The 60,948-nt window shown below is 40.4% G+C and overlaps 1 pseudogene; it reads right to left on the reverse strand.

Moving 5' to 3' along the window:
* Nucleotides 1-45,562: 45,562 nt before the first annotated feature.
* Nucleotides 45,563-60,703, reverse strand: LOC101415357 (lysosomal acid lipase/cholesteryl ester hydrolase-like; annotated as a pseudogene).
* Nucleotides 60,704-60,948: the final 245 nt, after the last annotated feature.

The following is a 60,948-nucleotide window of genomic DNA, read 5'->3' on the forward strand; positions in this document are numbered from 1 at the left end:
CGTTCTGGTGTTTCTGCGTGATGAAACTGGACCCAGAGGGGATCTCTTTTCATAAGACTATCATGCTACTTTACTGGAATTGTAGTTGGTATTGGGGTTTAAGATATATTTAGGGGATTGAATCTTTTTACTGACAATATGATAGCCAGGCTCTGAGCCTCAACAGACTCCAGCTCCTACAATCTGAATTATTGGACTCACCTCACTCGGCTAAGATGGAGTTGAAGAAGGACAACCACCACACCATGGAGCCTAGAGTGCCTACAACTGAAAGCAGGAGGATTGCATCCAGTAACCATGTGGAATCTGAGCTTCCTCTTGACATAGAGGTGCAATGGACACAACCAATCCAAGGACCTCAGAGAAAAGGTGGCATTGGAGTGGGAAAAGTGGACATGGTGGCTGATGGGTATAGGGAATGGCAGGAAGAGATGAGATGTGGAGGCACCTTTGGGACTTGGAGTTGCCCTGGATGGTGCTTCAGGGGCAATCACCGGACATTGTAAATTCTCCCAGGGCTCACTGGATGGAATGGGGGAGAGTGTGGGCCATGATGTGGACCAATGACCATGAGGTGCAGAGATACCAAGAGATGTACTTACCAAATGCAATGGATGTGTCATGATGATGGGAGTGAGTGTTGCTGGGGGGGGAGGGGTGCGGTGGGGGTGGTGGGGTCGAATGGGACCTCATATTTTTTTAATGTAATATTTTTACAAAATCAATAAAAGAAAAGCACATGAAAAAAAATTTTAATTAATGTACCACACTAAAGAAAGATGTTAATGTGGGAAAATGTTCACAAGGTTGGGAGCAGGGCATATTGGAATTCCCTGTATTTTTATGTAACATGTATGTAATTAAAGTATGTTATAAACAAAAAATAATAATAAAGGAAAAAGCCCAGCTTTATTGAGGTTAATTTGCATACAGTAAATGGCACATGTATGAAGTGCAGAATTTGGTAAGTTTTGACATGTGTATATATCCAAGGAATCATTACTTGAATCAAGAAAATGAAGATATTATGTTTCCATAGTTTTCTTTGAGCCTTTTTTCATTAAAATTTTTAATTGAAGTATATCATTCATACAGAAATAGTAATGTATAGTAAAAGTTGTGAAATTACAAAACAAACATACATCTCTTCATACAGTTCTCCCATGCATAACCCCCACCACCACCACCTTGCATTGTTGTGAAACATTAATTACAAAATTTGAAAGATCATTGTCAAGATATTACTAATAACTATAGCCCATATCTTACATTTGATATATTTTCCCACAATCTACCTGATTATTAACACCCTGTATTAGTATTAAGTATTTGTTGTAGTTAATGAGAGAATGTTTTCATATTTGTTCTGTTAAGTACAGTCCATCTCCCACCATAAGAGCCCCTATGTTATACAGTCCCATGCTTTCTACAGTCCACTCAAAGTCTACGATTTCAGTCTCATTTTCATTACTGACTTGTGCTGTCATCACCTCAATTTTAGAATGTTTTGTTACATCAAAAGGAAAAATTCCATACTCCTTATACCCCCTATTGTAGTCTTTTAGAAATGGTATATTATCTTATTTGTCATTGCTGCAAAAATATTACATTATTACTATTAACTATTGTCCATAAGTTACATTAGTCGTAATTTTCCCACATATCATGATGTTCTTAAAACTTTGTAAAAGAAAAACATTCCTGTGTTTATACTATGAACCACACTCTTCATTCAGTGCCCAAATCACTGTTATACAGTCCCAAGATTATTCTCAAGCTTCCTTTTGATTGACATTTATGTCTACTGACTACCCTTTCAGCCACAATCACATTTGTAAATCAGCAGTGTTAGTTATACTCACTATAATGTATTAACATCAACTCTATCCATTTCCACACTTTTACAATAAACCTTATTAAAAATTCCACATACATTGAGCATCAGCTCCCATCCACAACCCACATTCTATCTCCTATAACCTATACTGTAGAGTTTACCTCCATGAGTTTATGCATCATATTTAGTTCGTATTAGTGAGATCATACGATACTTGTCCTTTGGTGTCTGGCTTATTTCACTCAACATAATGTCCTCAGGTTTCATGCATGCTCTTACATGTATACTGATTTCATTTCTTCTTAAATTGTCTATGAGGTGCAGAGATGCCCAAAGATGTACTTACCAAATCCAATGGATGTGTCATGATGATGGGAACGAGTGTTGTTGGGGGGGGAGAGGGGGGGTGGGGGGGTGGGGTTGAACGGGACCTCACATATATATTTTTAATGTAATATTATTACAAAGTCAATAAAAAAAAAAAAGAAAAAAAAACTGAATAGTATTCCGCTGTATATATAGACTCCGTTTTGTTTATCCATTCATTGGCTGATGGACAGTCAGGCTGTTTCCATAGTTTAGGATTTGTGAATAATGCTGCTGTGAACATTGGTATTCTTTGTGCTCTTTTTAAATCATTCCCACCTCTTCCTGTATCACCTCCTCAAACCCAGGAAACCTCTGATCTGCTTTCTGTCACTATACATTTGTATAGATTTTCTAGAATTCTATGTAAATGGAATCATATAGTATATATTTGGGTTGTTTTCCAGTTTGAAGTTATTGTAAGTCAAGTTGCTTTGGACACATTTGTACAAGTCTTTGTGTGGAAAGATAGTTCCCATTTCTTTTGGATAGATAACTAGAAGTAGAATGCCTGGAACCTGCGTATATTTAACTTTATAAGCAACTGCCAAACCATTTTCCAAAGTGGTTGTAAGCATTTCAATTTCTCCCAGCAGCATGTAAGAGTTCCAGGGTATTTTTCATCTCCATCAATATTGGTCAGGTTTTTAAAAAAAATATTAACTATTCTAATATATACATAGTTGATTTTCAGTGTACAGACATGCTTCCTTTTATTGTGCTTCACTTCATTGTGCTTTGCACATATTGTATTTTTTACACATTGAAGGTTTGTGGCAACCCTGCATTGAGCAAGTCTATGGGCACCATTTTTTCAATAGAATGTGCTCACCTTGGGTGTCTATGTCACATTTTGGTATTCGCTCAATATTTCAAAATTTTCATTATTATTACATCTCTTATGGTGTCATGTGGTCTGAGATACTCGATGCTACTGTTGTCATTGTTTTGGGGTGCCTTGAACCACACCTGAAATAAGATGTCAAACTTCATTGATCCATGTTGCATGTACTCTGACGGCTCCAGTGACCGGCCTTTCTCTCATCTCTCTCCATCTTCTCAGCCTCCCTATTCCCTGGCACAACAATATTGAAATTAGGCCAATTAGTAACCCTACTCGGGTTTCTAAGTGTTCAAGTGAAAGCAAGAGTCAATCGATGTGACAAACTTCATTTTAAGAAATTGCCACAGCCACTCAAGCCTTCAGCGACCACCACCCTGACTGATCAGCAGCCATCAATACCGAGGCAAGACCCTCCACCAGCAAGAAGATTACAACTTATTGAAGGCTCAGATGATGGTTAGCATTTTTTAGCAATAAAGCATTTCGAAAGTAATGTCTATACATTTGTTTTTAGATGTAATGCTATTGCACACTTAATAGACTACATTATAGTGTGAACATAACTTTTATATGCACTGGGAAACCAAAATAATTGCATAACTCACTTTATTGTGGTGATCTGGAACTAAACCCACAGTATTTCTTCAGAATCCCTATAGATTTAATTTGAAATTCCATAATGCTAATGATATTAAGCTTATTTGACATCTGTATACCTTCCATCCCTCCCCCCAAGATGGGTCCCTCATCTGTTTGCTCTTTATTTTATTTTTTTACTGTTTTTGCTTGTTACCTGCCTGCCTATTTTTTTTTTCCTTTGGGAGGCACCAGGAACTGAACCCACGCCCTCCTTTGTGGGAGGTCAGTGCTCAACTGCTCGGGTCACATCCGCTCTCCATCCATACATATTTTTTTTTTTAAGATTTATTTATTTATTGCTCTCTGTGTCCATTTGCTGTGTGTTCTTCTGTGTCTGCCTGTCTTCTCTTTAGCAAGCACTGGAAACCAATCCTGGGACTTCTGAAGTGAGAGAGAAGTGCTCAATCTCTTGTGCCACATCAGCTACCTGGTCTGCAGCATCTCCTTTTTTTTTCTCATCTGTCATCTTATATTTAGGTGATGACCCATTTTGACCCCTACATTTCTGTTTATATATGATCATAGCTATAGATTGAAGTATTTTTTTACATACAGATATCCACCATTAGTTAAAAAGAGTATCCTTTCTCCACTCAGCTGTTTTGGCACCTTTGTAAAAAATCAGTTGGCATCATCTGTGTGGGTCTATTTCTGGACCCCTCTGAATCATTGCTCTATTTGTATATCTGTATGACATTACCACAGTCTTAAATACTGTGGGTTTATAAAAAGTCTTGAAATCAAATAGTATATGTTGTCCAGCATACATTTTTTGTAGATACCCTTTTTGAGGTTGATGAATTTCCTAAGAAATTCCTATGAAAAACTTTTTGAGAAGTTTTATGAGACAGGAGGTTGTGTATTGCTTTTTCTGCATTTTTTGAGATGATTATATGGTTTCACTATTTACTTTGTTAATATGGTGAATTATATTGTTTGATTTTCAAAAGTTAAACCAGTCTTGCTTTCTTAGGATAAACTCAATTTTGCCATGATGTATTATCATTGTATTGGATTGTTGGATTAGATTTGTTAAAATTTTGTTCAGAATTTTTGCATGTATGTATATAAAGGATATTATTTGGCAGGCTTTTTCTTTTCATGTATTTTTCTTTTTTTGGTATCAGTATAAGGCTAGCTGCATAGAATGAGTTGTGAAGTGTTTCCTCTTCTTAAATATTATAGGAAAATTTGTGTAAAACTGGGATAGAACATCTTCCTTAAATGTTTGATATGGTTGAAATGAGTATAAATAAATTAAGTAGAATTCATAAAAACAAGAGAATAAAGAAAACCAAAAGCAGTTCCCTTTAGAATATCAATAAGCCAGACTGATCAAGAAAAAAAAGAAAAAACAGAAATTACCAATATCAGATGTGAGAGAGGTAACATAAGCTTCAAGGTCATTTTTTCTTTTTTAACTGTTCATATATTTATTTATTTCTCTCCCCTCCCTCCCCACCTCCAGGTGTCTGTTCTCTGTGTCTATTTGCTGCATCTTCTTTGTTTATTTCTCTTGTTCTCAGTGGCACAGGAATCTGTTTCTTTTTGTTGCATCATCTTGTTGTGTCAGCTCTCCATGTGTGCAGCACCATTCCTGGGCAGTCTGCACTTTCTTTCATGCTCGGTGGCTCTCCTTATGGGGCACAGTCCTTGCGTGTGGGTCTCCCCTATGCGGGGGACACCCCTGCGTGGCAGGGTACTCCTTGCGTGCATCAGCACTGCACATGAGCCAGCTCCACATGGGTCAAGGAGGCCTGGGGTTTGAACTGTGGACCTCCCATGTGGTAGACAGACACCCTAACCACTGGGCCGAGTCTACCACCCAAGCTCCTTCTTCAAGAACTAGATAATCTAGACAACCCTTTATATAAAAAACCAATTGATCCTGTATGTGTGTGTGGCAGGGGTGGAGGTGGGGTTATCAGTCCACAAACAAAACTCCAGTTCCAGTTTTATGTCTTGAAATTCAGGAATCTGAAACCCAAAGCTAGAAATGTTAAACAAGATGTGCAAACACACAAAGCAAGTAAGTCTAAATTAGCAATCACTAAATCCATTTGGAGATCATGGAGATTTAAATGCATTCTTTTTTCTAGTTATAAACTCAAAGAATCACTATAATGATGTGGAGAATATTTAAAACCTCTCCAAATTATTGTTATAATTTTAGACTAATTAGATTTGAGTGAGTACTCCATGTCTTTGCAAGCTGTCTCATAGCAGAAGTAGACCTTTCTGTATCCTTGGTCTCAGCTACCAGTGCCAACAAAGACTGTAATCGGGTAGAAAACCAATTGCTATCTATTGAGAATTGCTTCAACAAGAACTACCGGAAGACCAAGCAGGTATTCATTCCCCAGAATAAACATGTGGACCACCTCGGCCTACAGAGGGCAAACAGCTTAGCCTGCTGACTGGCACTCAGACAGACCACAATGCTGTATTGATCCTCAGGGACTTGGACATTATTTTACTGTCTCAGAGAAATCTGTGATCACTCCCCATGAAGGAGTCACCTCTACTACTCTGTATTAAAATGTGCCTGCCGAAGGGAGCACCGGTCTATTGTGTCTAAATGTGTATGCTGATAAATGTGTATGCATTAATGTACATGGTCAATTGATAATAAATTAAGAGGTCCTTTTTGTTCTCGTTCAGTATCTAGGTTCTTTAGGATAGGAATCTAGGCCTTGGGTGGGAGAGGAAAATATGTTTTTAGAAAATGGGAAGGTTTCTTACTTCAATGGAGGCTGGTGCTGATCCACAAGTCAATACTGACTGGTAGACTGACTGGCTGAGATATAACCCTGGGAACAGAAGAGTGTGAACCAGTCAAGGTCAGAAAGAGGCCAGTAGCCACCATTTTGACTCCACCCCCAGCCTGAGGGGAAGCTAGGCTGACTGAAACTCTCAGTGTTGGCAGAAACCAGTTTCTTTCACACAGATCAGCCTACAGCCCTAGCCTAGGCTTCAGCCCTGCCTCTGGCAGGGAGGAGGCTGAGGAGCCCTGCACCAGCCTATACAGGTAACTGCAGGTAACTTTGTCTGGCATACACTGAAAATCAGAAACCTACCAGGGCAACTGCAATTCATCTTGGACCTGCACTATATGGATTTTTGCCCACACCTGCAGCTCCATCCATGCCTCAGGTAGGGGAGAAAGGGATGCAAAGCTTCATCAGTCTTTCTGGGGTAACTACAGTCTAGGCCTGTACTTGGATTATTCCACACTGCTATGACTCTGTCCCTACCCCTGGCAAAGGAAAAAGTTGGAAGAAGCTTCATTGGTCCCTGGTGCAATGAGGTCAGCTTGAGCCTCCACAGCTTACAGCACAACCTATATGCTTGGCTCCTACTGCACAATTAACAAGGGAGAAAGGATAGAAAGCCCTTAACTAAAGATAAAACCTGCACCCAGAAAAAAATACTCTAGTAAGCTAGATGCAAAGACACCAACAGAAAATTACAATCCACACCAAGAAACAGGAAGCTATGGCCCAGTTAAAGGAACAAGGTAAGCCTCCAGGCGACATAAAGGAGTTGAGAAAACTAATCATAGATGTTCAAAGAAATCTTTTAATAAATTCAATGAGATGGCTAAAGAGATAAAGGATATTAAGAAGACATTGGATGAGCACAAAGAAGAATTTGAAATCATACATAGAAAAATAGCAGATCTTATGGGAATGAAAGTTACAATAAATGAAATTTAAAAAACATTGGAATCATATAATAGCAGATTTGAGGAGGCAGAAGAAAGGATTTCTACAAGTGAACTTGAAGACATGGCCTCTGAAAGTGAACACACAAAGGAACAGATGAACAAAAGAATGGAAAAAATTGAACAAGGTCTCAGGGAACTAAATGACAGCAAAAGACATGCAAACATATGTGTCATGGGTGTCCCAGAAGGAGACTAGAAGGCAAAAGGAGAAGAAGCAATATTTGAAGAAATAATGGTAGAAAATGTCCCAGCTGTATTGAAGGACACAGATGTCCCTGTCTAAGAAGCACAACATACTCCCATCTGAAAAAATCCAAATAGACCAACTCCAAGACACATACTCATCAGAATATCAAATGCCAAAGAGAAAGAGAATTCTGAGAGCAGCAAGAGAAAAGCAATGCATAACATATAACAGATATCCAATAAGATTAAGTGCTGATTTATCACCAGAAACCATGGAGGCAAGAAGACAGTGGACTGATATATTTAAGACTCTACAAGAGAAAAACTTCTATCCAAGAATCTTAGAGCGTGACTTCCACCAGCCTAATGCCTCCTCATCACTTGCTTTGGGTGTCAGGCATCTACTGAGCTTGAAATGGACCCCAACTGCTCTTGCAACACTGGCAACTCCTGCCTCTGTGCTGGCTTCTGCAAATGCAAAGAGTGCAAATGCACCTCCTGCAAAAAGAACTGCTGCTCCTGCTGCCCTGTAGGCTGTGCCAAGTGTGCCCAGGGCTGCATCTGCAAAGGGGACTCAGACAAGTGCAGCTGCTGCACCTGAAGTTGGAGATTCCTGTTCCCAGTTGAAAATAAAGCAGTGTGTACAAATCTGGATTTTAATTTTTCATGCAACCGTGATGCATTTACTACATTCCTTTTTCAATGAGATATGTGAATTATGCTAAAATTGTTAAATTTAAGAAAAAAGAATCTTATACCTAACAAGACTGTCTTTCAAAAATGGGGGAAAAATTAGAATATTCACAAATAAACAGAAACTGAGAGAATGTCTAAGCAAGAGACCAGATTTTCAGGAAATACTAAAGGGTATGCTAGAGACTGAAAAGAAAAGATAGGAGAGAGAGGTCTGGGAGAGAGTCTAGAAATGAAGATTATATCACTATAAGTAAATAATAGTGTCAAAAGAGTGGTGAAAATAAAATATGACAGATACAACTCAGTAGTCAGGAATAAACTTAACCAATGTTGTAATGCACTGGTATTCAAAAAACTGCAACTCAGTGTTAGAACATATCAAAAAAGCCCTAAAGAACTGGAAGAACATTCCATGCTCATGGATTAAAGACTAAATATCATTAAGATGTTAACTGTACACAAATTGATATACAGATTTAATGCAATCCTGCATTAAAGAAAAATTAAAAACACTATCATTAAATTTATTTGGAAGGGTAAGGAGTCCTGAATAGCCATGCACATCATCAAGAGGAAAAGTGAAACTGCATCTCCAGACTTTAATCATAATACCTACCTATAGTGTTAAAAACAGCATGGTACTGGCTTAAAGACTGAAACAATAGACTAATGGAACCAAATCTATGTTTCAGAAACAGACCCTCACAAGTATGGTCAAGTGATTTTTAACTAGTCTGTCAAACTCACACAGCCCGGGCAGAACAATCCATTCAACAAACAGTGGTGAAAGAATTGGATATCCATAGCTGGAAGAAGGAAAGAGAACCCCTATCTCATACCTTATCCAAAAATTAACTCAAAATGGAAATAAGAAAACTAAAAATAAAAGCAAGAACCACAAAACTTATAGAAGAAATTATTGGAAAATATCTTCAAGACCTTGTAGTATGTGGTGGATTCTTAAAGGAGGAGGACTGAGTGGACTACTGATGTTTAATATATGTAGAAGTTTTAAGTAGATTTACTGTAAAAGTGTGGAAATGTATAGAGTGGATGGTAACACACAGTGAGTGACAGCTAGTTTATAAATGGGGATATGACTGAAAATGGTAGTCTAGGTATGTAAATGCCAATTGACAGAATGCTAGAGAATAATCTAGGAACTGGATAGCACAGTGAACCAAGAGGTGGATGAGAATCGTGGTTGATGGTGCAGATGCAAGAGTGTCCTTTGGTAGCTAGAGCAAATGTATATCACTATGGCAGGGTGTTGGGAGTATGGAGGGGCATGGGAAAAGTACAACTGGAGTGGCCTATGGACTGGTTAGTACTAATAATATAATATTCTTGAATCTATGCTAAAGATGTGCTGTGTTGTTAGTGAGGCAGTATGGAAAATGTGAGCCAAATGTACACTATGGACATGGTAACAATCAGATGCTATTATTTTATCTGTAGCCAATGACATACCACATTGTGGTGTATAGATGGAGGGGTGTTGTTTGGGAATTCTGCACATGTCCATGATTAATTTATAGGTTTCCAACTTCTGTTATAAAAAAATATATTTAAAAAAAAATAATAGGGTGGATAGGGGGAAAAACACACCAAATGTAAGATAAGGACTATGATTAGTAGTAAAATTTTGATAATATTCTTTCATAATTTGTAACAACATCTCATGATGTTTGGAGGGTTGGTGGAGGGTTGGTGGAGGGTTGATGTATGGGACCCCGGTATGATGTTATGCATGCTTGCTTTGTAAGTTCACAACTTTCACTATATACACTTAATTGTTTATGTATGTTCATATATAAATGATATAAAGATAATAATACTAGGATTGGTTAGGGAAAATACTTTGCTTAGTAGTAATATTTTGACAAGGTCTTTAATCATTAGTTTAAAAGGATTAACAACAATGCAAGTTATTGGTGGTAGGGTGAGCTATGAGAGTCCTGTATGATGTTATATATGTTTGTTTTGTAAGTCCACAACTATTAGTATACACTTACTGTTTATGTATGCTTATGTATGAGAGATATACATCAATAAATTTAAAAAACCTTTTTGTTGACTATAAATGCATGAAAACATATCAATTCTAGGGTGCTTGCTTTGTTCTTTGTTTTATTTTTTAAGGAATTACCAGGGATTGAACATAAGACCTCTCACATAGCTAGCAATTGCTCCAACAAATGAGCTACATCAGCTCCCCAGTACTGTTTTATAAACTTTCTCTCTAGTCTTAACTGAAACCTTATGTGGAGCCATAATCATAAAAAATAAGTAGAGACAACTTTAACTGCTATGATTCAGGGGAAGTATTTGTACAGAGTCTACTTGATCTGCCACCCACACATTCCCTGGGAAATCTCTAAAGCCCCTCACAGCTCTAAGGAACCCAGTGCAAAACCACTGGACTGGGAAAATAGTAGTATTTCACTGTTTGGAATGAAGTACTTTTTTCTGTGGTACTTGCTAGAGGAAGTTAGGAAGAAAGGGTTAAATGTAAGCCCTTTAATGGGAAGGATGCTATCCTAGTCATTTCTGTAATTCTGGTGACAAGCACAAGACCTGGTGATCATTAATGTTGGTTGAGTCAAAGAATACATTTTTTAAAAGTCTGTATTTGACTGCCCAGGAATACCTAGATCCAATGACATTGGAAAGTAAGCATATTAAAGACAATGAATCTGGCCACATATTGACTTGACACTCAGAATTTTTTACCTGTAGTGATGTGGGCTGTGGGTAGAAGGGTCTTTGTCTCTTTGGAGATAACCTTGACCTAAGCTGTCTGTCCTGACTTGTGGGTGTGGGATGGTGAGAGGCTACAGTCCTGCCCTTGGTGACCATGGCAATGACTCCAGTCCCAGGAAACAGTTTATCAATGCAAACTCTATAAACTTTAAATATTCAGGGAAAATGCAATCCAAATGTGCTAAAAGCTTATTGAGAATGTATGAAGTCCATGCTAAAAGCTTACCTAGGATCAAGTTAATATGCTAATTCAAATATTTTGAGCACTGAAACAAAGAACGATTTACCCTTCCTCCATATAAGTTGAACTCAAAATTCTTGTTTGGGGCTCAGGTTTGAAACAGAAATCTCCCGAGTTCGGCCGGCCCTTAATAAACCATTTTTCCTTCTTAAAATCATTCCTGAGTCCTGGCCTTTCTATACACAAATAATTGAACCTCTTTCAAATTCTACAACAGTAGCATAATCTCTCACTATTGACCCTAATGGGGTATCTTCCAGTTCAATATAGCTTTACTATGTTGTACTGTGAGGTCCAGTTCATATTACATCCTAGAAGTCAGATCTCAAGCCCTTGTGAGACTATGGTCCTCAAGTTTTAGAATGTGTGAAAAATGACAAGGGGAAATTTTAAAATGTATAGATTCCTGAGCTGTATTCCAGAGGTCTGGGGAAGTGACCAAAAATCCTTAGGCAAATGGTTCACTGGCCACAACTTGAGAAACCTTGACTGCCCTGGATGAAAAATGCAGGAGTTGAAAAGCAATCTTTTCTCTTTGAGGTGACAACTATACAGAAAACACAGAGTGGTTGTGAATTCTAAGAAATTAAGTATTTCTGCCCCAAAGCTGAGAGCAGCCCTAGAAACACTTCCACTCCCTGGGACATTCCCAGAAGAGGGGCATCCACCTTATAAGTCTCCCAGCTCACAGCGTGGTGGCCCTTGCAGGGTTGGAGACCTAGGAAGATGACCCCAACTGCAGCTGCATCCAGGAGTTCCTCTTTTGACACATTTCTATTCAAAGCCTGGAACAGCCCCTAAAGTGTTATGTAGTAGTGAGAATTTGAACAAAATATTCTGGAAAGAATGACATAACACAACAGAAATCACTGTGATCACATTCTTACAGAAAATGCCTATTTATTAGGGGAGTCTGTTCCAATCTATCACCAGGACAGATTGGAAAAACCAAATTCTTTGTAACTGTGTTATTATTATAGTTACCAAATATTATTATGACTGTAAGGGAATGGTCCTTTTTATGGTAATGACAGGTCTCATTTGTATACAATAAATGTTTGTAAAGGGCTTTCCGATCCAATTAATCCACAATGCAGCCTTGAGATGTAGGTAAAGCAGGCTTGACTTTAGCATATTAAGTAATTTTTAAAGAAAGAAACCTCATCTCCAGTAAGGTTGGTTCTGTAATAGTTTAAATATAAAAAAATATATATATATATTAATACCTTGGAGGATGGTTGAAATAATATATAGCAGACAATGGCTCTGAAGGCAGTTTAGAAGGGGAGACCCCACCCCAATGTTCTATGCAATGATGGCATCATTACAAGAGGTGTAAGTTAGTCCCATCTGGTCTCATTGGAATGAGTCATTCAGGGCATTCTTATTTCAACACAATATTTATTTCACCAAAATACTTAGTAAGTAGTTGTTTATGCTCAAAATGTTTTCAGATTATTACTGATGTCTGTCATTTTAGCTGCTCCTCAGCTCTGTAACCGCCACCTCAATTGAGTGGGAAACTCCACAAGGAAACTCATAAAATCTATAAACACAGAATGTACACAATTCTAGGGGAATATGTTTGACCTGAGAGTACCTGCCACTAAACATTTTGATACTTAATTTGTGCTCTGTTAATAGGAAAATGTTTTTCAAACTTTTGGAAACCTATGCCCCCTTTTAAATTAACATTAAGAATCTCAAATTCCACCTTTCCTCCAGTTCCAGTTGAATTAATAATTCCTTTGGGAACAATTTTCTACATAGAGGGAATCTTCTATTAACAGGAAGCCTTAAAAATACTCATATGCAAGTAGGGAATATTATAAAGTTGTGTGATAAAAACTCTGGAGTAGAATTTTTTAAAAAAGACGAGGTGGATTTCAATCACCCTCAGGTTCACACCCCCACCATATATGGCATTGTACCAAAAAAGGGTCTTTCTCTTTTTTTTCAGTTATGAAATGAAGGGGTCAAACTCAATTTCTAATTTCCCTTCACATTCTGATATGCTATGATGTACATCAGAAATAGAACAAAGTCTTAAATTGTGATGAGGATTGATGGGAAATGTAAAATAGCTGGCTTGCTTCCTAGCCAGGTATTTTTTTCAGATGGGACTTCAGGGAGCAAGAACACCACATGGGAAGGAGGGGAGGAAAGTATCAATAGTCAACCTCAGTCCTTACATATTATCTAAATAGGATCTGGGACAGGAAAAAATGGATGCAGTCAGTCATACTTGGATGAGTCAAAGGTCAAATAGTCTAAGAGGAAGAAGACTATTCTCCTGCCAAAACGGTTTTTAGCTCTGTTTATATAACTGGCTAGTAAATCCACCCATGAGAAGGACTTGAAAGTGTCTTCTCCCCTTGGCACATAGGTTGTGGTAATTTGTAGCAGTACTCTTGGCAGGAAGTATGCATGTGTGTGTTCTGACCCAGACTGGTTCTTGGCCTTTTGAGAATGCCAGGTAAAATGTCATCCTGCAGCACTTGAATACGTGTTGCCTGATACGACAAAAATTGGATTAAGCATTTAGACAGTAAATTGATGCTGTTGTAGAATTCAGGAGAGGTTCAATTATTTGCATATAGAAAGGTGAGGACTCAGGAATAATTTTGGGAAGGAAAAAGGACTTATTTTGACCTGCTGGGCTCAGAGCTTCCATTAAAAACTTGAGCCGCGAAAAAGCTTTCTGGGTTCTTTTTATACAGAGGAAGGGCCAAATGGTTCTTTGATTCAGTGGTTAAAAAGCTTGAATTAACATATATTTTTCACATCCTAGGTAAGCTTTTAGCATGGATTTCATACATTTTGGATAAGCTTTTAGCACATTTGGTTTGCATTTTCCCAGAACATTTAAAGTTTATAGAGTTTGCATTGCTAAACTCTTTCTCTGGGACTGGAGTTGTTGGCATGGCTACCAAGGGCAGGGCTGCAGTTCTCACTGTCCCAAACACACAGCTCAGTCAGGTTATCTATGAAGAGATGAACAGCACCTGCCCACCAACAGCCTACACCAATGCTACTGTGAGGACATGGAAATCTCAGGGAAGAGTCATAGCGAAAGTTCTCTTTAGATAATTATTGTCATGGCATGATATTTATCCTAAACTGACTTCTACCATCCAATTATTATAAAAAATACTCCATAGATTAAAAAAAAACCTATGTGAAAATCTTTATATTAGGCAGTCACTAGGAAACCAACTGTTTTCCTTGTCCAAGAATTGGCCATATAGACTTTTTGCTATTAAAATGACATAAAAACATCTAAAATATTTATAGATACTTTAAAAAGCATATGGTTTTTGATGTATTTTCTAACAAATACTGAATTTTTAAAAGAAATAATATGAGTAGTAAGATTATATTTGTTTTTGTACTATTCTTGTATTTTCAATTTTCAAAATATAAACATATGCTATTGAGATAATAAGAGAAATAATGTCATATTTTAAAACAATGTAATGACAGTCACTGCTAGCAATTATGGAGAGCTTACTCTGTACCAGGCCTGTACTCTGCATCCCACCTGCATGCACTATACATTTTAATCCTCTGAAGTACCATATTTAGACAATTAAGGAGCAGGCTTATCAAGGTTCAGTTGACTATCCAAGGTCCTATACTGAAAAGGTGGGAATGAACCTAGGTCTCTTGTGAGTCTGGGTCTTTGGCATGGACTCCACAAAGAGAAATAGGGCACTTCTTCAACTCCCCATTGTGGTCAAATGCTAATACTGTCATTAAGATCACACCACTAAAACAATCCCTCTAATATGGCAAATCCTTGGTTCTTATTCCAATACCAGATTTTTTTTTTTTTTTATCATCTCCTGCCCTGCTCCTCATCCCCTTTATTAACCTGAAAGTCTAGGAAATTATTTTTTTTAAACAAACCACAAGAAACATGATTCTGAAATGTTGTTCCAAGGTACCTTTTTAAGGTACCTTAGAATTTTTATTGCCCTTTGTCTGCCCCATATCCTAACATTCATCACATACTGTCTTGTATTGTGATTTGTGTATATTTAACATCTCTTCAGCCTATTAGCACTTCAAACACAGAAATTGTGCTTCATTGGCCTTCTTTTTCCAACTCTACCTCCCAATGCCTAGCATGAAAGTAGGTATGTTTTGTGTCTGACTGTATGTGCATATATGCACTCACCAAATAAACATTTATCATGTGCCAGAAGGTGTTTTAAGCACAGGTGATACAGCTGTGAATAAGCAGACTGACATCCTTGCCCTCATAGTCTCTACATGATAATAGAGGAGACAAACAATAACCAAGACAAGATACACAGTATGTCAGAGACTGTCAAGTGTTAGGGAGAGTAATAAAGCAAGGAAGGAATAGAAGACATGTTGGGTGGGGTGATGGTGGGAGAATTGATACGAGTTTATATCCGGTAGCCAGGGACAGCTCACTAAGAAAGTGACATTTGAATAGAGACCTAAAGGAGTGAGGGGGCCATGCTGTTCACTGTAGGGAATCCCAGGTGGAGGGAATCCCAAGCGTAATGGCTTCTGTGGCAGACACATGTCTAGTGCTTGTGGGGAACAGAGAGGGGGTACTGTGGCTGGAGTGGAGTTAATGGCCAGGAATATTTAGGAGAACAGGTCAGAAAGGCCAGATTGTGCAGATCCTTGAAGGCACTATGAGGACTCTGAGCTTTATCTTTTACAGGAAGTCACACGAAAGGTTTGATAGAGAACTGACATATTCTGGCTCTTTAACATGTTTACTCTGGCTGCCATGTCAGAAATAGACTATGGAAGGAGGATCGGAACTGTTGGAGAATTGGGAGGCATTAGTGGTTGGATTCTGAATAAATTTTGAAGATAGAACAGATAAGATATACTGAAAGATTGAATGTAAGATGGGAGACATAGAGAAATAACTTGATTCTAAGGTGTTTGTCTTGAGAAATTGGAAGAAGGGTGTTTTAGTTGACTAAGATGGGAATGTCTATGGAAGAAGCAGGATTTAGAGGGGAGGGCAGGAGAGACAAAGGTCAGTTTTTGATATATTAAAATGTTTATGGAAAACCAGATGGATCTGTCATGTAGGAAAAAGAATATATAAATCTAGGTTTCAAAGGAGAGGGGAGGGACAGAAATGTAAATTTGAGAGTGATCAGCACAAAGAAAGTATTTAAAACTGTGAGACACAATGAGATTCACAAAGGAAAGAGCATGGATAGAAAAGCGAGTTCCTTCCAATATTTAGAGACTGAAAGGAGTGGATATAGTGGTAGGAAGAAATCTAGACATGTGTGATCTCTTATGAGTAAAGTGTATCAGTCTGCCAAAGGGCTTCCAATATAAAGTACCAGAAATCTGTTGGCTTTTATATGGGGTATTTATATGAGGGTAAAACTCACAGTCCCAAAGCCATGGAAAGTCCAACTCAAGGTATCATAAAAAGTACTTTCTCACCAAAGTCAGCTACCACGTGTTGAAGCAAGATGGCCAGTGATCTCTGCTGGGATTCTGCTTTTGCCTCTGGGCTTCTTCTTCCTCTGAGACTCCATGGGCCCAGCTTCTTTCCCATCTCAGCTGTAGGCTGGCAAAGAGCTTGTCTTTCAGGGCTTCCTCTCTCTCCTGGCATTGGGCTCATTTCTCCCTGGTCCTTCTACATCCATCTCAGCTGTTCTGTTCTTTTCCCAAGGCCAGTTGCAAACTCTCAGGTGAATGGCTCATCACTTCCCAGGGACCCCAGGGTAAAAAATGACAGAGTTTCTATCATTCCTTTGTATTTTCTTGAGTGAGTGTCCTATTTATATCAGATCCAGGAAGGGGTCAGTTACTCAATCTGAGTCATGCCCTCTAGGGTAGTCAAATCTAAAAGCCTAATCTTAACAGGTAATCTCATCAAAAACATCCCAGCTGAATTAAAATGCAATGAAAAGGTATCATACCAGAGGAATAGAGTATTTTACAAACATAGTTTTTCTCTTTTTGGGATTCATAAGATAATGTAAAACTGCCACATCAAGTGAAGAGAGTTTTGCAAGAAGGAGGAAGGGAACTACTGTGTCAAATGCTGTTGATGGTTCAAGTCAGAAGACATTAAGCATTGACCTTATATTTAGTAACATGGAGACATTTGTTGGGGGGAGCCCTGCAAAGCAGGGTCTTGGAAGGTTGCAAAGCAGCCTCCAAGTTCACAGTGAGACTGTAGATAAAGTGCACCTGGAGAGTCTGGAGATAAAATAGGAAGTGCCCACTGGGCAAGGTCACGTTCTGAACTAAATATGCTGAGTGTGGGTAAGAAGTAGAAGGAAACCATGTTATCTGTAGGCTTATGAATAGAAGAACAACTTTTGTGTTTGTAGTGATCTAGGAACGCAAACCTTCTGAATGTGCTGTTTCCCCTTATGGTATAACATAAGGTGTGTGTTCAAGCCAAGTGCCTGAGGTAGTTGCGAGCTCCGCACAGTCCACCTGGCCCCCTGGTATTTTGTGTCTTTCATTTCTCTGCCTCACACTCCTCCCACCTCAGAAACCTGTTCAGCTGAATGGGTCACAGCAATTGGTGACCTCCACAAGAGCAGTTTGGGTGAGTGATCTGAATGACAGTCTGATTCGAGTGGGTCCAAGAGATAATGGAAAGGCAGAAATTTGAGAGTATGAGTATTGACAATTCTTTCCTGCACTTTTCTATAAAAGAAAGGAGAGAAATGATGAAAGTGGTGTCAAGAAAATTCTTTAATTTTTTAAGTTAAGTGAAATGCATATGTTATGATTACAGGAATTTTTGCTGCATGAGGGAAAATGGAGAATCATTGAATAAGAGAGTGGAGCTGAGATCCAGTATAGTTGTGGAGGGGCATGAAGAAACACAGGGAGCTCATTCCACAGTAACAGGAGAGAAGGCAGCTATGTGGGTGTGGATACAGATTGGTGAGTGGACATGGTGGTAGAAGCTCATGGAAGTTCCTTTGTGATTGCTTCTTATATTTTCAGTGACATAGAGATCAAAATAATTAAATGAGAGAGAGAAGGTCTAGACATTTGAGGAAGAAGAGAGGAATAAAATAGCCGTCTAGGAATGTGAAATAGTAATTGGAACTGGGGGTAAATAGTGTGATTGCCAAGCAACATTAATGGTCTTACTTAAAGTTAGTGGTTCTGAATTTAAGGCATAGGCAGGGAAAATCATTGGCCGTGGTGTTTAATCTGAGAAAGGAGAAAAGTGAGAATACAATGTGGGGAGGCTACTGAAAACTGGGAAGAATCTCTGGATTGTAGATCCTGATGAGGTCAAAGATTGCTGAAACTGAAGTAATAGGGAAATGGAGGTGTAAAGATAGACAGTGGGGAGGGTGAAAAAATGGAATGGTTGAAATTAGATTCTGGTGGGAATGCAGTTTCTGGTAATGACAATATTTAATGAAAGTGAGTAGCAGAGGTAGAGCTGTGGAGATCATTGGGCAGCAGGAGGTCAAGAAATTCAGAGATCTATGACTGGGAAAAATCCTTTCCTGTGAGTATTAAAATCACCATGAATTTTGGAGAAATGACAGTCAGCCATGAACTAAATTCTTCAAGTAATGAGGAGGATTGTCCCCAGGGTCTTTAGATGACAGTAACAAGGATAGATAGAAACTGGTATAATCAGATGATCTTAGAATGAAAGCTGGATGATTTTAGGGAGCTATAAGGAAAAAAAATGGTTAGAAGTTGCAATGAAGTGCAAGAAAGGCATGTAACTACCTTTTTTCAGACCCAGTGTGCATGAGTTGGGAGAGGGTAATTTTAAGAGGGCTGTGGGTGTAGCAGTATCCTCAGGAGAAGCCAGGTTTCAGGGCATGAAGATGAATGGAATGCTCATAATCCAAGTTGCAGATGAAGGGACATTTTGCTGAGGATATATGATGAGTCTGAGGGTTTATTTTCATTTGTGTTTACAGGAGGTGAGGAGGAGCAGGAGATGAGGTCAGAATAGGTAGTAGGGATTAGAGCAGAGGATCATGAAGACTGAGCAATTGCCTCCTTTTGGATTATTCCTAAAGTTCTCCATCTTGCAACAAACCATTTGTCTTATTTTGTTCAAAGGCTCCTGCACCATATTCAGTTCACAAAATTAGACCCTCATTCTCTACATGAATAATGTATCAATTGAAAAGAGCTTGAGGAATTAAAGATCCAGGTGCTCTACAGTGAGTGAGGGAAAGAAGGAATTTATAGGGGTTGCATACATGCGCCAAATGCAAATTTCATTTATCGCAATTTTCCCTGGAAAAATTTGCTTAAAAGAATGCCAAGAATTGAAACTTCTTGAGGTTGTTGGGCCAAAAATGTTTCATGTATTGCAAGCCAAGGTAAAGCAAAATAGACTTCCAATAAACTCTGTGTTAGAGCTATGTAAAAGCTGAATAAGACTGGTCTATTTCCAAATCTACTTCTGTTGTTGTGAAAAGTGACAAATGCTTTCAAAACATTTTCTGTTCTTAAGCTATAGTCCAGATTTGAAAATGGATTGCAGATAGCACCCAAGGGCTACTGAAGAACACAATCTGGAATGGGTAAGTCAGTTTGCCAGTGGCCATCACTGATTCCCAGCCCCTTGCCTGTCCCTGCTTTGTCCTTGTTTGCTCTGGGTCACAGACCAGATGTGGTTGGTGTTTGGATCTCTGCTTCTCCCTATGTGTGTCCTTTCTTTCATCTTCCCACATAAATCCACTATTTGTGGGTGTCTCCTTAATGCCCTTAGGTGGGCACTTGGTTTCCAGAACAACTTAGTTGGACTGAGGTTGAGCCAGGTTCTGCTTGCTTCATCAGGAGCGCCCTCTAGTGTGCAATTTAGATATGTCCTCAGTAGGGGCAAGTTGGGGAAGGTGTTAATATCATGTAGCCCTGCTTGGGATCACAATGCTTACTGCCCTCAGCAATCTTTTCTTTGCTCTGATCTGAGGTTCGCCCTTTGTGATCAGAGGTTCCCTCTTCTGATACTTTGTTCAGAGTGACTCCACTGGGCCACCTTCTCCCCACCTGATCTTGGACTACGTGTGTGTGCTCCAACTGATGCAAATGTTTATCCAAATGATAAAGTGTTGTAGCCTTCCCCTTCATGGCCTCTTTATGGTCTTCCTTTCTGGGAAAATGAATGGGAAAAATATTTAAATGATGTCCACATCAGGATACTGTATCTCAGTCTGAAAGGCAGCATTTAATCTGAGGTTTGCTGGCAGCATTTTCTATTTGACATTGGAATAGAAAAGTTTAGGGCTGGAGACTAGATTTCCAAACTTCCTCCAAGAGTGTGTGAGAGAAAGACAGAAAAGTGTAAAATACTTTCTTGTGTATGTGGGTGTGGGTGTGGAGTGTGTGTGGTATGTTTGTGTGTGATGTGGTGTGATGTGTATGCATGAATAGTGTATGTGATATGCCATTTGCATGTGGTTTTGTGTCATGGTGAGTCGTGTACTTGTATGGATGTGTATGTGATGTGATGTGTGTGTGGTATAATGTCCTTGTTTGTCTGTGTGAGTTTTAGTGATGTGTGACTGCATGTGTGGTATGTGTGTACATGTGTGAGCAGTCCATGTACATGTTGGATACATGTGTATGGTATGTGCATGTATGTTCCTCTGTATGTTTGTGCCTTAGTGCTTCTGTTTGTGTTTCTGAGTAGTGTAAGGAAGTGTGTGTTTGTGCTCATGGGAGTGGGGGTGCATGACTGTTATGCCCATTGGAGGGTAGTGCTGAAGGTGGAGTGCAATTATCTCACCAAAAGATCTTGGACATCAGGTTCATGGCCAATCTTCAGACTGGGCTTAAATTTTCAATATGATGTGCACCCTCAGTTACATAGAAATCAGGAGATACCTTCAAGGAAATGATCAGTTTATAAAAGAACTTAAGGCAACACAAGTTCCTAAAACTCACCACATTTTCAGAGAAAGCAATGGTATAGCCATACTTTACAATGACAACTTAGCAATCATGGAATGTTCTGAGGCCAAAAGTGTCTTTGGCTTGTATGTATCTGAGCAAGGAATCTGCATCATTTTACTTCAAATGAAGCACAAATGAAGTGACCTGTGTTGTTCCACTCAATTCATTTGACAGTAAGCTAGATTATGCCTAGGGTGAGGATACTACTACATAGGAAATGGGCTCCCTCACCCTCCTGTCAAATCTAACACAGAAATCATTAATTCATCACAAAAACCCATGCCTACTCTGGCTAGAATCTGTCAGTCTCTGAATGGATGGCTCTGTGGCCTTAGCTTGAGTTTCAACCTCCCACCCAGTCTTATTTGTGGATACCCCCTATTTCCCCTGGTGGATGGTGGACATTCATAGCAGACTGTGCCTTTTTTAAGAAAAAATTTTGTCTTTGTTTTTTCAATGTTACATTAAAAAATATGAAGTCCCCATATACCCCCTCCCCCCTCCCCACACTCCTTCCCCCCATAACAACAACCTCCTCCATCGTCATGAGACATTCATTGCCTTTGGTGAATACATCTCTGAGCACAACTGCACCTCATGGTCAATGGCAATACCATAGCCCACAGAGTCCACCCAGTGGGCCATGGGAGGACATACAATGTCCAGTAAGTGTCCCTGCAGTACCACCCAGGACAACTCCAAGTCCCAAAAATGCCCCCACATCACATCTCTTCCTCCCACTCCCTACCCCCAGCAGCCACCATGGCCACTTTCCTCACACCAATGCCACATTTTCTTCTATTACTAATCACAATAGTTCATGAATAGAATATCAGTAAGTCCACTCGAATTCTTACTCTTCTCCTCCATCCTGTGGACCTTGGAATGGTTGTGTCCACTCCACATCTATATAAAGAGGGGGCTTAGATTCCACATGGATGCTAGATGCATTCTTCTGCTTTCAGTTGTAGGCACTCTTGTCTCCCTGGTGTGGTGGTTGACCTTCTTCATCTCCATGTTAGCTGAGTTGGGTCAGTCCAATAAAAGCAGACTCTGTCTTGATATACCCGTTTGCCTCAGCATCTCCTAATTTTCTCATCTGAGAAGTTTGTGTTCAGTCCTTAGATTCTAGTCCAAGAATATTTCAGAACATTGCAAATGATCTGGTTGGTATTAAAGGATTTGGAGAACTGGCTATGTTATGTCTTAAGTGCCCTTTGGTATTGATATGTCTTTACAGGCAGGGGCAAAACTTTGTATTGCTTTGTTTTCCCAAATGTTTCATCAACCTGGATTCTGTCTTACCTGAATCTGTGCTCCTCAAAGTGATTCCAGGGGTTTGGCCCATCTACTGTTCTGCAAATACCAGTGTGCAGATAACTCAGGAGCTGCTCAAAAAGGTTGTTTGCTTTCTAGGTCCCTAGGTTTTACCTCCACTAACTGGACTGGCTTTCCTTGTTCTGGAGCTCAGGGATCGGTGTTTCTTGGGATGCTCAGGATTTACTGCTGCAATCCTCTCCCTCTACCCTGAATCTAATTGCTGTGTATTTCCCGTCTGTAGCAGCTGACTCTCCATGCTTTCTGAGGTTCTGAGACACTCATTCAGCTCAAGAAGGCATTGAGTCATAGGCACTAAGTTAAGCAGCATGAGGGACACAGACATGCCAAAGACACTGTGTTGACCACACAGAACCTTACAATCTAGTGGGTAACTCAAACCTCTATGGTGGACTTAACAGGACACTGGGAGCTAAGACAACTTTCTGCAAAAGTCAATAGCACCACTGTTGAGAATCCCTTTGTTAGTCTGTGTCAGAGTTCGAGGAGCCAGAACTTCATAAAATCACAGTTAATCAGTCTCCTTAGGAATCACCCACCTAGTAACCCTGCAGGAACTGTTCCTTCATCAACAGGGCTTCAATTTCAAACCCGAAAGAGAACAGGCCTGGAGAGAGAGATGTCACCATGGACTGAAAACATGAGCACAGGTGCTTGCAGGAGTTTATGGTGGGAGAGAGGTTTCTTGAAGCTATTCAGTCTCATCTGCTTTCTTTACTTCCTCTCCCCAGCTGGGCTTCTGCCCTGTTTTGATCTGCCTGCACCTGTGTTCTGGCCCCCACTGTGGCTTTCTGAAGATTTCTGCAGAGAAAGGAAGCAGGCAGTCATTACCACATGAGAATGGAGCTGGAGAAGCAACAAGAAAAAGAAAGAACTCGCTCTACTTCTCTACAACTTATCCTGTTATAGTATCAGTCACCCTCCATCCCAGGCTGCAGTCACAAGCCACAGCACCTGCCAATGGACACACACATCCCAGTTCAAAAGAGCCATCCATGAACTTAGTGCTTCCTTCCCTTCCTTTATCCTCCTAACCCTCCTTTCTCTTCCTTCTCCTCTTCCCTCATTTCTACACCTACAGCTCCTTCTCCAACCTCCACCTCTCTCTCCCCCCCTCCCTTTCCCCTCCTTCTTTTCCTTCACCTTCTCTTACTTCATTTTTATCATCTCCTCTTTCTCCTCCTCCTTTTCTCCTTAATTCCTAAAGTTTTTATTGCACTGTAGTTTCTTTGCATCTTATTTTGCTGGAGGGATCCAGCTTCCTATGACAATTCTCATCTTTGCAGGCATCCTGGCCATTATGGAGACAGCAATAATTAGTTTGGCTATTTGCAGTGTTGTTGATTTTAGGAAATGTTGCCCAACCAATCCTTTGATGATCAGTGGCCTTCTTTTTGGCAGTGTATCTGCAAATTGTATAAAATAATTTTGTTCTGTTTTCCTGGCTAACATCTTTCATTTTTCTGAATAAGTATCTGGAGTATAATTGGCTCTGTTTGGAACCATCACTAAGAAATATAAAAGAATAACTTAATCAGATGCTGACATGAAGTCATTCTAAAAGCTTTGAATAATTGAGACGTCATATCACACTTTAATAAATGTAAAAAGGGCTTTAACCAATTTTTTCAGAGAAGATTCTCCAATGTCATTTTACAGGGGATGAGAAGAAGGAGGTGCTAGTCAATGCTTCATTGAACAGCTAGAATGCACACAATAGAATAACTTCCTTTGAAGATGAGCTCAGAACCAAATGAAAAAGGGAGAAACACAACATAAGTTGACACTTAGAGGAGAATAGTGAGGTAAGCAAGTGCTTTTCCCCAGGAATATGTGTGTGTGTATGTATATATATACACATATATATACACATATATATATAAATTTTTTTTCCTGCCAAAGCTTAATGTATACCTCAGTAGTCCTTGAAGCTCTGTGCATCTTTGGCTTCATTGATTTATTCCTACATTCATTTGTTCATTCATTAAACATTCATTGAGTAGGGTAGGTATTCTCTTTGTCCTGTTGGCCACTGTATCACTTGTATATAATACAATGCTTGGAACATAGTAAACGCACAAGGAGTATTTGCTGAATAAATTGCATATCGTGTGTCAATTACTTAAAGAAGTAAACCAGAATACCTGCAGAATTTCTTCAGTTTCCTAGAGTTCCCCACATCAAATTCTGGCCTAGGTATTTACCATCACTGGCTTTATTTCTTACTCCCACAGGGTTCTAAACTTGTCAAGTGGAAGGTCCTTAGTGCATATTTGCCTGGTAATCCTGACTCTCGGTCAGTGAGCAGCACCCACATGGACACTCGGCTCATTGCATGTGTACTCGCCTTGCTACGCAGCCACTGGTTTGCAATGCAGTCACATGTTCTCTTCTTTTACACCAGGTTCAAACCCAGGTCCTCCCATATGGTAGGTGGGGGCTTTATCACTTGAGCCAAACCTGGTTCCCTGCTTTCTCTTTTAAATGCTCACTCAACATCACTACCAACTAGTCTTATGATTGCCTCAATTTCAAACTCTATTGTAGTGTTCAGAATTTATCTTGTACATTTGCCAGTCTCTTAACAGTCATTCTGTTCTGTGTAATTTCTCTATAATTTACAGACTTTAATTCAATAATTACATGTGCACACTCTCTTAGCATCTTGGGATATATTCATCTCTACTAGAAGACCTGACAGGTGCTTTCTGATCGCCTTTCGCTTCTCTTTAGTCAATTTTTTTCTATTTGTCTTGACTAAAAAACCTTTCTGCTTGAGAGAGAGAAGCAAAATCAATGTTAACAATTTCCCTATCCCTTTATAATCTTTTCCCATTATGCCAAGTATATCCACCAGAGACAGTATCCCTTCCCTGGGTATCTTCTTGTTCTAAATATAATGTAAAAGAATCCTTTGATGATACAGAACTTTTGGAATGTATTTTGGCATTTCATGAGTTGTCTACTCTTTGACCAAGTATGTCCCTTGAAAAACTTCTTCTAATAAGACAATCACAGCTGTACAAACTTTCATTTCACTAATGGCCTTTCCAGCATTAGTCATAATATTAAAAACTTAACTCAAATGTTCAATAGTAGGAATCTGTTAAATTATGGGAAAGCCACAATACATAATAATAATCAGAAATTTAAATCCATATTGATAGTTGATGACATAATAATATACATTATGTTGCTGGGTGAAAACACACTTGCAAAGCTATTTAGAGTATGATGACATTATTTGTACAACCTGCATATAAAGAAGACTAGTAGGAACCATATCAAAATCTTCACAGGCATTGTTACTGGGTGTGTGGGGGTTATGAGTAGTTTTGTTTTCTATTTTACTTCTATACATATTCAAAGTAAATCTATACTAACTTACAATTAATAAAATTACCTCCAAGTCCTTTTTCTGTCCTTAGATTTTGCTTGAGTTTAGCTTTCTTGAGACTCTTAACAGTCATATTAAATAACTTGGCCATGCTTCCTCCTTTCCCATTTTCTACCCTCCATTTCTCAATAAGAGTGTTGTAAAGAGCTACCTGTCCAGCTCCAGGGGTTTCTTTGGTGACTTCTCCTTGCACAATGTTACCTGAGTTCCTTTAAGAATATTCCATCCTGTTTGACTATTTTCCATTTCATATTCTTAGGTTATAGGAATTTCTGATGTTGCCTCAACACTTTTTGACATTTATTTTCCTAAAGTATAGGGCGTGTGTGATGACTAAGCCCAAAGTTCTTGCCCTTCCTCCTCACTGACTCCGTGATGTCGCATTTGCTTACATCCTGACATTTTCATTTGCTTTCATACCCTCTTTGTGGACTAGAATTGAAGCTGAGAATACTTTTCATTTTCTTTACTTCTACTTTTTTTGAAACTAAATTCTCCACACTAAAACCACCCAGTTTTCCAATCCTTTCATTTAATATAAGCAGATGTCCATAGGTTTTCTTTTGCTATATTGTCACTCTGTCCTGGTGTGGTGATCTTTGCAGAAACATGCCTTTTCGTCCATTTGGTGGGACATTCTCTAAGACTTATTCACTTATCATTAATTTTGTACTTTTCTCTTTTTTATAATCCCCCTCTTTAGATTTATGTATTTCCTCTATGTACACAAACATTTTTCTTACTTTGTCTTGTCAGAATGAACTGTCTTTCAGCGTCTGAGCCCCAAACCATTACACTTTTTTGAGGTTGGTGGATAATTTAACCTGACCATGACACCCACCTGCACCTCTGTTCTGCTTTTGCAGCAATTGCTTGTACATTTCTCCTTTGTCCAAAGGTTCTACTCTGCTAGTGTCCACACTCTGTCCTCTGCCTCATCTTTCTGAAATGCCTCCATGAGGCATACTTCATTCCCAGCATGTATTTCTCTCTCATGTAGGCAAAATTAATTTTCTCCTTAACTCTCTATAAATGCTGCTGCTTTAAGGTACCTCAACCCTCGAGGTGGGAGGCCCGTCACTCCCCAGTCCTTGGAGATAACAGGACTGGGGCGGCCCCTGAACTGGAAGAGTAGATGTCCATGCCTGAGGGTTGAGAATTCCACCAGGCAGCAATCTAGTTCACACCTGGGTAACCAGGAGGGAAATGAGGGTTTTTCACACTGTTGGAAATACAGGAGACAGGGGTGTCTCAAATTTGCCTTCCTCTGAGCCAAAGGTGGTTAAAGTTCATTACTATAGCAAGCATAAGCCAGGGTGCAGCTAGACCTGAATTAAGCATAAAGGGAAATTTAGTTTATAGTTACCATTACAGTAATAGGTCTAAACTAAATCCACTACTTACAGCAATTTCAGATATTATCCTGCTTTTTTATAATATAAAGATATATATAGTATGATCTTAGCTCTTAGTTACAGTTTCTAGTAAGTTTTCACTTTAGATTTCCTTTATGTATCAAATTCAATTGTAAGTTGGTATTGAAATGTAAAGACTCATTTTTATGTCAACTTTTACCATTTGCCTATTTTGTAACAGGCTGCTGTGTTAAGTCAGCAGTTGGTTGCCTTGAAGGGAAGGTGACTTTATGACATAAAGGACAGAGAGAGAGAGAAGAGAGGAGATATATGGGACTAGGGGACTCATAGCTTCTGGAACTGAGAGCCTCAATCATAGTTTCCACATTGTATTTATTTAGAAACTAACAAGCAGCTCTTTGCTATCAGAACAGCAACGTCATCTACAATAACAGAAAACAAGTGCAATATCTACAATAAAGCAACATGTACAATGGAACAGGTGCAACATTTTAGTATAATCAGGCATAGGTAATATAAAGTTCAAAGGCTTCCTCACATAAACATATTTTTGTGCTGACCAGATGGCGTTCTATCTACTCAAGGCCCAGTGTTCCTAGACCTGCATTTCTCTCTGTGTTATAGAAAGGTTTTAACTTAAAACCATGTTTCTACAAGAATCTCCCTTTTTGTTTTTACAAAACAGTGATGATAGATTTGGTGATTTCTTCCTGCTTGAAGGGTGATGAAAGATTCTGAGTATTTGAACATTATAAATTTCATTAACATAAGAAAACATTGTACTTTATCAATTACAGTAGATAATATAGTTTTGTTTTTCCCAACTAAACATCATTTAAGAATTGTCTCTGATGTTTCTTTTAATTTTGAAATAATAAATTTACTCATTGATATACTGTCATCAGTAGGGTCACTGTCACAGGTTTCTTCTATGCAGCCAAATTCATTGCCATCAGGCCAGGGCAGAAAGCCTTGAAGAAATGCAAAAGTCCATTGTTGACCTTTTCACATAGTTTTTGCACTTTTTGTGTTCATTCAGTCTTGTTTTCCCTTTTAAAAAACACATCTCACTGAATGCTACCACAATACTTTTACAACTTGCTATATGGATACTAGTTCTGTCCTGCATATCTCCATTTTTTATTTTATAAAACTAACCATTTTATTTTAAGACAAAATACACCTTAAATTTCAGTTACCATTCCCACAAACCTTTTACCTATTCCAATATTTGTTTAACTTTTAAGTCTCCCATTTTATCCTATTAAGAAAATAAATTATTCTCTTCAAATGAAGTAAGAGCTATTCTTTATAAAGAGACTTACGGTAATTTTATTAATCAAGACTTACAATTACAGAGATCTCATTAACCTTTTAAATTTGGGTAATAGTTTAATTGCTTATTTTTCATTTATTTTTTGCCATTTGAATAGAGCTCTTTCAAAACCTTTTATCTATCTTTTATCATCATCTGGAGGTATCAAATATACACTGACAATGAACAATCACAAAAACCATTACAACACTCTTTGAAACAATACCAACACACATGCTGACATTGAACAAACACAGAAGCAGTTCCAAATCTACTGTCCTAGAATTAATTTCTTCAGTGAATTTAATTTGACTTTCCCAAGCCATATTTGTTTCATGATGCCGTGCTTGAACAAATTCTGTAGTTAGGTACTTTGATGTAAAGCCACTCTAGAAACCGCAGATACTGTAATAAGGGCAATAATGCCTATAATAGCTGCTATTAATACTCCTAGCAACCTTTTTGCACACTTAAACACCTTTTGTAAGAATAACAGTAAAGCACGCATATCAGGTGAAAACTCCATCCTGATATAAGGTGTGAAGCAGTAACTGGCAATTCCTCGTTTGCCAGCTGTTGTTCAGCTTCTTGACTCAGATGTTTAATTCACCCCCAGGTGGGAGGTGAAGCTGCTCTAGTCTTCGGAGTGGGACCCAGCCATGTCGTTTCCAGCATCAATTTCTTCATCTGCATGATCAGAGGTTCTGGGTTCCACAGGAACTTTCATTGTCTTTTGGCATTCATGATATTTTATTTGATGAGCTGGCATCAACAGAGGACTCTGCATCTTCTGGGGAAATATAAGCAAACCCTCTTCCCCAAGTTAACAGCTTCCCAGTTGGCCATTCATTGGTTAGTGGATCATTCCACCAAATCAAAAGTTTTACAGACAGAGTTTGGGTTTGCGTTTTAGAATTAGTTTGGAAAAGCCTTTCAGCTGCTGTCCCTTCCAGGGTTTTTCCAAGTAAAGAAAATTAAGAATGAATAATGCTTTGTGTAGCTGCACCTGCGGTGTCTCCCTGTCTTCCCCCCCCTGCTTTTTTTTTTTAAGATTTATTTATTTCTCTGCCCTCCCCCTCCCCCTCCCCCGGTTGTCTGTTCTCTGTGTCTATTTGCTGGGTCTTGTTTCTTTGTCACTTCTGCTGGCACGGGAATCTGTGTCTCTTTTTTTGTTGAGTCATCTTGTTGTGTTAGCTCTCTGTGTGGGTGGTGCCATTCTTAAGCAGGCTGCACTTTCTTTAATGCTGGGCGGCTCTCCTTACGGGGTGCACTCCTTGTGCGTGGGGTCACTCCTTGCACGTGGGGCTCCTCTACGCAGGGGACAACCCTATGCGGGGACAACCCTGTGTGGCACAGCACTCCTTGCATGCATCAGCACTGCACATGGGACAGCTCCACACGGGTCAAGGAGGCCCAGGGTTTGAACCGCGGACCTCCCATGTGGTAGACAGATGCCCTAACCACTAGGCCAAGTCCGTTTCCCCCTTTTTGTTTTTGTAGCATAAGTTTAGTGATTTGACTTGTTCCCTTGACAATAGCTTGCCCTTGGGGGTTATAAGGAAGTCCTAAAGTGTGTGAAATACTCCAAGTATCTAGAAGCCTTTTAAGGGAGACACTAGTATAAGCAGGAGCATTGTCTGTTTTGAGCCCCTGGAAGCAAGATAACAGGTTCAGTCTTAGGGATATCTACATCCGGGCTTCCTGCTGTGGTGAAGGTTAAATTCAAGACACTGAAGAGTGTTGGGGAAAACCAGGGTTGCTCCATTAACCAGGAAAATGCCCTTCTGGAGCAGAGCTGGGAGCAGGCCCTGTTGGAAGTTTCCTACCAAGGGGGTGGCATTCTTATGGTATTTAGACGAACGTAGGTTAGACCAATGATATCCTTTACCACAGTGGGGACACAGGTCGTTTCAGAGCTGAAATATTCTGTCTTAATGGCATTGTTTTTCCCTCAGAACTTTTCCAACAATCTTTTCTCATATGACCAGTTTTTCCACAATTATTGTAGATGTCAAGAGGTTCAATTATTTGCATTTAGAAAGGCCAGGACTCAGGAATAATTTTTTGGAAGGAGAAAAGGATTTATGAATGACTGGCCGGGCTCAGAGCTTCTCATTCAGAATCCAAGCCCTGAATAGAGTTTTGGGTCCTTTTTATACAGACGATATAAGGGTGAGCAGTCAAATGGTGCTTTTATGAAAGAAAATGACTTTTCCTTGTTAGTTGTTTTTCTGAGTACCAGATAGGTTTTGAATTAAAATATACCCCACATTCCAGGTGAGTTTGAATTAGCATATCCCCCACATTCCAGGTAAGTTTGAGTTAACATCTTGCCCACATTCCATCTGGATGCAACTTTGAACACACAATTTAGTCTACAACCTTTGTGAACATTCAAAGCCTATAGGGCCTACATTACTTAATTGGATTTGTAGGCACACTTGGATACAGAATTAGATAAATTTGAATTTATGCACAGACTATATTATATCCCCCCATTTGAGGCCAAGCTTCAGTTTATTTAAGTTTCAGCATCACTATTGTCAGAGTCTGTCTGGACTGACTGGTATGTATATAGAATTTGCATTGTTAAATTCTTTTCCCGGGACTGGAGTCATTGCCATGGTTATGAAGGGCAGGGCTGCAGCTTCTCACTGTCCCACATGCACAGCTCAGGACACATACAGCTCAGGTTATCTATGAAGAGATGAACAGCCTCCCACCCATAGGCCACATCATTTCCAGAACACCTCTTATTGATTTTCAGCCCTGACATAGCCTGAGCCATTATTGTTGCACATTGAATCTCTGTCCCTACATTGTGACACAGTTTAATATATCGAGTCAAATCCACTTTACCCTTCATAATCCCTATAGCTTTCTGATGATCCTGATTAGCATTTGCATAAGCCATTAGCTACAAAATAGTATCTGCAGCTTCTAAGTTATTGACCTGTCTTTTGATAGCCTCTTGTAACTGAGCAATAAAGTCAGGGTAGGGTTCTTTAGGTCCTGGTAATATTTTTGGAATGACCCCAGAGGCTGGCCCTTAGCCTCAAACTTTTCCCAGGCTCTTAAGCAACAACACTGTACCTGTGCGATGGCTTGATCATTCATCACTAATTGCTGATCTAGTCCCACCCAGTTCCCCACTCCCACTAACTGATCCAAGGAAATGGGGATATTATGGCCTCTATTATGAGCAGCCTGAGTCTCTGCATGATTTACCCACCAGGTTTTGAATTGTAAAAATTCTCCAGGCCGCAAGGTGGTATGTGCTATTGCAGAGCAGTCAGCTGGAATCAGCCTAGAGCCTTTGGAAAGCCCCTGCACTGCAACATAGGTAAAAGGAGAATTTGTTGCACTGCTGCTTTTAACTCTTTCAATATTTTAAATGGGAAAGATTCATGGGGGAACTCAAACTCCATTTGGGTTTTTAGGATCTACTATGGGAGTTATTCTTTCTTGTATGTTAACTGGAAAAGCCACTTGAAATGCCTCCAAATCACCCTCACTTCTAGCTTGTAAGATGCCCTGCTGTAAAGCGGACAACTTTGACTGAGTGTCTCCAGATGTGGGAGGGGGAGAGGAGTCGGTGCAGTGGAAACTGATTCTCTAAAGTCAGTTAATGAAGGGGCTGAATGCAAGACGATGGGAGGACTTTCCTCACATTCTCTGTCTTCATCCTCTTCTGTTGACAAGGGTTCTAAAACAGATTAATTATAATCAAAGTGGGCCAAATAGTAATAGGGAGAGGAACACCTTGTACAAGTAATTTTTCTAACTCTTTTCCCACTTTTCCCAGTCTCCTAATTCAAACTTCCTTTGCTAGGAACCATGAGTAATAATCTTCTATAACCTGTAAGAGTTCCAAAAAGAAGGCTCAGAGACCTTAGCTCCTTTACCTTTGAGAAGTTGTTTCAAGAGCCATACATACAGGTAATATTTTGTTGAACTGTCTCTGTTTCCCACCATAACTCTGCTAGAATACCCGAGAGTGTCCTTACTCACTGAGGACTTGGAAGGCCTTCTAAACCACGTGGGGCTCCATGCCATGACAACACCTTTAATTTCACCTGAAGTGATTCTTCTTCCCTTTGGGTCCCACCTTGGGCTCCAGTTGCTGCGCTAAGTCAGCAATTGGTTGCCTTGAAGGGAAGGCAATGCAACTTTATGAAATAAAGGACAGAGAGAGACAAGAGCGGAGATAAAGATGGGTCCCAGGGACACATAGCTTTTGGAACTGAGAGCCTGAACCCTAGTTTCCACATCGTATTTACTTAGAAACTAACAAGCAGATGTTTGCTGTCAGAACTGCAACATTTACAATAAGGCAACATCTGCAATCGAACAGGTGCAAACATTTTACTATAATAAGGTACAGGTTATACAAAGTTCAAACTCTTCCTCACACAAGTACTTTTTTGTGCTGACTAGATGGTGCTCCATCAGCTCAAGGCCCAGTGTTCCTAAGCCTGCACTTTTGTCTGCATTATAGAAATGTTTTAATTTAAAACCGTATTCCTACAACAACAGGCGAACCCCAAATCTGTATTGTGAGTTCCTAGGCAGGAGCAGACTGGCAACATTGAAGCAAACACAGATTAGAATAGAAGAGAGAATTTTACACACATAGCATAGGAAATACTTCACTTTAGAATCACCTAGATGGAAAATTCCCAGTTTCTGCCCATGCCAGAAAACTCATGCAGCAACCTCCAGCTTTGTTCCTGTAGGAAAATCCCTGGGCAGCTGCTAGGTATGGAGCTAAGGGGTCCAGAGAAGCCCGTCCCCTGACAAGACACAAATTGGGGCTGCTCTATGGGCTGCAGCACTTTCCCTACCTTCTGGCAAGGCATAAGGCCTGAGGGCCTTTGTTTTCACTTGAAGGACTGGAGTGTTGGCAGGCAGCTAGGAATAGAAAGGGACTTTTAATCTTAATTGATGGCATGTAAAGAGGTTCCTTATTCTATAGGGCAGGGGCTTAGTAAATGGCCTGGGATCTTGATGCCCTATTCACTGCCCTTATTGGGCACAACTGTGGTTACGAGAGGTCTGGAGTGCAGGCTAGGGCCAAGAATTGGTTAACTATGAAATTAACAATATTACCTGCCAAGTCAAGGGTCTGTGGGGGCCTCCTGGTTCATTGTTCCTGGGTGGCTTCAGGCGCCTTCCATCCTCACCTGGGGCAAGGCCTAATGGTCTGTGCTGACACAGCTTGTGCCAGGTTCCTGCAGACATGGAGGCTGGATTCAGGTATCCCTGACATGACTGTGCTTTTAATAGTGACAGTTAAAAGGTGAACCTGCCTCTGGGTCCCATGGCTGCCCCTCCTCACCGGCTTCTCCTCAGCGACTCAGTCATGATTGTTGAAAACTGCAAAGGCTGTTTTAAAAGGGAGTAAATTTGGGGGCCCAGAGAATTTTCTGCAGGTTTCTATGGGTATCCAGGAAGACTGAGGCTCCTAGGAGGATCTGTCCTTCTCTAGAGTTAGGATCTACAAGACAGTATTTGTATTGCCTCTGACAGCTTGTCTTGAAATAAGGCTGTGTTTTCATCCTCCCTCTGTGTAAATTCCCTGAGCTTATAATTGACTTCCTTATCCTTTAAGGGGACATGGCCACATGATCTCTGGCCCTCAGATCTGTCTGGCCTCTCCTTCTCTCTTACACAGGTTTAACTGGAAGTCAGGGTCTCATACAGAGACCACTCTCAGCCACACTGCAGCCATGTGCTGTGGCAGGAAAGATTAGCCTCTTCCCTTTTAGACCATCAGTAGCAGGTTGTCCCAATTAGAAGCCACCCATTATCCTAGGAGAGGACAAATGCATTCATCAGTCTTGGTAGCGTCCCACTGCTAGACCTGGTGGCATGGATTGCTCACTGAGCCAGCATCCTGGAGTTCAGGAGACCTGCTTCCTGACACTACATTTGAGGGATCAGGAGCCTTATGTCTCTGGGCATCCCCAGAGCCTTAGATGTCTTAGGGAAGTCTGGCTCTGGTTCCCAGACTGAAGGACCTAGCCAGACTCTAGGAAATGGACTGGCTAGGGACCTTTCTTTAGCCTACTTTGCAGAGGTCTTAGGAGATAGCCATAATGAGCAAGCTCATCTCATGCCCACTCCCAAGGACAGAGTTTTGTAGTCAAGCATTTTTTTTTACAATATTTATTTTTTATTTATTTCTCTCCTCTCCCTTGCACACTCCTCCCCCCAGTTGTCTGTTCTCTGTGTCCATTCACTGTGTGTTCTTCTGTGACCACTTTTATCCTTATCAGCAGCACTGGGAATCTGTGTTTCTTTTTGTTGCATCATCTTGCTGTATCAGCTCTGTGTGTGTGTGGCACCATCTCTGGGCAGGTTGCACTTTTTTTGCATTAGGCAGCTCTCCTTACAGGGCACACTCCTTGTACATGGGGGTCCCCTACATGGGCACTCCTTGCATGCATCAGCACTGCACATGGGCCAGCTCCACACGGGTCAAGGAGGCCCAGGGTTTGAACCGCAGACCTCCCATATGGTAGGTGAATGCCCTATCCATTGAGCCAAGTCCACTTCCCTGCAGGTAAACCTGACATTAAAAGGCAAGCAGTAGGGTGCCCGTCAACCACATGGGAGTTCTCAGGTTCCCTTCCCTGAGCCTCCTAAAGAAGACACGCAAGACAGCAAGGTGGTATGACAGGCTGTTGTGGTGAACTGATGCAAAAAGATGACAAGGAACTGATACAGAGAACAAAAAGTGAGTGCAAAACTGTGTGGGGGGAGAAATTTGTAAAATAAATCTTTTTTAAAAAAAAGTCAAGCAGAGAATGATCTGTGGCTTACAAGCAAACAACCTCAGAGGCCCTGGGGGTAATGGATTAGAAGGAACTTCAGGGCCTCACCAATAAATCAAAAGAGGCCACAGGCAGGCCTTAATAAAAAGTTTAGACTCACCCGTCCTAGTCCAGTGTTAGGGAGCATTACTTGCCTCTGTCTCCTGCCTTGGCTAACCAAATAATGTTAGTGGAAAGCTCTGGGTTCTGGGCTTCTGGTTCTTGGCTTATGTTGCATTACAAAAGTTAAGGACATGCCATAGGGTAGGCAAGGCTGTGAAGAGTTTATTAGGAAACAAGAAAATGAGAAAACCACACGGTCTGAGGCACGGACTGCACGCATGCTGAAGAGTGAGACATGCTCATGGGGCCCCAGTCAGGCCTTATAAAGCCTTTCCTCCTCCCCCTTCAAGATGTTGGGGGAGGGGCCCCAGCTGTTTGCCATTCTGATTGGGCACCTCACCTGTCAGTTTCCAGGGGACCAATGGTGTGGCCTTTTTAGAGAATCAGGGGCTTTCTTTGACTGCAAACGGGATTCTCATTCCAAATGGCATTCTCATGGCCAGAGTCTTGTGGGATCTCTCAGGAGGTTTCCAAGCCAGGACACACAGCTTTGTGGTCTGCCGGCCATGTTGTCTGCCAGTTCTTCACTTGTCACCCAAGTGTTCCCAGGTCTCATATTAACCTGCCTCATTCCAGTTTCTCCACATCTTCTCCAGAACTTATTTTTTTGTTTTATTCTGTTTTTGAATAATGGCCATCCTATGCATTGTGAGATGATGATAGCTCATTGTTGTTTTGATTTGCATTTCCCTAATATCTAGTGATACTGAACATTTTTTCATGTGCTTTTGGCCATTTATATTTCCAATTTGGAAAAATGTCTAAGTCTTTTGCCCATTTTCAAATTGAATTGTTTACTCTTTTATTGTTGAGCCGTATGATCTCTTTATATAGAATGGGCATGGATATGTGGTTTCCAAATATTTTCTCTCCTTGAGTGGGCTGCCTTTTCAGCTTCTTGACAAAGTCCTTTGCATCACAACAGTGTCTGAGTTTGAGGAGGTCCCATTTATCCATGCTTTCTATTGCTGCTCATGCTTTCAGTGTAAGGATTAATAATGCATTACATACCAACAAGTCTTAAGATGTTTCCTACATTTTCTTCTAGAACCTCTATGGCTATTCCTTTAATATTTAGGTCTTTGATCCATCTTGAGTTACTTTTTTTATAGGGTGTGAGATAGGGGTCCTTTTTCTTTCTTTTGGCTATGGATATCAGTTCTCCCAGCCCCTTTTGTTGAATAGACTGTTATTGACCAGCTAGGTGGGTTTGACGGGCTTGTCAAAAATCACTTGACCATAGATGTAATTAATGTTTCTGAACCATTAATTTGGCTTCCATTGATCTATGTGTCTATCTTTATGTCAGTACTTTGCTCTTTTTACCACTGTAGCTAGGTAATATTATTTAAAACCTGGAAGTGAAAGCCCTCTAACTTTGCTTTTCTCTTTTAAGATGTTTCTGGCTATTTGGGGTCCTATATCTTCCATCTGATAAATTGTGTTTTCCATTTGTTTAAAACATGCTGGTGAAGTTGTTTCAGGATTATGTTGAATTCATATATCCTTTGGGTAGAATTGTCATCTTAATGATATTTAGTATTCTAATCCATGAGCAAGGAATTTTCTTCCAATTATTTAGAACTTTTAAAAAATTTCTTTTAGCAATGAGTTGTAGTTTTCTGAATACAAGTGCTTTACCTCTTTGGTTAAGTTTATTCCTAAATATTTCAAATATTTGATTCTTATATCAGTAGTATAAATGATTTCCCCCCCCGACTTCTTCCTCAGTATGTGCATTACTAGTGTATAGAAATACCACTGATTTTTGCATATTGATCTTGTATCTAGACACACTACTGATATTGTTTAATAGTTCTAGCAGCTTTGTTTTACATTTTTCAGGACTTTTACCTGTGTATAGTGAAAGTTTTATTTCTTCCTTTCTGATTTGGATGAATTTTATTTCTTTTTCTTGCCTGATTGCTTTAGCTAGAACTTCTAACATTCTCTTGACCAATAGTAGTGACATTGGTATCCTTGTTTTGTCCCTAATCCAGTGGGAAATCTTTCAGTATTCACCACTGAGTACAATGTTAGCTATGAGTTTTTCATATATGGCCTTTACCGTGTTTAAAAATTTCCTTCAATTCAAATTTTTGCTCATTTTTTATTGGGTTTTATATTAGTTTCCTTGGGTCATTGTAACAAAGTACCATAAACTTTATGGCTTAAAATATTAGAAATTTGTTTCCTCATAGTCCTGGGGACTAGAAGTCTGAAATCAAGGTGTTGGTAGGTCCATGCTTTCTGTGTAGACTCTAGAGAAGGATAACTCCCTGCATCATTCTAGCTTCTGGTGGCTGCCTGGTGATCCTTGGTTTATAGCTGTATCACTTGAGTCTCTGCCTCTGTCATCACATCTTCCTTGTGTGTTTCTCCTCAGTATCTCCCTATTTCCAAATCTTCCTCTCCTCTTCAGGATATGTGATGGTTAGGCTATTGTGTCATCTAAGCCAGGTAATTGTGCCTAGTTGTTTGGTCAAGGAAGCACTGGGCTAATTTTAATACAAGGGAATTTATGGACTTTGGTCACCATTGTCTTCCTGCATTGGTAAATCGTAGATAGCTGGTTCTAATTACATCAGTCAGGGAGATTGCCATCAGCAATGAGTGTCGCTTAACCCAGTCAGTTGAATGCCTTAAAAGGGCAAGTGATTCCAGCATTGAGAGAGAATTTCCCAGTTCATCTTTGGACAGCCAATATCTTCCAGAGCTCATCAAGAACCTTCATTAGACTTTCACTGCAGCCCCTGTTTGCAGCCTGCTTACAGAACCTGGACTTGTACATCTCCACAGCTGCACGAGAAACTCTTAAAGAATTGCATACTATTGACAGGTATCTCTTGCTGATTCTGTTTCTCCCAAGATCCTTGACTAATACAGTTTGGTTCCAGGAGTGGTTCTTGAGGAACAGAGTCTTAAACATAGGGTGTCTGAGGTGGTTCTGGGAGTTTTGCAATTGTTTCTCTACTTTAACTGGACTCAAGGGTACTGACGACTCCCTTTCCAATAACAAAGAGGCCTCTAATAGTCCATGGTGCCAATTGGCAATTGAGATACCCAAAATAGCATCACTGGATTCCCCTATTTCCATGCTTATTAGAAGCAAGTATCTGGGCGAGAGCATTTTCCCCACCTTAACAGAGCTTTGTGGAGTCAAACAGTGTAATGATGTTGGCAGGCTCCTCCTAGATACTCTGGATACTGTTACAAAAGAAAAAGATGAGTTAAAGGCTTTAAATTTGAAACTTAAACACAGAACGGATGATGTGAAAGTTTCCATGTGTGCTCTGAAAGAAAATCTTGTCTCCTGTAACCACAGGCTCGAAATATCTGAGAACCAAACTCAGACTCTCATAGTACAAGTAGCAGAGTTACATAGGAAACTAAAATCTCAGCCCTGCAGGGTTTCTGAAGTTAAAGTGAAGGCATTGATTGGAAAAGAGTGGAATCCAGAGAATTTGGATGGAGATTTATGGGATGATGATAATATTGGTGGTGACATTAGAACCCTGAATTCTGCTGAAATGTTACCAGGTAAGCCTGCCATGGCCTGCCCTGCCTAGACCATACCTTGTCAACCTTGTATCATCCAGCCTCCAGCCTGCCCCAGGGAGTCTGAAACAACTTCCAGCCCTGAGGTGGGTACCAACCAAACTGAAGCCTGCTCTGCCCAGCCTCTGGGCTGCCCAAGGGACTCTGGACCTCTTTCCAAACTCTGGCATGCACTGCCCAACCTGAGGAAACTGCTTTCTACCACCTGCCTGAAGAGACTAATCCATTCTCACTAGAAGAAAATGCAAGGGAATTCCTTGAGTTGAGTAGCTTGTAAGTCATTTCTAATCCTTCTCCTTACCAACCCCCACCACCTCTCTTGTCTTTGAGACCTATTACTAGACTAAAATCACAAGCCCCCAAAGGTAAAATACAAATTGTGACCCACGAGGAAGTAAGGTATACTCAGAAAGAACTGCATGAGTTTTCCAACATATACAGACAGAAATCAGGGGAATATGTGTGGGAATGGATACTAAGGATATGGGATAATGGTGGAAGGAATGTAAAGCTCTGTTACACTGAATTTATTGATATGGGCACACTAAGCAGAAGTTCTGGATTCAGTGCTGTAGCTCAAGGGGTTAGAAAGGGCTCTAACTGTTTGTTTGGGTGACTCATTGAAACAAGTGCCAAAAGATTGTTATAGACTAGTGATATCGACCAGACTCAGACTCTGAAAAAAGTTCCAATTGAGAGCTTTATTAGCCATGCAGTAACTGCCTCATCCTATGCAGAGGAGAGAGCAGACCCAGGTTGCATGGGAAGTTTGCTTATATAGTCCTTTAGGTTCAGGGTGGGGGGTGGAGAATAGCTCAGTAAGCAAGTACGTACAGAAGCAGATGTTTGTGGTTAATTAAGTGATGGGAATTCTATCAGGGGAGACAAGGAGTTGGAGAGTTTTTGTTATTTACAAGGGTCTGTGTCAAGTTGGTCTTTTGGCAGGGTCTGACAAGATTTTCTACAGGAGGAAGCTCTGAGATAAGGCTTTACAGTCAAGCAAGCTTGTTACAGAAGTGAGATATATGTGGTTAGGGAGCTGTGGAATTTTCCTCTTGGGTGGGGGTGGTCACAGGTTCCCATTTCTCCCAAGATGGCCTAGCATATCTGAGGGTGGGACTCCCGATTTGCCCTGACACACAGTAGAAGAGGGAATTCAAAGGCTTAGGGACATTGGAATGCTAGAATGCATTTACCATTTGAGAGCTGCCCACCCACCCCAGGAATGTCCAGAGGACACACCTTTAACCAGGAATGTGAGGAATAAATTTGTAAGACTAACTCCATCTTCTCTGAAGAGCTCTGTGTTTGTTCTTCTGTGTAGTCATGATATTACTATATGGAGGTCTGTGATGGAAGTAGAATCCTTAAACATTATTGGGATGGTTGGATGTCGGTCTGGTAATGGTCAAGTATAGACAGTTAATCTCCAAGTCAAGGTGGGTGGGCATGGCTACTGTAATGAAAGGCAGATTCCAAAAGTCACTCAAAATAGTCTGAGTTGAGTGGAGTTATGGTGTTGGCTAATACATCATTGGGGACCTAGCATCAAATTAGGTGGGCAGTCTATTAAATTTCTTCTGGATCTGTATAAACAGAAGAATTTTAGGTCAAGTGAATGAAACCCTAACACAAATTACAGTTGCAGAGAATCATGGCCCCTTAATCAATTCCCAGGTTTGAGACAGTTTGCAGACCCAGAGCCCCTTGAATGAGGAGGAGGCCAGGTCTTTTTGGGGAAGGATCATGTTAAACTGCCCAAAATTTATACTGTTAATCTTCTTCCCACCTTTCCCAAGGAGATCTATGGCCTTTACCAGAGTAACTGTGCACTGGGGAAAAGGAAATGATCAGACATTTTGAGGATTATTAGACTCTGGCTCAGAAATGACATTTATTCCAGGTGACCCAAAACATCACCTTGGTCCACCAGTCAGAGTAGGGACTAATGGAGGTCAGGTGATTAATGGAGCTTTAGCTCACGTCCATCTCACAGTTGGACCGGTGCATCCTCGGACCCATTCTGTGGTTATTTCCCCAGTTCCAGAAGGCATAATTGGAATAGACATACTCAGTAACTGGCAGAATCCTGACATTGGATCCCTGACTCATGGAGTGAAGTCTATTATGGTTGGAAAGGCCAAGTGGAAGCCACTAGAACTACCCCTACCTAGCAAAATAGTAAATGAAAAGCAATACCGGATTCTGGGAGGAATTGCAGAAATTCGTGCCACCATCAAGGATTTGAAGGATGCAGGGGTGGTGATTCCCCCCACATCCCCATTAAACTCTCCTATTTGGCCTGTACAGAAAACAGAAAAGGCTTGGAAAACTCTGAAAGCACACTGTAAAAGTACAAAGCATTATTTTATTACTACTAAAACCATCTTGGAGAAAAAGAGTTTTACTTGCTTAATTTGGAATTCGACTTGGAATCTGCCACTTAGCACATTACAGTAGATACTCTGAATGAATGCCACTGATAAGGATAGAAGCGGTCACAGAAGAAGACACAACAAATGGACACAGAGAGCAGACAACAGGGAGGGGGGTTAGGGAGAAAGGGAGAGAAATAAATAAACAAACAAACAAAAAGAACAGCCTAAATTTTAGACCTTCTTTACTTTGAGGTCTGGGTTAATGTCTTCTTCATTCCACACTCACCTACCCATGACTGTGGTGCTGACCATTTGTTCAACTTCTAGGCAAAATTTTATTTTCATATGTCACATTTGGGAGAGAGCTTTTCTTTTGGAAATTGTTTCAGGTTTTATTCATTAGAGAAGAATAAGTCTCGTTCCTAGATGGACATGACCGCTGATGCATCTGATCTTATCAGTCTCAAACTACCAACTGTCTCCTAAATTAGCCAATTTCCTTCTCTGAGGAAAGCCTCCCTAAGAAATGAAGTCACAGGTGCTGGGGCAGGTTTGCAAGCTGAGCTAAGCCTGCCCTCTTGTGGCAACAGGAAAAATTACTTTTCCTTCTCAATTGTGACATTTGGTGGCTCTTCTTTTCCCTGTGTCTTAGAGAAGAATTCCAAGTTGACAGAATAACTTTCCTTGCTCTGAGGATCTGGGAGGGAACATCAAGCTTTGCTCCACAGAATACACAGCAAAGCCAGTTGAAAACAGAGTCAGAGCTCCTACCAACTTGTCCCAGGTCTTTTAGGCAAAAGTTCCAACCTCGCAAAAGTTCCACCTCTCAGAGCCTGAGTTAACTAGGTCAAGGAAGTCAGTTCATAAGGATACAAAGGGTCTAGGCAGTTGTATCAGGGGTAAGAAGCTTCTAGAAAAGGCAAATGTGCAATGTGGCCCAACTAGTAAGAACCAATGTGCAACATCCCCACCTTTAGACTAGTCCATACACTGAAGGAATCCCCAGAGAAAAGTGTGGAAAAGAGACAAAGAGCATAACAGGCAAGTGGATGGCAGCCCCTACTCTTTCTTCAGCTTATTGTCTGGTGTGTGGGAGCTTTACTGACCCCAAAGATACCCACTCACTGTCTCTGCCTCCCCAGCCCTAAGAACCTGTGTGTGCCTGGCCAAACCACTTTGTCTTAGTTCAAGCTAAAAGAAGAGCTCCCTGGGGACATATGGCCAGTGGGGGAGGGGGGCACCCTCCTGCACATGTACACCCTTTGCCTCTAGTGCATTTTTACTCCTTCCTCTGGGTCTAAGAAAAATCACACTGATTCCATTTCACTCCCTAGAGTTTCCCAGATGTTATTTGTGCATCTAATTTTCCTTAGCTACATGAAGAAGTCCTCTCATTCTTCATACATTTGGTCTATTTTCATATACCTAGTGAGATTCACTATGTTCCAGGCCCTGGATTAGATTCTGGGTAGACAGAGACAGTTAAGGTAGCCCCTTCCCTCAAACTCACACCCTAGTGGGAGAGATTTTACTGGGGCTCCAAGTCTATGATCCAGGGGCCCTATCAGGAGACCTACCTCTCCTGACCTTGCTTGCTGTGACAGTTTGGTATTGCTTATGAATACCAAAATTAGATATTGGGTTATGTTTGTGAACTGTTCCTCTGGGCATATTAGATTGTATTAAATTCAGAGGTTTCACTTTCTGTTATTAAATCAAGATTAGGGCTTTTATTTGACCACATCATTAAGGCATGTGGGGTTGAGTCCTCAGCCCCTTGGTGGGAACAAAACACTCCCACATGTAAGGAAATACATGGAGAAGGAGAATACAGAAGCAGATATGCAGGAAGAGAGAGTGCTCTGTAGACATGGCCGTGGGAAGAGAGATGAGCCTGATAGCCTACAGCTGACCTTGTGGAGAAAACATAGCAGCTGAGCCTGGAAAGAAAGGAGTCCCAGGAAGAGTGATGAGCCTTAGGACAGCCTACAGCTGAGATTGGAAGAAACTGGGACCATGGAGCTTTAGGAGACAAGAGGAAGGCTCAACACTAGGAGACATTGTCCACCACATTTCATTAACAGATGGCAACAGACTTTGGGTGAGAAAGTACCTCTTAATGGTACCTTGAGTTGGACTCTTTAAGACCTCATAACTCTGTCTAACCCAAATAAATACCCTTTTTAAAAGCTGACAGATTTCTGGTATTTTGCATCAGTTCCCTTTATGTGACTACTACAGTTGCCTCATCTCTACAATGGAGGAGTTGGACCAACAGTCCTCAAATCCATGGTCCTGCCTGCAGCCCATGGGCTACGTGCACAGGGTTTGAGAGCTTGTGAAGTCTCCACCCACAGCCTCACTAACATGGTGCCCACAGGATAACTTATGAAGCTAGTGTTTCCAAACATCCCTAACCCTCCTTACTCTTGAGACTGTGGTCTCCTCCCCAAAAGAGAGGAACAGATGTTCATGAGCAGTAGCAGCAAGATTTACAATGAGTAAGGACTGGGGAAAGATGAGAAAGATTTAAGTCCAGCCAAAATGAAAAGGGAAGAATAAAAAGTCAATTAAATCATGGACAAACTGCACACACACAATTCTTCAGGCCTGAGGCTCACTGAGTTTTATAGAAAACTTTAAATAAGACACTTAAATGTAACAAAGTAGTAGTATTGCACTTGCATATAACAACCAATACTAAATACTAATATTGCAGCTCAGGTAACTATCACAAAATCATCTGTCCACCTGAGAGTACTGTAAGGAAACTTTGCACGAAAAGTATGTGAATATGGGCTTCCTGGCATAGGGATGCAGATCACATTAGCAATATGAACACACAACTACAAAAGGAAAACAAGTCCCTGAATCTTGGTGTGAAAACAATCCTGGTCACATTTCTTTTGTGTAAAAGTAATCTTGGATGCTCTTCTCATGGGCAGCCACAGGGTTTTTCTACCCCATGACATCATTACTGAGATAGAGCAGCTGATTAAAAGAAAACCAACTGATAACCAGTGATAAAGTCTCTCTATGGGATTCAGTGCAATTAGTTTTCAAAGATTTCAGCAAATTATTTTGCTTGGCCTGAGCCATTTAACCATTTACTAACTCACAACTATCACAGGTAAGTTTGATAAATAAAATTCATCATGGAATCCTTGTAACTGGCACAGCTGGGACTTCACTGGATTTAGCTCTGTACCTACTGAATAAGCATGAAAAAAGTATCACTTAGGTGCATAAATACAAATCCTTAGATGGGAAAGCAAGGAGATAAAAATGAGATACTTTTACACTGAAATTTTCTCAAGGTATTTATTAATGACCAGTTTAAAAAGCCAAACGTGTTATTTGCCTTGGGCGGAAGTAAAAAGCTAATACAGTACATTTTACATTGGAAGGATTAACAGAATGATTATCTTTTCACAAAGACTTAAAGAAACAACACTATAGTTGAGACATTAATTCCTTAATCAGCTGGTGATTTTAATTAAACAAAAAGAAAAATAGCTAGTGAGTTTCTAATCCTCTTTGGAGAGAACTGGGAATCTTCAAAGTCTCACAATTACCTTGGATATAAAAAGAAAAAAAAAACCTGGGAAAGATCTCTACTTTAAAAAAAAGAAAAGATTTATTTATTTATTTATTTCTCTCCCCTCCCCCCCCAACCCTGTAGTGTGTTCTCTGTGTCTGTTTGCTGGGTCTTCTTTGTCCACTTCTGTTGTCATCAGCAGCATGGGAATCTGTGTTTCTTTTTGTTGCATCATCTTGTTGTGTCACCTCTACATGTGTCACCACCCTGGACTGGCTGCACTTTCTTTCATGCTGCATGGCTCTCCTTATGGGGCACACTCCTTGCTTGTGGGGATCCCCCATGTGGGGGACACCCCTGCATGGCATGGCACCCCTTGCATGCATCAGCACTGCACATGGGCCAGCTCTACATGGGTCAAGGAGGCCTGGGGTTTGAATCGCAGATCTCCCATGTGGTAGACAGATGCCCTAACCACTGGGCCAAGTCTGCTGCCCTCTATATCTTTTATGTCTGGCTTTCATATTTCCTCATTAGATAAATAATTTCATTATAAAACCTCCAAGGGGCATCCAAGCCCCTTGGATAAAGTCAAGATGCTCCCATTCAGGAATAGTCTTGTGGTACACCAAGCAGGTGATCTGGGTCAGTAAGACATTGACATCTTTGATGTCTGCAAGCACATCATGTCCCCCATTCCAGACTGCACTCGGCACCAGCATGTCTTTCACATTGTAAGTGGGAGAGTAACTCTACAATTTAAAAAAAGAAACAGGGGAAGTTGTTTTTTTTTTAATTTTCAAAATCACAAAGCACAGTCTCCATTAAACACGTAGTCACTTTGATGTAAGTAGAAGAGATTATCTTTTGAAAATCACTATCAGATTATTTTATCAATTACCATTACCAGAACAACCAAAAAACCCAAACCCACAGTGAAGGATAAAGACTGCTGGTTATAGAGATGCTACCATATGCCACATGGGGCACCATGACAGGGGCCGGGTCCCCTGAGAGAGGCGCAGCTCTCCCCACCTACCAGATGGCAGGTAGAGGAACCCAGGGCTTGGGAAGGTGCTTTGGCATTAAAGCCTCCCATGTTCTCCCTCGGGGATGGAAGGCAGGCTGTAAAAATTCCCTAAACATCAGTTTCCTCATCTGCACATCAGAGATAATCACACGTATGTTGATGTGGGCTGTGGGTTGGAGGCTCTTTGTCTCTTTGGAGATAACCTTAACCTAAGCTGTCTGTCCTGACGTGGGTGTGGGATGGTGAGAGGCTGCAGCCCTGCCCTTGGTAACCATGGCAACGACTCCAGTCCCAGGAAACAATTTATCAATGCAAACTTTATGAACTTTAAATATTCAGGGGAAATGTAAACCAAATGTGCTAAAAGCTTATCCAGAATGTATGAAGTCCATGCTAAAGCTTACCTGGGATGTGGAAGATATATGCTAATTCAAGCCTATTGAGAACTGAAACAAAAGGACCATGTGGCCTTTCCTCTCTGTATAAAAGGAAATTGAAAATCTTGTTTGGGGCTCAGGTTCAAAATAAAAAGCTCCCGAGTCTGGCCGGCCATCAATAAACCATTTTTCCTTCTCAAAATCATTCCTGATTCCTGGCCTTTCTGTACGCAAATAATTGAACCTCTCTCAAATTCTACAACAATGTCACAGGAGGCAGGGGAAAGGCACCATACACTCAGCACTCAAAAATGGTGATTTTACCTGTATGTGGAAAAGGAGGCCTAGGCAATGTAATGAGGCCAAGGCCCCAGAGCCAGCAGGTCACTACCCTAGGATGGTCTGACTGCTAAGTCCGTGTCTGGAGTATGATGAAATGACACATCACAGTGGAGACTCTTATTTACTGCCCAGGAAAGGGCAAGGAGGAGAGGCCCATCCCACAACACCTACCAGAGGGCTTTTAGAATCAAATGAGGAAACACAAACGCATTCCTGTCTAACTCTCCCAAATACTTCCCATAGTAATGACCCCTATTAGAACCCAGTAACCCAGGCTGGCTTCCTTGATGAGGTTTCAGGGCCCATTTTATTCTGAAGACTTAAGACTTTACCTGGTTGTAGTGGAAATAATTCTTGGCTCTGCTTCCCCAGTCAAAGGCTTGAAACTTTCGGGATTTAATAGCCAGAAAAGAAGCCAGTTTGGGAAAAAGTTATCTGATCCAGAAGTTTGAGATAGCCTCATAGGTTGCTAGACTTGGTCACAGCCTCAGAAATCAATTTTATATAGATAACCACATTTATTCTTTATTTCCAAACTGTAATTTAAAATTAAGTAACTTTTTTTTGCTTTCCTTTACTAAATGACTCAATTTCTCGTAGTATAATTGGAGAGTAGCTATAATAGTGCACAGAAAGCAGCTACAAACATAGGCTTTGAATTATACTCAATCAATTGTTGCTTCCATTGGATGAACTTTTGATGTTTTCTGCTTAAATTCTAATCAGACTTTTACAGACTATAATTGTTATACTTGGGAAAGAAAATAAATAGATACAAAACCATCAAGTGTTCTATATACCCATCCTATGTGTCTAGTAATACTATTCCTTTATTTGTCAATAATGTAACACTTTCTCTTTTTTGCATACCAGAGCCGGTGCAATCACCAAATCATACTGCAGGTCAGTACAACTTCCACAATTGGGGAGACTAAAGCCATTGGTGGATATCTTATTTACAATTTTAACGTATGCATATTTACAAGAGTCCGATATAAAACTATGAACAAAAAGTCACTTATTTTTAAAATTTGGAATAATGCAAAGCCATAGTTCCCTCAGACCCTCAAGTTAAAAATATGTCAAGAATTAAATCCATAACTGGCATTCCTAATGAATTGGAAACTCTGTGTAACCTTTGGCCACATGGTGGCGCCATATTAACTTTACAAAGAGAGCCAATCTTGCTTTTCATGTATGTGGTTTCAGTCCTCATCAATTGTATAAAATTCTACTGTTTGATATAATAAAAGGTAGTGTGAGATCAGATACCACAGAGGATTGCTGAAAGAGAAGTTTTAGCATCTGCTTTTGTCATTTCAAATGACAGATATTAAATATATGGCACATTTAACAAGCAGAACAAAATAGGGATTTACAGCACCTCTTAGTGCACCTGTTCCCTCTCCAATTGTGAGTGAAAATATCTCCATGTGAGCTGTTCTTCTGCTGTACTCAGATGTGAATTTACCACTTGGTCAAATCCTGTCTTTCAGCATTTATATAAAGCCGAGTATGAATATAAAGGAAAAACTTGCCTATAACTCAACTAAACTCTTAAACTTGAATTTGGTACTGAGGGTCATTTTAGGACTTTAAAAACTATCCATTGAAAAGGCACCTCAGAAGGAGGGAAAATTGGATAAGGAAAAGATCATTTCTAGCAACAGAAACACAGAAATAAGTTAAAGTTCTTTACTAGATAGTGGGTTAATTGCATTATATTACAATATGCACAAATGGTATGTCATGCCAAAAATAATAAATATGAAAAGACAGAAACACAAAACTGTTTCTAAAGAATGTTTATAAATAATAAGTGGAAAAATATCAGAAATTAAAACAGAATAGTTACATGGTTACACTTATGTAATAACCTTATGTGGCTGAAGAGCAGGAGGAAATAATTGTAATATTAGGATACACAGTTTTAACGTGGCATTTAGAAAGTTGTTTTTAAGTCTCAAATGCTAATAAAATGGGAATAGGCTCAACTTTTTTATACTACAATATGTATCGAAGTCTTAAAAATAGGCAAACACTGGGAAGCAGCTGTGTTTCAATTAGTTGAGCTCCCTTCTAACATATGTGAGGTCCTGGGTTCATGTCTTAGGGCCTCCTTGTGAAGGTAGGCTTGCCTGCATGCCACGGAGTGCTGCCCGGCCAACAAAGGCTGCAGAGAGCCAAATCAGCAAGGTGATGCATTGAAAAGGGAGACAAGAAAAAACACAGAAGAGCACCCGATGAATGAACCCAGAGAGCAGGCAACAAGCAAGCTGCAAGGGTGGGGGGAATAAATAAATAAATACAGACACATAAGAATGCAAAGAATGGACACAGCAGACAGCAAGCATAAAGCCACAAAGGGGGGGGGGGGGATAAAAACAAATAGGCCAGCTCTCTGATCACTATGTGTTCTTCTTCAAGTGTATCCTAAGAAAAATAATCTGCCTAATGTATAAATACATATCTATAATGCAATATAACACAATATATTCCTAGGATGGTTTGATATTACAAAACATTATGAGGAAGAGATTTTGGGGAGTGGTGAGGAGCAGGAGGGAATGAGAGAGGAGGAAGAGGAGGATGAGGAGAAAAATATTCATACAATGGAAAACTTGCTCTGCATTAAAATATTTTTTTAAATTTAGATTTGACCTGGACATTCTCCCCCCCAGTGTCCATTATTGCCTTCCTGCTTTCAGTACTAGTGTTGTAGAAGTTGAGAGAGGTTTGATTATTTGTGTATAGAGAAGCTAGGACTCAGGAATGATTTTGAGAAGGAAAAATGGTTTATTGACGGCCGGCTGGACTCACGAGCTTTCTGTTTCAATCCCAAGGCCCAGACAAGATTTTTGAGTCCCTTTTATACAGAGAGGAAAGGCCAAATGGTCCTTTTGTTTCAGTTCTCAATAGGCTTGAATTAGCATATATCTTCTACATCCTAGATAAGCTTTTAGCATGGACTTCATACATTTTAGATAAGCTTTTTAGCACATTTGGTTTGTGTTTCCCCTGAATATTTAAAATTTATAGACTTTGCATTGTTAAACTGTTTCCTGGGACTGGAGTTGTTGCCATGGTCACCAAGGACAGGACTGCAGCCTCTTACCATTCTACACCCACAAGTCATGACAGACAGCTTAGGTTAAGGTTATCTCCGAAGAGACAAAGAGCCTCCCACCCGTAACCCACATCACTAGAACAGCTCAGGCGTTCACTGAACACCTGGCCACCCATGTAGAAAGCACACCTCCCAGCCCCCCTCACAACTAGGCATGGCCATCTGGCTCATTTCTGAGCTACCTCCTCAACATTAAGCCCCTTGCCCTTCCTTGCTCCCCACTTCCTGTGGGCTGGAACAGACATGGAGATGACACAGCTTCACCCAGGCAGAGGAGGACAGCACCCAGGGGTGGCAGAGCTACAGGGTGGAGTACACTTGTTCCTGCATGACTTTGAAGTGCACACCCACACCCCTCCACCACCACCCCAGACCACTGATCTCCATATTACAAGAAAGAAAGAAATTGCTTCACTGGCTGTATTTTTGGGTCTCTGATGTAGCAACTCAGCCTGTATCTAACAAATACAAGGCCATTTCACTCAATAGAAAGGAATGTTACAGAAAGTGTGTGTCCTAGGACCCTACTTTTGTAATGGGAATTATTACACCAAACAATTGTAAGATTATACCAAAATACTACCAGTGCCTACCCCTGGGTGGTACACACACAGGTGGTTTTACTTTGTTGCACTCATGTATTTTCTAAAATATCATAGTGTGCATACATTATGTTAAATGTCCTTTTTTAATGTTTTAAGAAATATTTCTCTCTTTTTTTAGCATTAGGTTGCAAACAATGGAGTACATCAGAGTCACCTGGGGTTTTGTATTTAAAAATGCACATCCTAGAGACACACCCCCTCAGAATTCTGAGTTTCAACAGATCTTGAGGAGGGCCCCAGAGTTCGCATTTTCACCTGCACCTGAAGTATTTCTGACCAACAGTAAAGATGTACTAGAACCAACCTTCACACAGGAATGAGCACCTGGGCTTCAGGCAGGGCTCCAAGAGGGCCAGAGAGAGAAATGAGAGTCTCAGCTCTGGGGCTCTTTGGAATTTGTCAGGCTCTAACGAGAATAACATTTGTAAGCTAAATTTAACAGCCAAGTAAAGTTCTAGGTTTTGGAAATGAATAACTGAATGTTAATTAAGCAAAAAGCAAACTTCTGACTGTTCTGTGAATAAAATGGCCTTTGAGGGCACCTCCCAAATCATACCACAGGAACCTCCAAAATCCACACCTGATTTGGGGTTCTCAGCTGCCAACACCCAGGCCCCGCCCACCTTCAGCAGCCGCTCCCAGCAGGCACCGGGGCTGCCGCCTAGAGCAGACTGACCAAGGGTTCCCCTGACAGGCTGGGTGGCAGCCTCTGGCAAACAGCCCAGAGGAGGTGGGATCAAGGAAAGTGTCCTGTGAAGTCACTCTGTCAAGCAGCTATTTTACTGACAAAGAGATGACAAAGAAGGCACAAGGGTCAAGGGCAAGGCTGCCTTCTGCAGGGAGTCTGGGCTTTGGAAATGGTTATGAAAGAAATTCCAAAGTAAGTAGAGCCTAAAGTCACAAGGTCACAAGTGAGCAAGAGAGCTGTGCTGGGGAACTCAGCCTGCAACCCTGACTCTAGTCAGCTGCCACATAAAAGGGGCTGGAACAAGAGCAGTTCCCCTGAAAGCTAGGGGGTGGTCATGGGTACTTTGCCAAGGACCTGAGAATCAAGCTCTTGCAAAGGCCACTGAGCTAGAGCATAGCCCAGCCTGTGCCTTCAGTCAGCTGAGTCACCCTCCACACATCCTTAGGAGTGCACTAACTGCTGAGGTGACAGAATTTCACCCTTTCTGGCAAAATGTCCTCTAGGGGAGAGAGGGGAAAAGGCTCAGAAAAGGTGGAGGGAAAAAGATAATTAAAAAAATAAAGAAATAAAATATCACAACCACACACACACACAAAAAGGTAGGAGAATTTTGGTGGCAGGTCTAGAAAGAAAACAAGTGAGTATAAATAGATGTGACTAGGAGAAAAGCAGGAGCCTGAATGAATGTGTGAATGTGAGGATTTTCAAAGGGTTCAGGACACCTTAAAAGGTGGAAGTGTGCTGTGCAGCATGTACTGCACTACTCGCCATTGCAGGTGCCCCTGGACTAAACCTCAGCAATCTGTCACTGAGTCACTGACATCTGAAACGAAACGTGGTCACCCCTCATGACAAGAAGCTAAAGCCTCACAGGGTTCTTTCTGGCTCCTGAGGGGTAAGTCCAGAGATACTCTAAGAACAGGACTCCCAGGGGAGGATATTTCTGAGGCCACTGAGTTCACTAAAGTGCTATCACATGGCAAAGGTTCCCCAATCTGATGAAGCAGAAGAAGCTATTGGGCAGCTGTTAATTTATTTCTGAAAATACAGATTCTCACTGCTCAGCAACCAAAGGGAGGGACAAGAGATAAGTTGATAATAATAGGCTTAAGTTGTCTGTCTACTGATCTTCCAGGCATATTATGTGTATAGGTTAATACTGAAATAGACGCTTCTATCTCCAAGGCTGCTCTAAAATCATGCTTTCTGAAGCAACATGGAAATAAAATAAATCTGAGACTCAGTGAATAGCAGAATATCGAGGAGAAGGGAAGAGAAAAGAAATGAGTCAACACAATTACTGTTTTTTGAACCCACGGCATGGTGTGGTATGCTCCAGAGAGGACAGCAAAAGCCAGACTAACTCAATGAGGAATCCAGGACTCTGGGGAAGGAAATCAGCTCATACTTGTAAGCAGAGTGTCTTCTACTTGAAAAACATTTACAGAGAGGTCCTGCATGGAATGCGCAACCTTTCTAGCAATGATGCTACACAAACCCCCAACTTTGCTCCTGGAATACCTACCTGACCCCAGTGTAACATGTTTTGCACAGAAGTTCCAGCAGGACAGTGTGTAATATATACATCCACTCTAGACTGCAAAATAAATATGTTGAAATATGAAGGAAAACAGTATGAAGGTGACATCAATAATATACATATATTATCCTTTGAAACTTAAAAACTACAGAGCCGTAACCTCAAATATATGAGGTGGGAAAAATTTTCTCAACTATAAATAAGTCCTATAAAATATGTACAACACACACAGGGTATATAGGAAGGAAATGAAAGGCAACAACATGGTAATTGTGTAGCCTAATGGGTTGTGATTATAGGTAGTTTTTTTCCTTCTTCATGCTTCTCTGAATTTCAAAATTTTGAATACCATTGTTACCCAATTTTATCAGCATAAAAAAAGAAAAAATATTATTTTTAAAAATCCCTGCTGTCTTCACTCCAGAATTTAAAAACCTGTTTTTGAAAATACAACATTACAAAATACAAATATATTTAGGAACACAAGTATATTGCTGGCCAAAGGTTTACATGTTTTAAAAAAATACACATGCACATATACACATATGTGCATATATATGGAAAGTCATTCAAATTTAAGCACACAGTAATTTTTTAAAAGAAACAAATCACTAGAATATCAGAAATTAACTTGTTACAAATCTTCTCATTCAATATTTCCATATAGATACAACGTAGGAAGGTGATAACTGCCTGCCTGATGACCACAGCAAAGAGCATTCTAGGCACCTACTGAAATTACTCTCCCGTCTCTGAAATGAAAAGCCCTTGGAGCTCTAATGAGGTCATTCCCACCTCACCTATATCATCTAATCCAAACACATTCACAGACAAAATAAAGATACTGAAAGCTTAAAGAAGTCTTACTATAAACATACATACCATATTTAAATTTTTCTCACTAAATCCACTCAGAACAAAAAGGAGATTTCCACAAAGCTCCTTCAGAATGACATGGTTGTAAATACGGGTACTAAGCCACTTCAGAAATGCACTCTGGGAAAGAAATTCTTTGACTCCAAATAAATCCTATAAAAACAAACCCAAGAATATATTCAGTATCTCTTTCTGGTACAAAGGTTTCCATGACCCACCTTAGAAGCAGAGACCAGAGGCAAGGATATCCGTGGATGAACTCAGGAGTAAAATGACAACCAGTGGAGATTCAAATAGGATACTGATGCCCTAAGTTTACTAAGGCAAAATCTGATAATCTACCCCAATGTTATAGATACCTACCCAATTCTCAAAATGAAGGAGGCAGAAAATCTACTCATTTTACAGCTGCCTTGTATAGTGGGAAAGGGCCTTAATGCTCACTCATCCCAGAGCCAGCCCCAGATAGTTTTCACCTGACTGTGATGGACTGATCCTGACTTTTGAGAAAGACTTGAGGCTGTGATTGATTAGCAATTTCTGCTGAGGGTACATCCACCTAGTCCAATCAGAGATCATTAGCCAAATCCGATCCCCTACCTGTTTTTGGAAATAAAGTTTAATTGGAACACAGACACACTTATGTATCTATGTATTGGCCCTCGCTGCTTTCACATTACAACAGCAGAATTGAGTCAGGGCAACATACATATGGTCCATGAAGCTGAAAGTATGTACTATATTTACTCTCTGGTTGGTTACCAAAAAATTTGTCACCACCTGGTCGACATCATTGCTGACGACTGGACTCTGGACCTGTGCTCAAGTAGGTCCAGTGTAAATATTATGCCCCCAAGGTAGACCTCCCCACACAAGTAGAGTAGGAAACAAATCTACCTTATATTGAACCCAAACCCACTTATAATTTACACTCTTGCTCATTCCTACCCTCTGGATAGTCAAGCAGGAGTGAGAAATTCAAATGCCTAAAAGACAGCATGTAAATACAAATTAGTAAAAGTATGAAGGGAAAATGCCACCTGCCTCAGTGTTTATGACTAGGGACTATTGACAACTGCAGAGAACTGGAAAGCTTGTGCTCTGTCTCAAGGGTACAACTGCAGCAGGTTCTGTCCTGTCTGGGGATAGGACTATGGGCCCAGTGGTTCACAGCTTCTTCCTCTCCTCCCAAAATAATCAACTATTGAGATTTTAAATATTCCACTTTTTAAATGGTGGTATTTAAATTTAAAACATTTTACAGATCATAGTCAACCCTTCTTCAAGCAAACTTGCCCCGTGAATATACAAGCTTGTGATTTCTATGAAATCTGTCTTCTACAAGACATCAAGATCTAAAGACCAACACTGGGTTGCCTTTCATTTTCCTGTTTTCCAGGCTTATGACTCTAGAATTAGCTGGGGATTTTGAGGAAGCAAATTTGGCATGCAGAGGTCAAGTGACATGAAAAGACATTTTTATAAATGCTTGCTTTGAGACTACATAATGGTCACATGTGACAAAAACATGTTTTTGAGGCTCTCTGTTAAAACAAATGGAAAGAAAGAAAAAGAACACCAAGCATGGGAAGTGGATTTGGCCTAATGGATAGCACATCCACCTATCACATGGGAGGTCCAAGGTTCAAACCCAGGGCCTCCTGACCTGTGTGATGAGCTGGCCCACATGCAGTGCTGATGTGTGCAAGGAGTGCCATGCCATGCAAGGGTGTCTCCCATGTAGGGAACCCCACATGTAAGGACTGCACCCATAAGGAGAGCCACCCAGTGTGAAAAAAGTACAGCCTGCCCAGCAATGGTGCCACACACAGAGCTGACAAAGCAAGATGACACAACAAAATGAGATACAGATTCTGGGTGCCACTGACAAGAATACAAGCAGATACAGAAGAAAACACTGCGAGTGGACACAGAGAGCAGACAACATGGGGGAACTGTTAGGGGAGAGGAAAAAAAGAAAAGGAACATCAAGCAAACAAGTTAATAGGTTTACCCATCAATGACCTGAATCACAATAACTCATTTTCCTTTTGACTGACATGGTATGTGAGGTTGACCTTGTACTTCAGAACTGCTACCCAGCACTAATGTGACAAACTCCACAAAATTACCCATAAGGACAGAATATACACACATATATTATAAGGTGAATTTTGCTTTTGTATACAGGTGATATGTATACAAATCTACACATATCAACTTTGATTTCTTTATAATTTGTGTTTTGAGAAAGAATTAGAAGGAAAATTTAACATTCACAGAAGCAACATGCACTTGTCAGCAGATAATTCAAAGCTTTTATGAATATTTGACCACTCACTTTGTCAATTTTCTGTGATACTACAATAGTCTAGAAGAGACAATCCCAAATCCAGGCTCTTTTGCCTACATTGGAATCTAGAGGGTGATTGGTGAAGGACACACATCCCCAGGCCCCACTGTGGATTTAAGAAAACACTTTCTCCAATGCAGAGAGAGAGTGAAGCAGGAGAACAAGTTTGTATTTTTACACACTACTAATTCACAATCTCCAGGAATTGAGATATTTGGGAATTTTTATTGTTATGAAAACCCCCCAGAATGGGGAAATGAGTTGCTCATAAACTTTTTGATCAGGGATGAAATTGGTAGAGCCACTCTGAAAGGTATATGTATTTAAGAAAAACCATTGTATTAGTCAGCCAAAGAGGTGCTGACACAAAACACCAGAAATCTGCTGACCTTTATAAAGGTTATTTACTTGGGGTAGGAGTTTACAGATACCAGGCCATAAAGCATAAGTTACTTCCTTCAGCAAAGTCTATTTGTGCATCTCAGAGCAAGATGGCTGCCAATAACTGCCAGGGTTCAGGCTTCCTTGCTCCTCTCTTCACAGGTCTTGCTTCTGTCCAAGTTCAGGGTTTTTCTCTTCCTGGGCTTCCTTCTCTTTCTTCTGTGTGCTTATTTCCTGGGGCTCCAGCTTAAGATTTCAGCATCAAACTCCAACATCAAAAAATTTCTAGCATCAAGAGCGCCAACTCTACCTTTGTCATGCCCCTTTAATCTGTGATTCTCCACCCTCCCCTGTGAGGGGACTCAACACAATCCTGATGTGGCCCAATCAAAGCCCTATGATAATTTAATCATGTCCAGGTACAGAACAATGTACAAACATAATCCAATATCTATTTTTGGAATTCATAACTATATCAAACTGCTACAACCATGAAGAGAAAAAACCCTTCTGTTTTATTGACAATAAAATGAAGAGAGGAAGGCCTATATTTCCCACCACTGGTCAATTCTTCAAATGTGTAATGGAAGTTTCTGGGTAGGGGGAGGGGTGATCACAATGTACCTTAAGAAGATATGGAAATTTTCCTAATATGATTAAAGGGCTTGTGTTGAATTTGACTGAAGCCACAGGAGCCAGGGCAAAAAACATTTTTAATCCTTTTGGCCAGTCAAGGGATCCATGAATATGCTATAAAACCTATGCAAACAAAAGAAAGAAAATATGAATTCCATGTTGAGAATCTGTTGGAAAAGGCAAGGGCTGCCCTTTTTTGTTAAAGTCTAGAGAAAGCGTGAGAACCACGTCAGCAATGCTGCAATCAGAGAGCAAAACACTTGAAACAGGGCCCATTTGAATTTCTATGTGCAAAAACACTAAGATTAAACATGTAAAACAAATATAATTAAAGGGCTTATTCCAAATCTCAACCTAGATTTGCACTGAAAGAAATCCAGATTGCCTGAAGCAGAAGACGTTCCCTGTTCCTTGAACAATTTGAACCTTGCCATGTAAAGTCCATCCCCAACAGCTCCACCTGACCATCTTCCTCCCCCACTCCCCCTTCCTTCCATCCCTAAGGACTAGCAGGCCCTTCAGTTATGTAATCACCTAAAAAGGAACTCATAGAAATTTAGAATCTGTTGCTTTAAAATATTTCTTAGCTTCCTTTCAGGCCGCTTCCAGCCTTAAACTAGGTCCTAGAATGTCACCTGACAAAGAAGTGGGGCAAAGGACACAAGTAGATAGGTCAAAGAAGAGAGCCTAAGTCCATTCCTAAGAAATGCAAATATATTCAAGTTCCTTTTTGGTTTTAGCCTTCCAAATTTGCAAAGAGTGTTTAGAGATGGTGAGAGTGAGGCAATTTGACTGTACATAACAATACACTGAAAAGCATTTGTACTTGCAGTATAGTAATTCCTCTAGAACTTATTCTAAGGAGATCATGCAACATGACCACAAAGCTGTTACATACAGTAAACACTCTCAACATGCAACAGAAAATGGAGAATTAAACAAATAATGGGGCAGGTCTCTAAGCTCTTAACAAAGTTAAGAGTTTTGGGTTCTGATGCTCTCATATTAGAATTTGTTGATAGAATCATGGGTATTTTCTATTTAAACTTTGGTTTCTTTAAATGAACACCTTAATTTATAATCACCATAAATAAAAAATGCATGTACATTTTAAAAACCATTTTTTAAAACATTTATTTATTTATTTAATTCCCCCTTCCCCCGGTTGTCTGTTCTCTGTGTCTGTTTGCTGTGTCTTGTTTCTTTGTCCGCTTCTGTTGTCGTCGGCAGCACGGAAAGTGATTGCGGCGCCATTCCTGGGCAGGCTGCACTTTCTTTCACGCTGGGTGGCTCTCCTTGTGGGGTGCACTCCTTGCGCGGGGACGCAGGGGACACCCCTGCATGGCAGGGCACTTCTTGTGCGCATCAGCACTGCACATGGGCCAGCTCCACACGGGTCAAGGAGGCGCGGGGTTTGAACCGTGGACCTCCCATGTGGTAGACGGACGCCCTAACCACTGGGCCAAGTCTGTTTCCTAAAAACCATTTTTAAATAATGGCAGTATAATCTAGCAATCTTCCACTAGTTTGGTTCCGTTAATTTTAAAGGTCAATGTATTATCTTGTATATATTTTTTTAAATCTGTGAACTTATAAAACTTCTTGTTTTCCACCTTCCAACATTCCTATATATTGCTTAGTAGTAAAATATGTCATATATAATAGGCTCGTCCAATTTCAATGGAGCAATACACAATGTTTATCCATTTTTATTATAATCTGAATTTGTAAAGAAAATCAAATATTACCAAAATTCCTTGCCCTATTTGTTATTTCTGCTTGGCATAAAACAACAACAACAACAACAACAAACAAACTTGTATGTGAACTAACATTATTTCTTTATATTTTACTTTTAAGAACAAATGCAGGGAAGTGGATGTCGGTCAAATGATAGAGTCAAATGATAAGAGGTCCAGCGTTCGAAACCAGGGCCTCATGGCCTGTGTGGTGAGCTGGCCCATGTGCAGTGCTGCCATGTGCAAGGAGTGCCATGCCATGCAAGGATGCCCCCAAATAGGGGTGTCCCATGTGCAATGGGTATGCCCCACAAGTAGAGGTGCCCAGCATGAAAATGGTGCAGCCTGCCCAGGAATTGAGCCGCACACACAAAGAGCTGATGCAGCAAGATGACACAACAAAAAGGGAGACACAGCTTCCCGGTGCCGCTGAACATAGAACACACAGTGACTGGACACAAGAGAGCAGACAGTGGGGGGTGGGGGTGGGAAGGGGAGAGAAATAAATAAAAATAAATTAAAAAAAAGAACAAATGCAAGCTCTGCAATAAAAATAATACATTGTATAAACTTTCCACCTTCATTACATTCCTATTGTGGTGCCTTGAGAATGAGCTACATAATACAATTTTTCTTGGCCAGTTTTATTCAAAACAGAGTTAACTGAAGTTGGTAGGTCTTAATTGTCCATCTCATCATAACTACAATCCAAAAAGGAACTGATCCACTGAAATATTACATACAAATAGAGCAGCCTACAAGTGATACCAGCATATACATAAAGAATAATCACAAACTGAACATATCTTAGTAAATCAGCGCTGAGCGGAGGAAGCAGAACATAACCAGAAGCCCAGAAGGTCCCTTGATCCCCCTTCCTGTCATGCTTCCAAAAGGTAACTCCTATCCTAATTTTTCACACCAAATATAGTTTTATCATTCTTGGAAATTTTATATGAATGTAGTTATACAGGATGTATTCTTCTGTATCTGACTTCACCCAGGGCATATAGTTATGGGTTCTTAGTTCTCATTCCAGTGTGAGAATATACCATATTTTAATTTTCCAGTCCACTGCTGATGGGTATTTGGGTAGTTTCCAGTTTTTCACAATTGTGAACAGTGCTACAAGAAACATATTCCTGTTGTGTCTTTAGGTAAAGGCTCTCATGCTTGTGTTTCAAGTCCTTGGCAAGTGCAGTTTGACAGATGGGAAGCAAGCCTGGAGGAGACCATAGAGCTTCCTTCTCTAATGACTGGTCCTGGGCACAGGACTCAGAAGCCCTGCAAGTGAGTAGTGCACACATGAGTGAGTGTCACCCATGATGGAAAAGCTGGCTGTTCATGAGCACTTACGATGTGCCAGTCTCTGGGCCAGATGCTTCTCACATAGGTAGGTGCTTATTATCCCCATCATCAGGTAAGGAAACCGAAGCACAGAGGACCTAGGTAATGTGTCCAATGTCATAAGACTATTAAATACTAAAGCCAGAAGTAAGAGGAAGAAGAGAATTTCAGAGGTGAGAATTTCTGGAAAGAAGAAAAATGAACATTTGGAATACATGTTTATGGAGGAGGGGGAAGGAGAAGGGATAAAATTCACCCAGCAGCCTCCAAACTAGCAGGAATGACAAAATGACTCAAGAATTCCTAACTCCTGAACAGGTTGAATGCCTATGATGTAATTATTTATCTATAATGTCCTCTACCACTTTTTATTCAATTAAGGAGGTATAAAACCTTTCACAAGACATCATTTTCCCCTCTCCTATGACCTAAGAGTCACACTCTCTCCATCTTCACTGCTGAAATCCCCACACATCTGAAAAGGGCACTAAGGAAAGAGGCCCGTGTCGTAATCAACTCAAATATACCTGAAAGCCTAAAATTCATCCTGAGAAACTGAAAGAGTCCTGTGTTTCCGAGACCAGGCATTTCCCCAGCTATTCCCCATCCATACGTCAAAACCTGCATCTGCGAAATGAAGCCCAGGCTGCTGTTGGTGAGGTTAGAGACCCAGACGCTGGAATCTGCAAGGAAGCCATGCTGCAGAAACACAACTGGCCTGGGACCTGAAAGACACTCACACTTAACAGTTAGCAGCACCAAGCTTCAAAGCAAATGTGATATACCTCTAAATGGATCATTTATAAAAGATTCCACAAATAATGAAACAGAAACAAATTAAACTGTTGAGAT

This window comes from Dasypus novemcinctus, chromosome 6 (genome assembly GCF_030445035.2).
Source record: "Dasypus novemcinctus isolate mDasNov1 chromosome 6, mDasNov1.1.hap2, whole genome shotgun sequence".
NCBI classification, from domain to species: domain Eukaryota; kingdom Metazoa; phylum Chordata; class Mammalia; order Cingulata; family Dasypodidae; genus Dasypus; species Dasypus novemcinctus.